The sequence below is a fragment of the Oculina patagonica genome, chromosome 14 (genome assembly GCF_052425735.1).
Source record: "Oculina patagonica isolate OP01 chromosome 14, crgOcupat, whole genome shotgun sequence".
Classification (NCBI taxonomy): Eukaryota; Metazoa; Cnidaria; class Anthozoa; order Scleractinia; family Oculinidae; genus Oculina; species Oculina patagonica.
The window spans coordinates 20,050,547-20,120,781 of record NC_135771.1 but is presented as its reverse complement, the minus strand read 5'-3'; the positions used below and the strand labels follow the sequence as shown (position 1 = coordinate 20,120,781).

Below are 70,235 nucleotides of genomic sequence, written 5' to 3'. Positions count from 1 at the left end.
TTGTGCCTCAATAGCTTCACTCATTCACAAGATGAAAAAAAAGGTGTGAAATGGGCTGAAATGTTTACTGAAAACTCTCTGACAATTCAGAAATCGTACCAGTATCGCACCTATATCCAGACCCTCGTACAATAGCAACTCAATTGGCTTCACAACCTTGTTATTTACTGAATCATACTCTGTATAAAGCTGTAGAGTATAACGACTTTAATAAATGATTACTGATCATGATCACCTAATAAAATAGTTGCATGATAATAAACTGAGATGTAAACTGTTGCAAATCACTCTTCATTTTAGTTTGAAAATGCAAAAACTTCCATTTCACTGACAGTAAAGTACTTATTTCCTGTAAAAAATGTGGTAGCATTCTGACCTGCTGGGCACTGGTACGAGTTGTTCAGCTTTACAGAGCAGCTGTTGGAATTCGGTCTATCGGCAATACAAAGGTCATTTCCGCTTCCAAATATTGGCCCATAGCTACTGTCACAATAGATAGCATATTCTTCTTGTCCAGCTATCAAAGGCATCTTAGTTGGTGGCAGACCGCTTGTGTTGACAAGGCTGAACAGGAACGAGTCTGGTGCTTTTCTGTACTCCCCAGAACCTTATGAAGAAAGGAAACATGTCTACAACTAGTTTATGGCAATTGTCCTTTTAATAATGACTTAATTAATTAGTTCTGCCTGTCAGTGAGTGAGACAAGATCATGACCAAATCATCACAAAAGAGAATTCTGCACTCTGAAGTATTTCTAGCTGACAAACAGGTTTACAAATACCAGTTTAAAACATACCAGTGCATAAACACACCCCGACTTTATTGATTTTTCAAACTCGTTAAATTTCACCAAGCTAAGACAGAGGAAATCAGAACATTGACGCTGTTTACAAGATGATTGGGTAACCCTAGACTAGTGATGGGGTTACCCTAGGGATCCCACATAAATTTTATTCTTTTCGTTTTTTTTTCTGTTTTGCAACAACGTGTCTACAAAGGCAAGTGAAAAACTGTCATTTATGTATTTAAAAGGGCCTTTTAAAATATTTCAAACAGACCCACCCAACAATTGATTCATCCATGTACTTGAAGGGCTCATTGAAGTGAAAACTTTAAGTTAATAAAATTAAAGGTGTAGTAATCCTTCTGAAGGTATTTGAAAGGGCCACCTTTTCTGTCAACAATGGTATATAAAATGGTATGGGTTTGGACCTTGGGACATATTAAAAAAATTTAGTGGCCCCCACAGGCAATTCAACACAGTGTTAACAAGAATTTTGTCACATGGACAGTATTCTTACCAGTTTTAAGCATTTTATAAAAAAAGTGGGTGGTGCAATTTGAGGTGAGCCAGGCCAAAATAATGTGTTCAAATGGAGCCATGAGAAAAATTTGCTGTATAAGGTGGGGGGAGCACTCAAAGTAATTACCTCTAAGGGCTGTATGCTCGACATCTATAATTAGATGTCTAGATCTAATTCTAGATTTCTAGAACAATACTTGTTCTATCATCCATCCACCCTGACCCTCTCCTTTGTAAATTATGTACCAAGCAGCATCAAGTCAATCTCACCAACTAGCTACAGTATTTGGATGCAAACACAGTTGAGCCAAGCTAACAATCATCTCCCATAAAAAAACAGTTAATCAATGCACTAGCAGTATTATTATTATACCACTTTTTACTTCAAGGTGGCTGATATTGTAAGTTAAGCCTATAGGGGAAGACTCGAGCCATGGGGCCCATACTGCTGGAGCTTATCCCAATTTCTGTAGCATTAAGCAGCTAGGAATATTTCTACTCCCCCCTGAATTGGATGCTAGTCCATCGCAGGGTACCCTCCAGCATTATGTCACGGGTGGAGAGAGGCACTATGACAGTAAAGTATCTTGCCCAAGAACACAACACAGTGACCCCAGCCAGGGCTCAAACCCGAACTGCTCGATCCGGAGTCTGGCACACTAACAATTAGGCCACCCCACCTCCCATCTAAGTTTAGCTTGATAAGTTTTAATTGTCACCATTTTCAGGGAGGTCAGGGAAGAGGGTCTATTACAGGGGGTTGTACAGTCCGCAGACCGCCATACTTTGTTCAAGACTGCAAAAAATCACCATAATTTCTTGACTTAACCAGCCAGATAAATACAAATGTACCCACAAACCGAATCTAAAATTGGTTAAACCACCAAACTGCCAGAGTACAATACTGATACCCTCAGGGAAAAAACTATCTGTTGTAGAGTGGGGCCATTATATTGGGCGATTCCAGAAAATATCCGTACCATACCACGGACGGCTTCCATATTTTAGCCCCCCTTGCCTTCGGATTCCAAATGCATTTCCCCCCACCCTCGGAATTCCATATCATTAACCCCCCTCCCTTCAGATTTTTCATTTTTTAGTCAGCTCTTTAGATTCCTGTCAGGGTTCACAAATACGCCTAATGTGGCGTATTTTACATCAAATTATTTCAATGACTCGATCTGTACATAGGACAGTATTATGACTAATTCTGGGATGAAAATGTAAAATAGACTTTTCTCCTACCCTTGTTCAACAAATACAACCTACATTAATTTTATGCCCTAGCTGGTGCAGAACATTAAATAAGATATTGTGTGATACCGTGTGTAAACTGGGAGATAATACTATCGAGATCGTGTTAAGGCATCTGGTTGTGTGAACCCACATTTTAGCGATTTTCTTTATTTGTAAATGAACGCAAACACGTGCCTGATCGATCAATACTTCACAGTCTTGTATCCTGCTTACGCTACGCGGTCGTCAGTTCGTGCTTTATTTGCGACTTGGTGTCCACAAAACATCGTCTTTTTTCTCCTCTGAATCAAGACCTGACTCCCCCATGCCTTTGGAATTTCCTCTAGTTCCCCCCATGCCTTCGGAATTCCAGTTCATGACCCCCCTTCCCTTGGATTTCCAAAACCGTCCGTGGTATGGTACGGATATTTTCTGGAATCGCCCATTTTACAGGCACTGTCAGGCAATGAACGGTCCCTTAGCTTTTGCCTGGTGGTCAGTATCTATCTTAGGTCAAATGCACTCTCCTAATCTCTGATTTCTACTATTTTTAATTATATACTTAAAAATTACATGTTTTCTGTTTCCTAAGTACATGTATGTCATGCCAGCAGAATTAGCATTTAACTTACCATCCCATGGTTGGTCGGTATATCCTCCAAGTATGTAATTTCCACTCTTGACCACTGTTACTGTTGGTCCCTTGTTGTCACAATAAAAGTGAAAGTTGGAAGCATTTGAGCCATGACGCGAAGTGCGATATATTAAGTAGGGAAACATTAAGTTTCTGCTTGTTAGGGCTAGGGTGTTATTCAACCAGCCCATCAAGGTTTGGCACTGATCTGATGACAGGATTAATGAATTCTTGAAGGATCCTGCTCTTAAGTCATTAATTATTCCCTCAACTTGGTAAAATTCAGCCTCGGCCAGTAGCTCTCTGCGAACAAACTTGTCTTCAGGCACAAGAAGCTCTCCAGTGCGTAGATAATTCAGGATATACCGAAAGTGAGTCCCATCACGATCAATGAAGTAAGATCCATCCTCGCTTGGCTTTGTGTCAAATCTTCCTGAAAACATGGCGTGTAACATTGAACCTGGGATATTAAGACAAGATGATGGAAACTGTACTCAGTAAAACATCCGCTGGTATTTAAGACTTAGTATGTATTCAGCTGATGGCCTAATTGTTAGCCAATCTCATTCCCAGGGTCTCTCTCCCCCCGCCCCCAAGAGCTCTGGAAAGTGGGGGAGAGAGACCCTGGGAATGGCTAGCATGTTGGACTCTTGATCGAGTGGTCCGAGTTCAAGCCTGGCCGTGGTCAGTGTGTTGTGTTCTTGGGGAAGATACTTAACTCTCATAGTACCTCTCTCCACCTAGGTGTATAAATGGGTACTGGCGACATAATCGGCTGGGGGGCCTTGTGATGGACTAGCATTCCATCGATCATGCTACAGAAACCGAGATAAGCTCCGGCCTGTATGTGCCACTATGGGCATTCCATTCCACATTCCATTTTAAATCCACCCCCACCCTTGTAGATGAGATTTTCTGAAGAAGTTTTTTAAAGTCATTTCTGAGGGGTTAGCCCTGTCAGCACTTTTGATCTTTCAAATACAAATCTTCTGTTATAATCACGCTCTAGTTTACTATTGAGCACTCTGAAAGCAGTTCTGCAATTCAACTCGATTACCTACCTAACTATATATTCACAACAATGATAAATAATTTCGAAACATACCAGGATCTTTAGTCAGGGTTTCCAGACTGGTCGAGAAAAGGTGGCCGCCAACATTGAGTTTCAACATTTTTGAGAAGTGCACATGCTCGAGCTTCTGTGCCACCTTATCAAAAGCTTCCTTTTCCTTTCGAACGTTCTTTGTTTCTTGCTTCAAAATGCCGAATAGTTCTTTGATGTGGTCGTTGACTTTCTGGAGAGCTTCATCGCCAAGAGCACCGTCTTCTTCCTCCGAGGTATGTGATGAAGACATCTTTGGAACCGAACTAAGAGGCACTGCAATGAGGAGACTGAAGAATTCAAGCGACCGCCATGTTGGATTCGAACTCGGTAGAGGCTTGGGGAGAAAGGAAATAAACGGCACGCAATGCATGCGGAAGCGATGACGTTTCCGAAGTACAGGTACAATTAAATTCTGAAATTGATTTTGTTGATTTAAAAGCACGATAAAATGCAGTGTGAGGATCTGTTGAATTTCAAACTAATGTAAAAATAACCGTTATCTTCAGAGATAAGCTGCTAATCAGTGAACAATAAACGAGACTGCAAGGCTGATCATTGTACGTGAAAAATAGACGAGACACCACCCGACTAGAACCGATACAGCAGGATTGCAACCGTGGACAGCTGTTTCGTCCTTATTGTGATTCATCAGCACGGTGTAGCGAATCTAAATGAAGCTAGCTCAAAAAGCTAACGCAAATAAATTGCTCATTAACTTGTACACTATATCGTGTTCCGTACTTTGAACGCACTTGTCCTCTGAATCACGCGTTGCCACATCACGTGTTTCGTATTCGGTCCCTTGCAGTTTTAGTCTTAATATTGAACAACAGTTTTTATTGAATCTTATATTTCCCATTGTTGTTGTTGTTCAACAAAGTTGCTTTTAATATATTGTAGCGTGACATCCGATATACGACATACGACGCGCAAATGCGTGAACCAAATACACGTACTAGAGATACTTACCGTGCGGGACTAGTTGCGGAACCTGCCATTTTTTATCGCCGGGGGGGGGGGGGGAGTCGGTGGAAGGAATTTTGGGGAGATCTCTTGATTTGAAGGAAAACAGAAGAGGGGATCAGTCGTGACAGAGAGCCCAAAAGGGGAATCACTGAAATAGTTTAGAAGGATTCTGATGGGCACCACTCAAAGCTGCTTGGATAATGACAGTTTGAGAGCATACAAAATAAATGCACCTTCAATTGGTTCTAACACAACTTTATTAAAAAAGACGGAAAATGTGATACTGGCGAATGTGCACATTTAAATTTATATCGAGAACGTATTAACACTTATATTTTTTTCTTTCATAACGTGCTTATGCCTTAGCTAATATATTCGTCTTTGAACACGACAGGTGAATTCTAAATTGTGAACCATAACTTCTGGTAGCTGAAACATTGTGAAATAGTGTGTTTGTTTAACATAAAGGTTTTTTCCCCCCTTTAATGGGCCCTCTTTGTCCGCTCTATAATAAATCCGATTCAACTGCTTCATCTGCCTCGTTTTGAGCCTCGTCATCCAATTTACCAACTTCATTTGCCAGTTGAGCCTCATCATTGAAAAAAATTTAGTCTTCTACGGCAGGTTGACCTGGACTTTGTGCCCTTTAAATGACCAACACTTGTTCTAGATTCTTTCCACTTTCGAGTGGCCACAGCAAAGGGCCTAGAGTTAAACGCCTTGTCAGTTTCTTAGCAAAGTCAGCATTGATACTATCGACAGGGGTAACTCAATCATTCTCTTCGATTGAACCGAAAATTTGTCCTGCGACAATAATTGAGGTCAAGTTTCCTACGAGATGACGTGCCCTCTGCTCAAGTCGCTTCTTCTTTTGACGGTTGGGGGGAGCGGGGATGGCGCAGTGGTGAGAGCACTCGCCTCCCACCAATGTGGCCCGGGTTCGATTCCCGGACCCGGCGTCATATGTGGGTTGAGTTTGTTGTTGGTTCTCGTCCTCGCTCCGAGGGTTTTTCTCCGGGTTCTCCGGTTTTCCTCCCTCCGCAAAAATCAACACTACTAAATTCCAATTCGATCTTTATCAGTCCTACGTCTTACACATGAGCCTCTGGCTCGGACACTGAGGGTACCTCGTCCCGCGTATGGACTTTAAAATTGTATTTACATTTTTTTTTACGGTGATAATTTATTCGTGCACAAAGGAAACGTCTTCGTTCTTCTTCAACAGGGTCCAATTGTTGAAAGGGTGGATAACGCTATCCACCGGATAAATCACTATCCAGTGGATAACTGTCATACAAAACCTACTTCGCTATCTACTGGATAGTGATTTATCTGCTGGATGTGGCCAGGTTTATATGCGCGCGCTGTTATCACCCGGTGTTATCAACTTGTTACATGAGTCGGGCGGACTGAAGTTTCTTGTGGCGCGATTCATTTTTGTGTTTCTTCTAAATAGGCCAACTCAGTAGCACAGTATGTTGCTTTGATAATGTTACTAAATAAAAGGAAAAGGATAAAAGTACCGGCGTAACGTAACAAAGATGGACGGCCGAGTAAAACCAAAAAAATCATACCAATGTTCGCATTCGTGTTGTCACGACTGACACACTTTCTTTCTTGGGTCATGGAACTCAATGTCGTAGAAATCGCTAGGGTTCCTTCAGATAAGAGAAAGCAGTTGGCGACATTGCCGATATTTTTTGCTCCTATATAGTTCATATATTGTTTATGTTCTGCCAAAAACCTTGATTGCACCATACATGTGCCGTGTGTAATACTGTAAATTTTGGAAATAATCATGTCCTCGGAGACCAAGGGGCAGTATGTCGAGGCGGGACGAAGGGACAATATTTGTTCCACCCTGACAAACTGCCCCTGGGTCTCGTAAGATGGGTAATTAAAAAGGTCAACCTGGAAAGCCGGGTCCACCAGGCCGAGTTTGAAATAAACGCCGGGGAAGTTTTGTTGAGAAAATATGTACTCGTCGAACGATGAATGTGGGTGCAAAGACTGGGATGGGGGATCACGAAAGTTACCAAACACACTTGTGCTACACAGCGTTTCTAATTTATTAAACTGGATCATCTACTGCTATTTACAATGCTCGGGATTTAACTAAACAGGGACGGCGGAGCAGTTTTCCAGGTTGGGGGGGGGGGGGGGGGCTGACTAGTGACTTTAAGTGGGGGGGCTTAACAGACTCTTCTCTTAATAAGTCTTTATTTTTTCGGAAAAAGTGGGGGGGGGGGAATAAAGCCCCCCCGGCTCCGCCGTCCCTGCTAAAAATTACTTGATTACGGCATAGTCCCGGTTTACAGGCGTATTTACCAAAATTAAAATCAATTACCTCACTACAAATATATATCTACACCCTAATTAAGTATTAACCTGAAATAAACACCATATAATTATGTCTTTTTTTCTTTGCCTATTCTTGAATAACAACAAAATTCCAAAAGCGACAACATAGGATTCCGCTGAAAGTTCGAGCAATACCCAAAAATTAATTACCAAAAATCTACTCATAGAACAGTAGCATTTTGTAGTACTTTCTGAAACATCTCACTGTAGTTCATTTCTTTATTGTGACCCCACGAGTAAATTCTAAAGCATTCACGAGAAAGGTAAGGTCAAAACTCATAAAATGTCTTAAAACGGGCGTTATTTTATTTTGCACTGACGTAAATCGTCCGTTTTAACTGAAATATGGATAACTTCAAATTCATTTTTCCCTCGCGCGGTCAGCTTGAGTGCTTACGTTTCGATACATTTTTGACTACTGTAATCAAACTTTTACCATACTATGATAACTCTATTGCTTAAAAGTTTAGCGGAAACCGTCTAAAAAAATTTTAAGAAAATCCACTTGTGTATTGTTCACACGACTTCAGTAAGATTGCCTAGTTCCTAGGCCTAAAAAATCACGTCGCGCAGTCTATTCGTTTCGGATCAGTGACGTGGTCTCGTTTACGGCATCACCAAATTGAAATTAACCGAGCAGGTGGGCCTGTGGAAAGCCGGTACAGGAACTAAGCAATGTCCTAGTAATGTTTCTTGGTTTGAAGATAATAAACAATTAAAAATTTTACGCAGTGAACGATGTTAGACCGGTAGTTGGTCCATACACCCGACGCTAATCCGATTTAACTTACCTTATTCTTACTAATTTTCGCGAGTACCAAATTTCGCGATTATTTTAAAATCGCGAAATTTAGTACGCGCGAAAGAAACATTGCGCGAAATTTAAAAACGCGAAAATTAATACCATATTATATATCAAAAAAATAAAAATTTTAAATGTTTAGAACTGCAACTATCCACCTTTGAAAATGTATTTCCGTCTTGTTTTTAACTACCCTTTCTCTGATTACTGTTTCGAGGCAGCTTGTAAATTGGTTCAAAATCTCTTTAGTACAGTCACTTAAGTCTCCGTTTGCATTCTCCTTGTAGTTACATTGAGCCTTTGTGCATGTATTTCCAGTAGTTCCTTAGTCTTTGACGACTGATCCATAAAAATATGACAAAATCGCAAAATTTAATACACTTTTTCTCTAATTTTTCTTGCAATCGCGAAAATTAATACTCGCGAAATTCGGCTCCTGAATTTTCGCGAAATTAAGTACGCGCGAAAATTAGTAAGAATAAGGTATTTATCGGTTTGGTCAGTATTATATATTGGCGTTCATGGAAGAGGGTCTGGGCGGGGTTTAACCGATAGCTGAGAATTGTGTTGAAGTGGAAACGACGGGGATTAGCGGTAACCACTCCCACACTCGGTTTTCTGCCAACTTGCTTTATTGGGTTTCATAAACTGTTCTGGTCAGCAACTTTTACAACTCTGATCGATTGATCTTGCTCGCGCGCTTATGTAGGCGCCAAACTTGAGCTGTCAATCAGTCACCAAAAATACTAAACTTACAAATTTAGGCTTACGTAAGTTCATGCGCAGCATATTCTACGTTCAACTGCGACTGCGTCGTACGCCACCTTGGCCACGAACCTTCGAAAAAGTTTCTTTCCGAATGATCTGTCTTTTCTCGAATTTTAGTATCATGACAGGCAAGTTTGGTCCAAACAAGAACGCGCGAGCATTATAAAGTTTACAAGGAACATGTTTACACGTTAATAGTTAAGAGTAGCGCTAAGATTTACAATAAAGGTTGTTGTTGAAATTTTGGGAAAGGCTTAGGTGTTACAAGAATACGCTTGCGAAATACAGTTTCGTGGGAGGGGTTTACCCATAGAAATTATCCATATCATTAAGCGTACGTGGACGGAACGCAAACATATCTCATGAGGCATCAATGCTTTGGTTTTGCACCTTTGTGCGAAGTGCGAACGAAATACAAAAGTAATCAAACATTGCAACTAAAAACATCCGAGAAGTCAGTAAAAACGAGCAAAGTTTGGAATAAAAATCGGACAGAAGTTAAATAGTGTATGGTAGAATCCAACGCAACTATTTCCAAAAGGAGCGGTTTCAGAAAGTGACTTACTGACTTATTCCTTTAGGCTCCTGGTGGAGCAAAGGGCGTCAACAATGCTTCGCCACCGAACTCTATTTGCTGCCGCCTTCTCTGCTGCGTTCCAGCTGATGTTAGCTTTCTTTAACTCCTCCTCAGTTGATCTTCTCCAGGTCTTAGCAGGTCTTCCCACCTTTCTTTTCCCCTGCGGATTCCACTTTAAGGCCTGCTTGGTGGTGTCAGTGCCTGGTTTTCTTAGTGTGTGGCCGATCCAAGCCCATTTCCTTCTTGCTATCTCAGTTGGTATGTGCTCTTGTCCTGTCCTGCTCCAAAGTTCTTTGTTACTGATCTTTTCTGGCCAGTGAATCTTGAGGATCTTTCTGAGGCACTTGTTGACAAAGCTTTGTAGCTTATTTGATAGAGCTTGTGTCACTTTCCAGGTCTCTGAGCCATAGAGAAGCGTAGCTTTTACATTAGTGGTGAAGATGCGCAACTTGGTTTTGGTGGAAATCGAGGAGGCATTCCAGACTGGTCTAAGCATGTTGAACGCCAGTCTCGCTTTACCAATTCTGCACTTCATATCCTCCTCAGTTCCTCCAGTGACTGTGATGATACTGCCTAGATAAGTGAAACTTTCGACATCTTCCAGATCCTCGCCATTCAACTTAATTTTGCCCCGCTGCTTGCTTTTGGTTCGCATCACTTTGGTTTTCTCTTTGCTCACCCTGAGGCCGGTTGTCTCTGCAATCTGTGCCAGGTTGTTGGTTTTGGCTTGCATATGTTGTAGTTTTTGGGAAAGAAGGCATATGTCGTCTGCATAATCCAAATCGTGGAGTTGAGTTGTTAGTGTCCATTGGATTCCTGTCTTACCCTGATCTTCCACCTCTCTCATAATCCAATCGACCACCATGATGAAGATCATCGGAGACAACAAACACCCTTGACGAACTCCTGTGCTCATTTCGAAAGATTCTGTCAGCTTCCCGTTGTGAATGACTTGACAAGATGACGACTCGTATAGGTCCTGTATCAGCTTGATGAACTTTGATGGAATTCCATAGTGATGCATGAGTTGCCAGATGATGTTCCTATCAACACTGTCAAAAGCCTTTTCGAAGTCGATGAAATTCATGTATAATGGAGTCTGCCATTCGTTGGATTGTTCGATGATTATCCTTAGAGTGGCAATGTGGTCAGTGCAGGATTTATCTTTCCTAAACCCTGCCTGATTACATCGCAGTTGTTTGTCCAGGGCGTCCTTAAGCCTTTCAAGGATAATGCGGCAGAATACCTTGCTTGGGATGGAGAGAAGCATAATTCCACGCCAGTTGTTGCAGAGTCCAAGATCTCCCTTTTTGGGCAGCTTCACCAGATAACCATGCTTCCATTCTGTTGGAACTTTCTCTGCTTCCCAGATCTTAAGGAAAAGTGGATGTAGCATTTCTGCTGTGTTGTTAGGATCGATTTTGAGTGCTTCAGGCGGAATCCCGTCTGGTCCTGCTGCCTTCCCATTCTTCAGTTGTTTCACAGCTCTAACAATCTCTGCTTTGGATGGTGGATGGATGCTGACAGTTAGAAGGGGTCCATTTGTTTCAATAAAGCCTGGCGTAACAGGAGGAGGTGGTCTATTTAAGATGTCATGGAAATGTTCTGCCCATCTCGCCCTTTGCTCTGGCTCTGTGGAGATGGTCCTGCCTTCCTTGTTCTTAACTGGCCTTGTCTGTTTACTTTTCTTTCCTGACATCGTTCTAGTTATTTCGTATAACCTCTTCATGTTACGCTGCCCTGCTGCAGTCTCAGCTTCAGTTGCAAGAGCATTGAAGAATTCTTTCTTGTCCTTTCTAGCACTCTTCCTTACCTCCTTGTTTAATTTCCAGTACCGTGATGTTAAGTCCCTTTGTCTGTCCTGCTCTTTGCATCCATTGATCTCTTCCTTAACACCTTTCCTCTGCAGGATCAGAGACCAAGTTTCGTTGGACAGCCATTCCTTTCGGTTACTCGCCCTTCTACCTAGGACTTCATCGCATGACTCTTGCCACGTCTTTTTCAATCCTGCCCAGTGATTGTTGAGATCGTCATCCACAAATTCAAGGGCGGAGAACTTGTTCTTTACTGTGCAATTGAACATCTTCGCTGTTTCACTGCAACTGAGATTGGGGATGTTGTATTTACAGTGAGGTCTAGCTGAAGTGTCGCGGTATGCCCTAAGTTTCACCTTAAAGGTCCCCAGTAGAAGATGGTGGTCTGAGGCAATGTCTGCCCCTCTCTTTACTCTCACGTCCAACAAACTCGATCTCCATTTCCTGGCAATTGTAATATGGTCTATCTGATTTGCCGTTCGTCCATCGGGAGATATCCAGGTGGCTTTATGAGTGGCTCTGTGGGGAAAAATGCTTCCACCAATGACTAGGTCATTGAAAGCACAAAAATCGGTAAACCGTTCTCCATTTTCGCTCATGCAGCCCAACCCATGGCAACCCATGACCCTCTCCTTGCCGGTGTTGTCAGGACCTATCTTGGCGTTGAAGTCACCCAAAAGAATTTTGATGTCTCGTCTTGGTATGTGATCTAAAACACCTTGGAGACTACTATAAAATTCTTCTTTCTGGTCATCTGCTGCGGTGTTAGTTGGGGCATAACAGTTTATGATGGTGACCTTTCTGCCCTTGGAGTTAAATCTTGCTGTGATAATCCTTGGTGACACTGGATTCCATTCAGTCAAGGCCTTTGCTGCTGACTCGCTTAACATAAACGCCACTCCTTCCGTGTGTGCATGTTGTTCGTCTTCATGCCCAGAGTAAACCAGCTGCTCTCCAGTCGCTAGCGTAACCTGACCTGCTCCATTCCACCTGCTTTCACAGATAGCAAGCACCGCGATGTTATATTGGCGCATCTCGTTTGCCACTTGAGTGGCCCTTCCTGCCTCATACAGGGTGCGGACATTCCATGTCCCAATCCTAGTCCTGCCCTTCATCGTCAAAAGAGTTGTCGGCCGTCTGGCTTCCCGTGGGATTTCACCAGATGGCGTCATGCAGCTCTCCAAAGAGGCCTCTTCTAGAATCAGGCTAGCTGTTGTAAACATTGTTTCCGTTTCTGTAATCGCTCAATCCACTGGTGGGTGATTAGCCCAGTCAGCTTCACCAGGGTCCCCGTTGGCCAGCACGTTTCGGGGTAGGTCCAGGCAGGCCTTCATGGCTACCGTAGCGGCCAGGAGAGTGAAACTCCCCGCCATACTTCGCCCTGCCTGGCAATCCCTTACTTTGCCTGTTTCCACCTCCTACGACGCGGACGTGGGGATTGGACTTATAGGAGGCGGTTTCAGAAAGTAGTTCCTCAATTTTATCTTATTGTTTCTATCGACACCCGTGTTTACTCAATCAACTTTCATATCCAACACAGCTGGAAAATAGAAGATATTTCAAAACAGCAATGATGCCCGAAAAACGTGTTTGAGCCCAATTGAATAAGAAAAATAGTTTATAAGTTATATTTAAGGTGTACAGTTAAAAACAACTAAGTTACATTGTTCATTTGCCTATGCAATAATATTTTTTGTAGTTGATACATATTTTGTGGAAAGACTGGTTCCTTGGAAACGCTACATCTGTTTGTACAGTGACTAGGTTACAAGAATATAACAATTGATCAGTTAACTAAGAAAGCAAGTCGTACAGTTTTTATGTCTTAAGCACCTAAAATATTTCAATATTATATTTTTAATGATACAACACCTAACTCTTAACATCAAAAGTACTTTTTACTCAATTGAACACACGAATAAGTATCTAAAGAGAATTTGTATCTTGCTTGCATTTTTATTGTTTTACAATTGGTCAAAATGTTAACTGTCAACTGAAAAAAAAAAAGCATTTCTTAACGGATAGCTGAGATCTGAAAACTGCTTAATCGACTGATAGCCGAGAAATAAGCTGAAATATTTACAGACAGCTCAGAAATCACCAAACGTTTTAATGATAACGGAGATTCAAGCACCTATATCCAGGCCTCGTACAATGCAAATGACTGCAACTTTATTGGCTTCGCAACCTTTTAATTTACTTAAATCACACTTTGTATTAAGCGTTACCGTATAATGACTTTAATAAATGGTTTCTAATCGACTCATGCACCTAATGAAATAGTTGAAATGAGAGCTGTTGCAGATCACTCTTCAATTTAGTTGGAAAATGCATAAACTTCCATTTCACTGACATTAAAGTTCTGATTTCCTGCTAGAAACGTGGTAGGATTCTGACCTGCTGGGCATTGGTACGCGTTGTTCAGGTTTACAGAGCAATTGTTGGAATTTGGTGCATTGGGAATGTAAAGATCATAGTTACTGCCACCTCCAAATGTTGGCCCATAGCTAATGTTGCAGTAGATAGCATATCCTTCTTTTCCAGCTATCAAAGGCATCTTTGTTGGCGGCAGACCGCTTGGGTTGACAAGGCTGAACAGGAACGAGGCTGGTGCTTTTTTGTGAGCCCCAGAACCTAATAAAGAAAGGAAACTTGTCATCTGATCGAAAATAATGCTATGAGCAGGGCCATATAACAGTCAATTCTAAGCCAGATCACCCCCGGGCAACCCCCGGCGAGCATTTGACCGCTAGTAAGGCCCAGATAGTGGGGAATTTGTTCAAACAAAAGCCCGGATGGTCGGGCATTTGACCATCGACAGCGCTGAAAAAAAAATCAGGTGTTATAGAGAACATTTTTTAGTAAAAAGTCAGATTTTTAAACAGCGCAACCTTCTGTTATTGTTAAGGTAGCTGTATGTCTAAAAATAAGACTAAAACTGCAAGGGACCGCAAACGATAATGCTGCTATTCGTAGGATCTACTGAGAGATCTGATCAGCAATAAAATGAAATAACAAACATGCCAGTAGATAAGTACTCGACTAACCATCCCAGTGTTGGTCGGTATATCCTCCAAATATGTAATTTCCACTCTTGATCACTGTCACCGTCGGCCCCTTGTTGTCACAATACATGTGAAAGTTGGTAGCACTTAAGCCATTTCGCGAAGTGCGATATGCTAAGTAAGGGACCAAGTTTCTGCTTGTGAGGGCCAGGGTGCCATTCAACCAGTTCATCAAGGTTTGGCATTGATCTGACGACAGGATTAATGAACTCTTGAAGGATCCTGCTCTGAGGTCATTGATCATTCCTTCAACTTGATAAAATTCAGCCTCGGCCAGAAGCTCTCTGCGAATGATCTTGTCTTCAGGCACAATAAGCTGCCCAGTGCGAAGATAATTCAGGATATACCGGAAGTGAGTTCCATCGCGATCGATGAAGTAAGATCCATCCTCGCTTGGCTTTGTCTCAAATCTTCCTGAAAACATGGCGTGTAACATCGAACCTGGAATATTAAAACACGATGATGTAAACTGTACTCAGCCAAAAATCCGTTAGTATTTAGTACATATTCACAATGATGGTACATAATTCCGAAACATACCAGGATCTTTAGTCAGTGTGTCCAAACTGGTCGAGAAAAGGTGGCCGCCGACATTAAGTTTTACCATTTTCGAGAAATGGACGTGCTCGAGCTTCTGTGCTGCCTCGTCAAGAGCTTCCTTTTCCTTGCGAACGTTGTGTGTCTCTTGCTTTAATATGCCAAACAGTTCTTTGATGTAGTTGTTGGCTTTCTGAAGAGCTTCATCATCCTCGGGAATACTGTCTTCTTCCTTCGAGTTTCGTGATGCAGACATATTTGAAACAAAGAGCCACCGTGCTAAACACAGCAGAAAACACGAGCTGTTCCGACTATTAAAACTGTCTGTTGATTCTCGGTAATTTAGCGGAAGTGATGTATGTTTCATTGTTTTTGATCACACAACACTTGTCACGTCAAGTTTACAGGTCACGCGAAACCTCAACATGACAGCAACCACTGTACGACTCTACCCGCCGAGCTTTTCTATTACACTCTTTACGTGCGTTTAAAAAGTAAGCAACCGACAGGACAGAAAAGTCATGGTGTGATCGCAGGACAAAATGGGAACTGAAATTTCGGCAAATTTTCACTGGGAAAAGGAAATTTGGGTCATTGGGACTGGGAATCACAAACAAAACACAATAGAACCGGGACTGGGATTTGGAAACGTCGGGAAAGCAATAGACTGGGAAATGAGATTTACATACACCGCCCCCCTCTCCTCCCACCTCTCCCCTCCCCCTTCAAGACCTTTATTTCTTTCCGAGGGTCAATCAGTCAGGGCAAGCAGGCGAGCGCGCGAGAAAATAACTTTGCAAGAGGATAAAATTTGATTTGTCGTCATCGTAATTCTCGTGTAACTCGAGTCTTTGCTCCTTTCTGAGCAAGCTTGACGGAACAAGCGACTTTTTGAGTGCTCAGTTACAGGAACGTTTTTGATTAGTTTTAAAAACTACCAAAAAGGGGCTATTCAAGTGAAATATAAAGTAAAGGGATGTATTTATACAACTCATTCTGTAGGTATGTTAAAGGGGTACCATTTTCCTATGGAAGGTATACGAATGGAGCCTCATATACGCTCTTGTTTCTTGGCCATTTCAATTTCACTAGAATTAAAATACAAACAGCGGCAACAAACATAACACATGGACTACACGCTACAGCACGCATCTTCAGAAGTGACGGTTACAAAAAGCGAAAGGTTTAAAACTAAACATATGGAGCCTACCCGTATAAGAATTTTCGTAGTACCTCCCCCTCCCACCGGGGGAGATCTTGCCTCGGCGGGGTCGGATTTCTGAGGTGCTGGAGGGAGACAAGTATAAAATGTGACCTCTTTCGTGCTCGAAGAAAAGGGTGCCTCCTCAGTAGACTTGCTTACAAGTCGAGCTCACAGAGCGCGAAGCGCGAAGCGCGAGAGAGAGAGCGCAAAGAGTGAGAGTCCGAGGGTCTACTTCCACCAAACCGGAAACGGAAAGCGAACGACTTTTAGAAAGTCTATCTCCTCAACAATATCTTCAATTAAGGAAAATTTCGTTGCAAAACAACACGAAGTTTCGCGAGGGAATTTTGGTCACAGAATAAATTTTTCGAACAGAAAAGAATTATACTTTTTTACGACAACAAATGGATTTGAACACGAACGCACGCGCGCTCAATTAAGTCAATTAGATAGCAGAATGTTAGTCCGCATTTTTACACGGTTGATACACAGTAAATGTTATATAACAATAGGTCAAGTGCACCGCACAACTGTTTTATTAAACTAAAACATCTACTGCAATTTACAATGCTATATTTTCAAAGCAAAGATCATGTGATCGCAGTTATAGGCGCGTTAGCTAAAACTACCTTATTGTTACTTATTTTCGCGAGACTTAATTTTCGCGATTTTCGCGATTTTTAAAATATCACGAAATTAGACTCGCGAAAATTTATTTTTAACGTTTTTGACGTATTTTTCATCGTGTTATCGTAATTTTAAGGCCGGTTAAGGAATCAAACATTTCCATTTAACATTTTGGGCGATGAACAATATTTGACCATTTAGCCATTAAATAAAAAGTTACATCATTTTCAACTAATAATAATAATAAAAAATATAATAGATCGGAGCAATCTTTAAAACTATTCAATTTAATCCTAGTTTAATTTACCAACAGTTTGATCAACTTTTAAAAACTAAATTTAGTTGTCTGAGATGCGATGGTTTGCAAAAAGGAGAAGGTTTGTTAAAAGATCTTTAAAGATTTAGAAGATTCTCTCTTTTCAAAACCAAAAACTTCCAATTCGCTGAGAGTAAATTTTTGATTTCCTGTTAAAAATGTGTCAGCACTTTGACCTTCTGGACACTGATAGGAGCTGTTCAGCTTTGTGGAGCAGTTCTTGGAATTTGGTTCAATAGCAATACGGAGGTCATTGACTCCATTGTTCAGTCCAAATGTTGGCCCGTAGCGACTGTTGCAAACAATAGCATTTCCTTCTTGTCCAGCTATCAAAGGCATCTTTGTTGCTGGGAGACCGCTTGGGTTGACAAGACTAAACATGAACGAGGCTGGTGCTTTTTTGGAAATACCATGAGGACCTAACCAGAATAAATGCAATTAATTTTCAATGCTCTGAAGTAATACATCGCCTACAGAGCCACAGCCTAAAGAGCACTAGAAAAAATGGTAAGTCGATAGTATTTTGTACGTAACTGCCCCTCCTTAGGAAGGAAAATCTAATAAGAAAAAAGCAGGGCTACTTATTTAAAACCTTAAAAAGTGGTAACAAAATATACTGGTGCCCAGGCCATCATAGCAAGTGTTTTATTTTTGCATCTACTACAATAGACCATATTTGTATTCTCGGTATTGGACTGAAACCAGCCTGCAATGCATGGAGGCTAATGCGGGGGAATATCGTTAAAAAGGCCTTCATGACATTTGTATTTGAAAAAGACTCCTCGCATTAGCCTTCATTGCAAGCTGGTGGCTGCATGGTGGTGTGGGTACACCAAACAGATCTTGGGTTTGGTTTGGGGACCGATGAAAAATGTTCTTTCAAAGCAAACATATAATTAGACAACAACTCCCCTCCCCCCTAACGCCCAACGTTACAAATAATGAGCGCTACCTTATTAAAGGCCTTGGTTTTCATATGATCGCCCCGATTGTTTCTATCGCATCGATCGTTTGCAAATTCTGAGACGATTGCAGGCGATCGAAGCGATTAAAAGCGATCAGGGGTTCCCATGTGATCGTCCCGATTGCTTGGTTTGAGCGAAGACCTACGAAAAACAATCATTTCAGCCCTAGATCCGACACAGTGGCAGCCTTCAATGAAAGAGCAAACTCGTGGCCTCCTATCTTCTCAGTTATTGCAGTTTTACGGCCAAGAAGCCAAAGAGAAGCTAGAAGGATAGAACACAAGCGATCCTGATCGCCCCAATCGCCGCAGACGTTAGCGATCGTCTGTGTAATGTTCTCATATAATCGCCCGATCGCAAGATCAAAGTGCCCGTTGGGCTGTCTCGTGTTACAGATCAGTAAAGTAGCACCCGTTGCTAACAATCATATAAGCTCAGAAAAACCATCTCCGGATTCTACAATATTAATTCTCAAATTTCATTCTCAAGCATTTGCAACAGCTTGTGCTATACCAGCATCGCACCATGTGCCCTTTCTTCACATTCTACTCACATAGTCAAACCTGTCCAACTGTCCTTCCAAAAACTCAACAAAATCTTCGCAATGATTTCTAAGGTATTCAACAACTGCAAAACGCACTATCAAATGATTTGCTAATTACATACTTAATTACCTACTTCCCTATTCGCCATCGGCCCTGAGGGCAGCAAATGACTTGCTACCGGGTTAAAGATCTGATGACTAACACTTCGAAAAACGAAAACAGTCTCCATTTCCACCACAATCATAGACTGCAAAACAGTTAACAGTCTATCTCTGGAAGTGTGGAAATGTGGAAATCTGGCAGTGAACATTTAATGAGTTAACACTCAAGTGAAAACCTCTCTACAATGTAAATCAAGTTCAAATTCATTTGAATTACTGTACATTGATCATAAATCAAATTCCTTTCTATATATGGAACAATAGTAGGGATGTATTTTCAGTGTCTACATGCAGGTAAATGAGCTTATATCTGGGGGGGATGCTTATAAGCAGAATTTTATAGTATTGGTCTCCAACAGGTGCCGCAAAAGATAAGCCATGTACTTCAGAACTTATTGCCTGGGTCAGTCAATGAAAATAATGACATGTATTACTACTGTATATATGAATACACAGCTGACATTGAGTGAGTGTTTTTCATAGCTTGCACAAATTTTACTTACATTCAAATTTTGAATGATGACTTAGTGTCTTCAAAATGTCATATAACGTTCTAGAAATCGTCCTTTAAATAAATATTCTATTTTACATAACTTGTTCAAAAATCACAACTCCGTCGTGCGCCACTAGTGAGCATATGAAAAAATTAAGGTCAATATTCAACAACTACTTCTGCTCTGCCGCTTAAAGACCGATGATAGCTTCCAATATGTAAAAGAAGTGTTCTATATACACCTCTGCACAGACATGTTACCCTACCGTTCACTCACCTTGCAACTAAAATTATTCTCAGTGAAAATAAACTAGAACTGTGCATGAAAAGCCCTCAGTCAAAAATAATAACCTTGATTAAATTATTAATTCTCAATACGCTCTTTAGAACTTCCAGCGCAACTTGTTGATACAGCTACCTAATTAGTAAGACATAAGTACACTGAACAAAGCAAATTTGTTTCCCGTTTCGCAGATAACGATATTCGCACTTCCCTTAATGGTTTTATTCTGTATCTACCGCGTATTCAATATACTGCTTTCCTATTATGGCCTGAATGAAGTTTAAACAACCTACCAAAACGCAAAATGAGATACCCGTAGAATTCCGGTTATAAGCCCCCCCGCTTATAAGCCCCCCCGGTTATAGGCCCATCATCCTGGAAACAAAAAAATACATCCGGTTATAAGCCCCCCCCGGATATAAGCCCCCCTCTACCAGATGACAGTACTGAATAGGGCTAAATGTTGCTTTATTATGTGTTTTTAACTTAAAAACGTATTGTGGTCAACACTCCCGTGGCTCGTTTTGAAACGTTTTTTTCCTTCCGCTTATAAGCCCTCCCGGATATAAGCCCCTCCGCTTATAAGCCCACCCAAAACCCCTTACGAAGTTGTATAAGCCCAGGGCTTATAACCGGAATTCTACGGTACCACTTCAATTTTTCTGTTTGCGTGATAACTTCACTTAATATTCTCCTTTTGACACATCATTTGACATATCTGAAAAGTGCTCTGGCGCCAACAACCCTCGACCCGATTGTACACTACCCCCCGACTACCCACTACACAGTATCTTCGACAGATGTTGCCCGAACATTCAGTCTTTGTTTAGCAAGAACGTCACCTGACACTACACTTGAAATCTAAAGCCGAAGTGGTGAAAAGCAAAGCAAATTAGTTTCCTGAGAAGGTTTTTTGACGTAATTTGCTTCTCACTTCTTTCTAATGGGGATCTGTTTTATCTGGAGGCATTATGTATTTAATAGAGCCTTAAGATTGTGGCCAAGGAAATGTCTAGAGGTCATTGCATTTATAGTCTGCGCTGCGTGGTTTCCTGTTTGTTTCACACTTCTTTGCCACATGTTTTGCTAGTTTAGTTTGTTTTTGCTCCAGTCTATTTGTAAAATACGCTTTAAACTCTCAAAATTTACGCCGTGGAAGAACAAGATATATGTTCCGTGAAAACGTTGATTACTTGCATTTTGTTGATACTGCATGTTGCAAGATGTATTGTGTATTATCACTTAATATATCTTGGTCCGGCTTCGCAAGTGACAACCGGAAATGAATTTGATTGCTTGACGCTTAAAAGACTTTATCCCTGGTCCTCTTCGTGCCAAATTTCGAGTTCAGTGCTCGCCTCATTTCATCCCAGACTTTTCGTGCTTCTCTGCTCTTCAGGCGATCGAAATTATCAGCCCAAAGACGAATTAGCATTTTCTGATCATCGTCGGACCCATTTGTCGTAAGTTCTCTTTGCCGGTCCGGATTCGGGAGAAGATGCTGTAGATGTGCTTGCAACAGCAACGGGACTCGTCGGGGAGCTCGTTATATCGCTCGATGCGCTCCCTGGCCTGCTTTGACTGCCTTCACCCACGTTTAACTGCGAATGCAGTTCATTCATAAAAGGGCCAAACTGCTGTTGCTGCTGCTGCTGCTGATCAAAAAAGTAACCGGATAAAATGGTGTTGAACTGAGAAAAAAGCCACCTCCATCCATGATCGAGTGTTCTAGCGAAGTTCCCGCGCTTTGTGATTGCGTGCGATCATGACCTTCAATGTCATTTCCCTGACAGGTTCTGTTATCACTGGAGACGGCTTCCTTTGTTATTAAAGACAAAATTTTGGAAAATCGGTTCGCCTTTTTTTTTAAGTGGAGGTCGCACTTAAAAATCTCGCGTGTTGATAGATTTTCACCGCAAAGTAAACAAATTCTTCCAAAAATTTTTTTAGTGCGACCCGGCCCTAAGAAAAACAAACAAAAAGGAATTATGAATTTGACTTTGTGACATTAGTGTCTTCAAAATATCATATCACGTTCTGGAAAGCGTATACAATTAACAAAGCAAAGCAAATTTATTTCCTGTTTGTCAGATAACGATAATCGCACTTCCCTTAATTCTTTTATTCTGTTTCTACACTATTCATAATACGCCCTTCCTATTCTTTACTGAATAAAGTTTAAAGAAACGAACACAGCCGAAGATGAGATACCACATCAATATTTTTGTTTGCGTGGTAACTTCACTTAATATTCTCCTTTTGACACATCGTTTGACATATCTGAAAACTGCTCTGACCTCAACAACCCTCGACCCTAACACGCACCAAAATGGCTTTCTTGTAACGCAAACAGAAATTTAACAACAGCTTTTCAGCCAGCCGCATACTTTAACAATACCCACCGCAAATATAATATCAAAACACAAACCTACCGTAAAGATAAATTCATTTTCCATGTAAAAAACTACCTATTTAAGCAACATATGTGAGATAAAATCTCCTTATCAGATTTGGCGGTATTACTAAAGATGATACTTCATGTAATATATTACATTATTCACATACCTTAGTAATCCAAACATTTACACCATGTCTCACACGTGTAAATAAGCACGTTTAAAACTCGACAAGAGAAAACGCGCAATACGAAGAACAGCATCCCGATGCATCTTATCAGCAAAATGTATCTATGTAAATATGTCTATTTCTTACCTTGTTTCCTTGCTACTTTATCACTTCGTTACCTTACGAGAGGTCTTACACAAAGCACTATCCTGAGCTACCAAGTCCCCTCGGATAATCTCGTGTTACGTCACGGTCACGTCGTTCACGACGTGACCGCGACGTAACACGAGACAAAACGATTTGAAGTGACCGAGGCGATAGAAACGATCGGGGCGATTATATGAGAACCAGCCTTTAGACCTTACCAGAGCTGACCCACTCGGCGTCAGTATATCCACCAAATATATTAAGTCCACTCTTGACTACTGTCACGGTTGGCGCCTTTTTATCACAACAAGAGTGAAAGTTGGCAGCAGTCCAGCCATTACGAGAAGCACGGTATAACAAGACAGGGAACAAGTTGTCACTGATGAGGGCCCGGGGGTACATCAACCAGTTCATCAATGTTTGGCTTTGTTTTGATGACAAGATCTCCGAGCCATTAAAAAAGTTGAAAGGTCCTGCTGTCAGCTCATCAATTATTCCTCCGACTTGATAAAATTCAGCCTCGGCCAGAAGCTCTTCACGAATTCGGACAAGCTCGTCCCTTGGAACAATAAGTTGCCCAGTGCGAAGGTAATTCAGGATATACCGGAAGTGAGTTCCATCGCGATCAATGAAGTAAGCTCCATCCTCGCTTGGCTTTGTCTCAAATCTTCCTGAAAACATGGCGTGCAACTTCGAACCTGAGATAAACATGACAAAAATAACACAAACGATATTCACTGAGTCAGAACTCACAACAGCAATGATCAAGCATAAGTTTGTTTCAAAAAACGAGGCCCTGTTTGGGGGTTTCCGTATGCCGCATGTCTTTCATGCCTTCTCGGAGGGTTGAAACTGTCTCCTTTTTGTAAATCTCTTTCGTCGAAGTACAAATGACTGTATCACAATCTATACTGAAAGACCTGTCAACTCTCACGCATTATGCGTAAGTCTTACGCTTGGCGATCCAAAATGTCGATCTCACGCATACAGGCCAATTTCTCACGCCTGACTGACAAATTTCGATTACTTACTCTTAAAACCCTTTAAATGTAATTTCAATTCAAATTTTGGCGTAAAATAATCTGGAAAATGAGCACTGCTATTCGTGTTTGAGTCAATTTCACTCACTTTGGCAACGTTTTATCATCGACAGAACATCTTCGTTACTCTTCGGCAATGCTCGGAAGTTGCCGGAACATCTTCGGAAAACTCCGGAAACAATCGGAAAATTTCGAAAATTGTAGAGAACGATCTCACGCGTTTGACTTAGGAAAAGTTGGCAGGTAAATTAACTGACCTTTTCGTGGCGGATAAAGCTCAAACAGTAGGGGTGGCGAATGGAAATCCGAGACTAGCCGAGACGCGGGTCCCTTATTTGAAAATCCGAGACTGGGACGTCAATAATTGCAGGAAATCTGAGCCCGGGACTTAGCGCCGAGAAACCAAATCTGGGACTTGCATGTATTAATTAACACAAGGAAGGCATACAACTTAAGGATCTGGTAGTGCCTGTGGATTTTGCCAATAAAAATCATTTCTTCGATTCAATCTCGTCAGGGCTCCCGGTTGTCGTTATCGTGGACAACATGCTGGATATCAAATTAGATTTTCCAGCCAGAGCATTTCTGCACGTTTACTGCCTATACTCTCCCCTAGCCTGCGAGCAGGCTCTCTATTCTGGGGCAACTTGAATATTAAACTCTTCGAGCACCGAAGGCGTGAACCCTGGTTCAATATTCAAGCCCCGAAATAGAGAGCCTGCTCGCAGGCTAACCCTCCCCAGAAATTTGGTGAAATGTGCAAAATTTTAAATTCATTTCAAGAGCTAAGTAATTTTGCAATTTCAAATAAATAGATCACAGCTACTAGCTATGCTCTTTCTGAAGACCCCCAGTTTAGTTAGCTAGTCTGTCGCTCCTCTGATGCCGCCGAATGTGGCGCGGCCAATGCGGCTAAATTTTCCAAGGTCAAGACCGCTGACGGAATAAACCGTAAAATTTCAGCTATATTAAGCCCTGGGCTTACACAACTTCGTAACTTCGTGACATATTTCGGGCAATTTTCGAGACCAACTTTTGTGCACCCTAAACAAATAATTATCTGAATAAATGGAAAGAACTTGTTGCTATTCATTAGGTGAATGTGTAAATTAGTAATGAAGCTATGATTAAACCTTTGATACTGTGTTAAAACACTTGAAAATATTTAGCAATTAAAATTGCTTTGTCTAGCAGTTCAAGATAACATCAAACTAAAGCATCCAGTTTAGCTTCCTATTGGTTTGAACACTGGACTGAAGAACGCCTCGGGCGATTCGTCTTTCTCGATTGACTGGTTCCTTTGAGGGATTGCGATGAATGACACTGTTTGGAAAACACGCAAATTTTTATATAAGAACGTCTTATTTTCGGCCGAGGCTAAACATTCTTAATTTTTTCGAAGATTTTGGCCTAAAATATTCTCATTAATTAAATTTTAACAAAGTGGTATTGCAATCAATTCATCCCTAATCGATATTAACATGTTCACGTAATTGATGGGTGATAACAATGTTGGTTACAGGTTGGATTTGAATAAAAATTGATTCATGTAGTACATATCTTTGTCATGTTGTAAATTCGTTCATTCTAGGATGTTCTTAAATTTTGGCCTTTTCTCAGCCTCGACGTTATTTTTAGTCTCGTTGGAAGCCGTAATTTGGAAGCGTTGCGTGACATCCCAACTCGCGAAGCGTGACATTTATTCATAAACAGAGAAAGAATCTATGGTGGGAAAACAAGATTGCGATTTCGTCGCAAAACTTCTGAGTCTAACTTCTTAGTACAAAAACCAAGTTAACTTGTCCTCACTTAATTCATACTGACTTCCCTTGCTTTTCTTGAGCATAAACATTACCAATAAAAATAACAATTCTTTTATATTCGTCGCTGTCGTAATTTCACGGCGGCGATCTTGTCGTTCGTCGTCATTTCAGTTCCTTCATGTCTCCGATTCAGACCGTGTCCCCGTCGGAATTTATCCCTTTCAGGGCCTCAAACATCTGGTCCTATCCCCCACCCGGGAGCAAGGAACAAAGCAGGGCCTTAAACATACGTAAGTACCTGGATATTTAGTCAGGGTTTCCAAACTGGTCGAAAAAAAGTGGCCGCCGACATCGAGTTTTATCTTCTTGGGGAAATGCACGAGCTCGAGGTTCTTTGCTGCCGCGTCAAGAGCTTCCTTTTCCATCGAAACTGTTCGTCTCGTATTTCAGTGAGTCGATTACTGTCAAACGCTTCTTTTGCCTTTTGTGTAGTTGTTGACTTTCCAAAGGAGGAAATTTGCATATATATCCCACGATGCATTGCGTTTAAAGTACAGTTGAATCCCGATAACTCGAACCTTCAGGGGAAATCGAAACAGGTTCGAGATATCGGGAGTTCGAGTTATTGAGGGTAAAATTAGTAAGAAAATGACCTGAAGGGGAATCGAAATAGGTTCGAGTAAGCGGGAGTTCGAGTTACTGAGGGTTTGAGTTATCGGGATTCAACTGTACAGTCGACTCTCGATAACTCGAACCCTCGCTAACTCGAACCTCACGCTAACTCGAACCAAAATCGATTTCCCTTGGATTTCCGTTAAATGTGGGATACATTTACTCTAATTTTACCCTCCGTAGCTCGAACCCTGGGGGGTGGGGGGGTATTCCCTATAATGGCCTATACGAGGAGGCTCCGCCCGAAAGGGGTACCTTTTTGAGGCCTCAGGTATATAAAAGGGTAGGGATTTCACAAGTTGAGGTATATGAAAGGGTAGAAAATTCGGGCATTAAGATATTTAATAACCTTTAAAGTAAATATTTCGAACAGACGCAACTTATGGCTGTATCGTCCTTTATTTATTATAAAGCGCTACATAGAAATGTCAAGAAAACGTCCTGTTTTAAGTATATGTCGTGTCGTGTAGGTATATGAAAGGGGCACTTTTTCTGTCAAAATGGTATATAAAAGGGTAAGGGGTTGGACCTCGGGGCGGAGCCTCCCCGTAAAAAACTTTTTCGAGTGCCCCCCTCCCCCCCGGGTCGATAACTCGAACCATGCCTATCTAAACGTGACACGTCAAAGCAAACAGCGTACTGTAGTAAAAAACACTGAATTTATCTTGAAATAAATAAGAACACGAGTCAGAGCAGCCCCCAAAATGCCCTCCAAAACACAAACTTTGCCACGTCATTGACGTCAGTGTTACAGACGTTTATTTTGTTGGTTGAGATTGATACCGATTCTTTCAAATCAACATAAGAAAATATTTAAAAATAAACGATTACAAGTGTAAAATATAGATTATTTGAGAAGCGTCAGGGCGTCAGTATTGAAAGTAAATTGTATGAACCCTGTAGCAGTAGCCCGAAGTTGTTCTTTATGAAACTGCCTGCAAAGTTCGAAGTACCCTTTCAGTTTCCTTTCACATTACGTTACATATTGATTTATACAGTAATTCTGAACTGTTTTGTTTCATTTTTACTCGACATCTCAATACTGTAATTAAACTTGATTAAAATGTGCACTGTATAAAAAGAAAAACCGTTAACACCGTTTTTACCTTATTTCCGGTCATTTGTTCTCAACTTCCGATAACTCGAACCTTTTTCAATTTCCTTTGACGGTTCGAGTTGTCGGGAGTCGACTTACCGAGATCGTTAGGTCACGCGATCTCGTTGCCGCAGTGAAAGAACCGTAGGTAGCATATGATATTTATTTATTTATTTATTTATTTTTATTTTAACTTTTTTAGTATTTCTCCTGTCAGAAAAAGTCAGAAAAGATAATACATCAAGGCAGCGAACATAAACAGTGCCGTTACAAGGGTAAATTAAGTGGGGGGCACGCGAGCGCCGGAGGCGCGAGCGAGCCACTAGGGGGGTCTGGGGGCATGCCCCCTCAGAAAATTTTGAAATCTAGAAGCTTGGAAATGCTATGTCCAGCGTTCTCCAAGAGCTATTTGTGATTAACGCATACCCCGAATTATTTACTTCCTACACTGTCTGAGCAAACCACTGAAGAGAGTATAACACTTGCAACGTCAATTATAAGATAGAAAACCGACTGTCTATGTATCTTAAAACCAGCAAATTTTTCACCTTTCAGAGTCATCATAGTACGTTCTGGTCTTAATTTCTGGTTTGTTTTAGTTTTTGGCCGTTTAACATTGTTGTGCATCACCCTACGTACGTTAAAAAAATGAAAAGAAGTACAAATATTATTGTTTCAAACCTCTCGGGAGATAAAATTTTATTTTCAACATTTTATACAGGTCTGTTATTCCTTTTTGGGAAAAAAACTGGGGGGGCACGGGACTCCCCCCCCCCCGGCCCCTCCCCTTGCTACGGCACTGATAAATAATTGATTGCAGTATAAATTTTACCCCTAATTTCTCAAAGCAATTTTCGTTTCCCCTGGAGGTTTCAGAAATCGGGATTCTCGTAAATGTGACAATGGTGTAATCAATAATTTTGATATACAGTTGAACCCCGGCAACTCGAACTCTGAAGGGAAACGAAAAACAGTTCGAGTTAGCGGGGTTTTGAGTTATCGGGGTCGATTGAATATTTAATTTGCCACTAAAGGGAAAAACTCTGAAGGGAAACGAAAAACAGTTCGAGTTAGCGAGGATTTGAGTTATCGATTGAATATTTAATTTGCCACTGAAGGGAAAAACTCTGAAGGGAAACGAAAAGCAGTTCGAGTTATCGGGGTCGAGACTTTTCAGCACTTCAGTATACAGTACAGTGCAAATTAAACTTATCTCGTCAGAAGCCCTAACACGATCATAAATTCTTATAATAACAGTGAAAGATGACTGTCAAAAACGTGATCTGTACGTTGTTCTAATCAATAGGCAACCGTCGCAAGTTGCAAGAACCTGAATTCGAGTTATGACTTATCAGGATAAATTTGACCCAAATTTTGATCAAGGGAAACAAAATTTAGTTCGGGCGAGAGTTAGCGGGGTTGTCGAGTTATTTGAGTTCCATTTAACCGAATAAAAATGACAGAAAAGTGGGCTCAATCCAAGGGAAATGGAAGTAAGTTTGAGTTAGCGAGGAGTTCGAGTTACTGGGGTTCTACTGTACATTCAGGGTCATTCAGGATACGGTATATTTTTTTCTAGAAAAAAAAGAGCAAAGAGAAAAGAGCTTCTCGTAGTTATAAACATCTGTGGAAATATTCACGAGTAGAAATCAGCGATACAAAATTGAGCGACGACGACAACATATCAAATGAACGTTTTGAGTTACGGTTGTTCTTTTTAGGGCCTGTTTATATAGAGAAGAGTTGTCCCTGGTAGGAGGGTTACCCTCCATACCGAGCCACCCAGGGAGAGAGAACTTTTCATACGTTCTTTATAAATAGCCGCGAAACCGTTTAAATGAGAAATTACAATGTTGGCTTGGGAGGGAGGGGGGCAGGGTGACCTCGGGCGGAGGGTTACTCGCTTTGACCCTGGAGCTGAGAGCGAGGCAGTCAGCCAAGTTTTTGTTTTCTTATTAACAGTTTGGTTATTTTTGCCTCGCCTACCGGGGACAAGTTGACACATAAGGAGCTTGCGCAAACGCTACAATCGACCAAAACAAAATTGCAGATGATTTGAAATCTTTTCTCGTCCGGTTTTTAGAAAAGCCGGCCATAATAGATGTTTTGAAATATATCTTAAAATTCTTAAAACAACTCACGCCAGTCTTCTGAACTAACAGGGCCAGGTTTCAGTTTCATTCATATAAACAGGCCCTTATTGAGCAAGCTTGACGAAACAAGCGACTATCAAGAGTTCAATTACAGGAACGTTTTTGATTGATTTTAAAAACTACGAAAAAGGGGTTATTCAATTGAAATATAAAGAAAAGAGATGCATTTTCTCTTCTTTAGGGTATGTGAAAGGGGGAAAGGGGTACCATTTTCCTATGGAAGGTATACGAATGCGTTACTCTTTGTCGAAATTGGTATATGAAAGGGTAAGGGTTGGAGCCTTCCCGTATAAGAATTTTTTTGAGTACCTCCCCCTCCCTCCAGAGGGAAAATTGCTTCGGAGCGGTCGGATTTCAGAGGTGCTGGAGGGAGATGAAGCAAAGGTAACTTTTATCTTGTTCGAAGAAAAGGGTACCTCGTCAGCAATAGCTTCAGTCAGTCAGCCCCTGAACTCTCTCTTCTGCACACCCTTTATAGGGGTGTGGACTCTCTCTTCGCACGCCTGGGTTCAGCACCTATAAAGGGCGAGCGGAAGAAAGAGTTCAGGGGCTGCACTACTTCAATTAAGGAAAATTTCGTTGCAAAACAACCCGATGTTTTTTCGTAACACGAAGTTCCGCGAGAGAATTTTGCACACAAGTATGCAGAGAATAAATTTTTCCTACAATTTTTCGTACAAATTTTTCGACAACAAATGGATTTGAACACGAACGCCCGCGTCAAGTAAATCAATTAGATAGTAGAATGCAAGGCTTTTTTGCACGGCTGAAGACTAGATATTTAGTAAATGTAATATAACAATTTGTCAAGTGCACCACACAAATGTTTTATTAAACTAAAACATCTACTGCAATTTACAATGCTATATTTTCAAAGCAAAGATCATGTGATCGCAATAACAGGCGCGTTTACTAAAAAATAATCATAAAATAAATAAATAAATCTCGTTGCTGGATATTTTTATACCGTAAGTATGATGAGGAATAATTTAATACTACATTTTTTGTTTATTTTTTTTCTATGGCTTTCCTCTAACAAGCTATCAACAACAACAAAAACGACCTCCATTTTTTCTGAACGTTTCTTGGTTTGAAGAAGAATAAATTTAATGCTGGATGGATGGATGGTAAAGTTTATTTAAACATGCTTGCCTTGTCAACTACATATAAACAAAAAGAAAGGAAGATGATTTCCACAAGGAGCGTGTGACTACAATAAGAAGATAACTCTTAAGATACCAGTAACGTGAAAGAATCAAACACTTCCATTCAACATATTGCGAGATTAACAATGTTTGACCATTTAGCTGGTACATCCAACCGATATTGCATTATAAGTTGTCATCATAACTTGTTCACCTGTGATTGGGCATATTTTAATAACAGAACTGTTTAGTCAACTGGAAAAGAGTCGTACGTATTGATTCGTCAAAGTTAAGGTAAAGAAAAATGCAGGAAACTAGCTGTTTTGAGCAGTGTGAACTCGTAAACTTTTATACTGTGTTGCGAGTTAGAAATTTACTAATCAATTATAAAAAAATAAACTGAGCTGTCTGATATGTGATGGTTTGCAAATCTTCTTTAAGATCCCGCACGAAGTTCTCTTAAAAGATCTGAAGATTCTTACTTCTCAAAACCAAAAACTTCCAATTCACTGAGAGTGAAAATTTGATTTCCCGTTAAAAATGTGGTAGCATTCTGACCTGCTGGACACTGGTAAGAGGTGTTCAGCTTTGTGGAGCAGTTCTTGGAATTTTGTTCATGAATACAAAGATCATGGCCACTTCCAAATACTGGCCCATAGTTACTGTTGCAAATGATAGCATTTCCCTCTTTTCCAGCGATCAAAGGCATCTTTGTTGGAGGCAGACCACTTGTGTTGACAAGGCTGAACAGGAACGAGTCTGGTGCTCTTCTGTAGCATCCAGAAACTAATCAGAAAAAAACGCAATCAAATTTCAATGCAGACATCGCCTACAGAGTAACAGGCTTTAGAGTACTAAAAAATGGCAAGTACTTATAATATTTTGTACGTAAGGAGGAAAATCTAGTAAGAAAATAGCAGGACTACTCATCTAGAATATTAACGGGAACATTTAAAAGTGGTAACAAAACACAGCTAGTGCCCAGGCCATTTTCTATGCATCATAGCTTTAAACTGATGTAAAAAACGGCATGACTCTGGCACGCAGTATATAGAAACATCACGACTGCGTATATGAAAACCGGAAGTCCCATTCACACCGTTGGGGTGAAGCCCATTCAAAATCATGGCTGTGACTAAAAGTGGGACGGGGAGTACTGGGATGTGAGGACGCGTGTCCAGGACGCGAGACGCGTGTTTAGGACGCGAGACGCGGGAACGCGTGGCCTGGGACGTGGGGACGCGGGGGAACTCGGGGACGCGACATCGGGGATGCGGGGACGTGATAAACGAACAGAACCAGTTCTTGCGTTGAATGTAGCCTGTGAACAGGCTCTCCAGTCGAGGATGGAGCAAAAAGAAAGCGGGAAGAAAAGGGAGGGGGGAAGGGAAGAAAGAGAGAAGGGGGAGAGGCTCCCCGTTTTTGTTCCTCCACTAGTCCCTTCTCGACTCGCTTCGCTCGCCGGTCAAATCGGGAGCCTGCTCGCAGGCTACGTTGAATGTGTAAAATACAATACCGGAGGTGTCGAAATGATGTGCGTTCACCTTTTTGGTTTGACGACCAAACCCACAGACCAAAATCGTTGACGTCTACTCCAAAATCAACTGTCGCGCGTATCTTTCTTTTTCGACACCCTGGGAAACTGTATTTTACACATTTAAAGCAAAACTGGTTCTGTTTGTTTATCATGTCCCCGCGTTCCCGATGTCGCGTTCTCACGTCCCCGTCCCCGAGTCCCACGTACCCAAATCCCACGTCCCCCTGTCCCACGTTCCCGAGTCCCACGTCCCCGAAGCCCAGGCCACGCGTCCCCGCGTCCCAAACATGCGTCCTCGCGTCCCAGTCCCCGCGTTCTCGTTCCACCTAACAGCCGAAAATCAGACTACTAGTAAGTGCCCCTAGGTTTGGATTGGGGATTGTTAAAAAAATGTTATTTCAAAGCACGAACCCACCCTTTCACCACCCTTTCTCTGCACAACACCCCAGTTGAACACCCCAGTTGAACACCCCAGTTGAAAAATTATGAACGCTCCCTTAGAGTTAGACCTTACCAGGGCTTTCCCAAGGATGGTCGGTATATCCTCCAAATATGTAATTTCCACTCTTGACCACTGTCACAGTTGGTCCCTTGCTGTCACAACAAGAGTGAAAGTCGGAAGCAGCCCAGCCATTACGAGAAGCACGGTATAACAAGATGTCGCTGTTTGTGACGGCCCGGGTTTCCTTCAACCAGTTGATCAAGGTGTGGCGTTGATCTGATGACAGGATCAATGATTCTCGGAATAAGTCCTTGACCGGTTCTGCTGTCAGCTCATTAATTATTCCTTGAACTTGATAAAATTTGGCCTCCGCCAGCAGCTCTCTTCGAACAATCTTGTCTTCAGGCACAATAAGCTCCGCAGTACGAAGATAATTCAGGATATACCGGAAGTGAGTTCCATCGCGATCAATGAAGTAAGATCCATCCTCGCTTGGCTTTGTGTCAAATCTTCCCGAAAACATGGCGTGTAACATCGAACCTAAAATAAACACGATATTAATAAATACAAACTATAATATTCAGTGAGATTTGATGGACATGAATTCACATAAAACAACTTGATAAGATAGCGTTAGTTTCAATACAAACGCTAGTACCTGCATCTTTGGTCAGGGTCTCCAAACTGGTCGAGAAAAAGTGACCGCCGACATTCAGTTTCACCATTTTCGAGAAATGAACGTGCTCCAGCTTCTTCGCTGCCTCGTCAAGAGCTTCCTTTTCCATGCGAACTCTGTCCGTCTCGTGCTTCAATATATCGAAGAGTTCTTTCATGTGGTGGCTGGCTTTCTGAAGAGCTTCATCGCTGGGAGTACTGTCTTCTTCCTTCGAGTTACGCGATGAAGACATCTTTGGAACGAAGAGACACCGTACCGTGTTGAACACTGCAGACGGTGAAGAATATTCAAGAACTCGAGCTGTTCTGCCTGAATAGTCTGCGCCAGTAGTTTAAATGGACACACACTAGGTCCCGATGAACCGTAAGCTTTACCTTTAATGTAAGCGAAATCTACTCGTAACGAGAACTAGATACAATCAAGATGGCGGACGCCAAGGAACAGCACGCGCGGGCTTCTATACCACAATAAACGCCGCTGGCCGATTACAGCGAAATGCCGCTGAACAACCAGCCTACTGGCGCTGAGCCTTGATTCTCGGAATTTGCGATCAGCGAAAATGTATATGTATATTTATCATATTCTGGTAACGCAACACTTGTCATGTTTCAGGTTACGCGAAACTACAAAAGCCTACAAAGAGACAGCAACTTCGATCTAACTGCAACATTATGCACAATAATAGTATGATCTTTATCAGCCCTTTTCTGCCTTTCTTTTATGCGTCCTTTTACTCCAGTGGAAAACCTGTTTCTTTCTTGAACTTTTCTGCTCTGACAGGGGACTAGGTAACACAACACTTGTCGCGTTACAGGTCACGCGAACTTAACGCTAAGGTATTTTACGGACAACTCATTCCAAAAAACGTACTTTAATACCACAACTCTTCGTGTCCTGAGTACATACATGGTGTCGCTTTACAATTGTGTCATTCAGCGAATACATCAGACACAACAAAAACTTGGGATCATTAGCTTGAACCAGTTGATTCCCTCAGTGTCCACAATGTCGAGTTTCACGGCCGGGATGTGACTAAAAGACGTTTACTGTTAACCAGTAAAGCTTTTATGGTAATGGTCTTTATATAACGCATTTACAAAGCTTATCCGCCGCTATCTGTCCATGTCCCACCATCCAACCCATGGATTCATGTGAATAGGCTATTCCACAACACCGGGACTAAGTGGGGTTTAATACGAATTTAAGCCAGAAAACGGGACAGCCTTCTCATGGCCATCTTTGATCTCGTGTGGCGCAAAACTCCGAAATTCAAAATGCTCTATCTTAACCCATTTGTTCCTGTGGCGGCCTAAACCGGCGGTGACGAACGTGACCCTTTGTTCCACTTGTGACGTCATTATCTTTTATCAAAAAGGGCATCATTCATACTCAAACTCTGCGGGAGGAAAAAGCCTTTTCGATGATGCCCAGATAAGAGCGTTTGGGTCAATTGAGCTTAAAATACCCACAAAATGCTTAGAAATTTAAGTGAGAAACTCGTAGGAGAATTTGCCTCAACCACCCTTGGCTCCTCAATGGCAAATATCTCCTGTTTAGATGGCGCTCTCTCGAAAATTCTTGAATTGCAAGCAAGCCCAGTGAAAGTGAAAGGCCAACAACTGCAGCAAAAAGATAAAAAAAGAAGAAAAATGAAAAGCGAGGAAAAATGAACTTTGCCTTTTGCGCATGCCCAAGCACGTCATAAAACGCGATGCTAGTGAAAAGAAAGGCATGCCTTCATGTTGCAAGTGACGTCTTGAGTAGATTGGATCTTAAATTCCGCTGAAAGTTCGAGCAATGAGTGCAAAATATTAAGTACCAAAAACCTACTCATAGTACGGTAACATTTTATACACTATTTGAAACAACTCACTGAAATTCATTTGTCTTAGTGTCCCCGTGATTAAACTCTAAAGCATTCTCGAGAAAACTTAAATAAAACCTAGTAAAATAGGCCATTTTCGAGTTACCCTTTGCCTCTGTTCTAAAACGAGTCTACGTGCGAAACCATTCATATGAAAATGAGTTTCACCTAGAGGCCAATTTTCATGCAAATCAAACTCATTTCCTTTCAATGGTTTTGCACGTAGACTCGTTTTAAAACAGAGGCAAAGAGTAACTCGGAAATGGCTTATTGTTTCAAACGCGCACCATTTTGTTTTAAATTGACGTGAAACGTCCGTTTTAACTGAAATGTAGATAATTTCAAATCCATTTTTTTCGCGGGTTCAGCTTGGCAGCTAAAGTTTTGTTAGGTTTTTGTTAGCTGTACTCAAACTGTTACCATGCTATGAGGTCTCTGTGGTAACTTGATTTTTGCCTGTATTGCTCGAATGTTTGGCGGAAACCATCTTAATTAGCTCATAACTGACCAGAAAATGTCAAAAACGTCCACAAAATATGCTTTTCTTTCAAGTATCCCCGGGAGTCAATGGGTTAAAAAGACGGCGAATGCTATCGAGCTTAAAACATTAAAAAAGATATGTATTATGGACGTCTAATAGCCAGTGAAGGATAAAAACTCAGGGGCCTTGCGATTCTGGATTTTAGAATTGTGATGACGTCACGTGAAAATCAAGAATTACTTGTTTGATTAACATGTTTGATCGTTTGACCAGGAGTCGGTAAGTCAGTTTCAACTTCCTAGGGCCTGTTTACAAGCAGGTAGGGTAACCCTAGTGCTAGGGTTACCCTAGCAAGAGGGTTAGAAGATAGCCCGGGTTTACAAGCAAAAATTCGCAGGTAGGGTAACCCTACTACCCGGGTCAACTTACACCGGTTACGCTTCAGTTAACCTTGTAAAATTTTGTCGTAAGAAGCTGTTATTCGAAAATAATTCCGTTCCAGTGCAAAAATACGACAAATTGTGAATGAACACGATGTTTCTTGTTCACAATTCGCTGTTTTTGTCGGGTATTTTTAAACATATTTAGCTTCTTGGAGCCAAAATAAAGTTGTCCCGGGTAGGCGAGTTATCCCTAGCAGAGCGTTTACAAGGCGCTAGGGTTACCCTGGCACTAGGGTAACCCTAGCGCTCAGCTAGGGTTATCCTAGTGCCAGGGTAACCCTAGCTGCCTTGTAAACACGTCGAGGAAAAAAAAGAAGAAATGTGGGAGCGCTAGGGTAACCCTCCTGTTAGGGTAACCCTAGCACTAGCGTTACCCTACCTGCTTGTAAACAGGCCCCCAGATGGAGCAATGTTAACGGCCATTAAAATTCGTTGTGATTTAACAAATTAATTCAATGGATTCTGCATTAGCAATAGAAGACAGCAAACTAAATTCACAAACTTTTATTCCAATGAACCATCGTCTATAGCTGTATTGTGTAAAAAACTTAACATCTGTTAACTACGAATGCACCAAGCAAGCTTTTTTTTTCACAAAGGTGCAACTATTTTAAATAATTCTTAAAATTTATGACAGTTTGAAATTTCTTTGTAATCTAGCTTTTTCAAAGTGTTGTAATTTTTTATCCATATTTTTTACATATTTGTATTTTTTTATTTTTAACAGGGCCTGCATTGATAACAGTTTCTTAAAACTAATGCAGCAATCCTTTAAAAATATGTCATCATCATCATCTTTATTATAATTATCATTATTTTACATTTAACAATCAGTTACTAATCAAGTTCATCAACTACTAAATAGAAACTCAGATTTTATCTTTTACAAATTGTACTGTATTTCGACGGTGAAGCTTCTGATTTCTCAAGCCCAAACACTTCCATTTCACTTGCATTTTCAGCGCTGTCGTTCATTATTGCTAAGCAACTAGTGTCAGACCTATTTGGTGCCTTGACATGAACAGAATCATGGCCATATCTGAATGCTGGCCCATACCTACAAAAACAGCAACAAGTAGTATGTTCTTCTATCGGAGCCCGTCGTTTCTCATAGCTGAACAGGAACGTGTCTTGTGCTTTAAATATAACCTCAGAAGCTAGTGAAGAAAACAAAAACCTTACTCTTACTACTGTATTAATTCGATTAAGCGTCCAACCTCGAATAAGCACCCACTTTGAATAAGCGCCCACACTGTTGGTAGGAAAAGTTAATAAGCGCCCAGCCTCGAATAAGCGCATACCCCCACCCCACAGTCCCTATTTGGAAAATACTTTGGCGGTATTATATCTATATTGGACGAATTTTCACTTGTGATAACCAAATCTCCAGAGCAACTCGGATATAGATATTTGGCGTTAGTATCTACCACACAAGTGAATAGTACTTTTCACACGCGCTGATTTATTAACTCACAGGTGATTAGCAAAGTACTATTCACCTCTGAGCAGCTAAAGAGAAAAAACAGTCTTCACGAAAGTGATGTTTTGATGCGCTAGTTATTGGATTTGTGTGGTATATAATAAAACAAATGTCACATCCACTTCAGTGAATAATTGTTAATAACAAAGAGAGGCTTTTGCTTTATTTGAAAATATTGAAGGACCGCAGCCAGGATACAACATATTATAAAATTTGAAACGATCTCTGACTTAAAAACTTTAAAAATACAAGCTTTCGGCTGTTTGAACTACAGCCTTCGACGGGTAAAATGTAAAAAGGTAAAATATGCAGTGTGTGAAGTTGTGAAATAAAAATGCTAATAACTAAGAATATTTGTTAAAAAGAATGCGAAATAAAAATGCTAATAACTAAGAATATTTGTTAAAAAGAATGTTGTACTGTCCAGTACAATCTAATGATTACCCATCGAATGGTTACCCATCGAAGTTCATTAAAAACATCCAGTCTAACAAAACCCGACCCTCGACAGTGCTGTCCCCGGAGGAACTTGTTGGAACATTTTTCAAAATGGTTGAGGCGCCCGAATCACACAAGTCATTCGCCTCTCTACCATACATTAAAGGCATAACGGAACCTCTGACCCGTGTCCTCAAAAAGCACAATATCACAGTAGTAAACAAACCACTGACCACCCTCCAACAACAGTTCCCGGCTCCAAAATTTCGACCTTCTTTGGAATCGCAGACAAACGTTGTCTATAAAATTCCTTGTTCTGAGTGTTCATGGTGTTACATTGGTGAGACGGGCAGAGCCTTCAACACCAGGAAAAAAGAACACCTGAGAAATGTAAAAAACGCGGCAAAAGGTTCAAGAATTGCCAATCACGTTTGGTCCAACAATCACGCGATTGACTTTGATAATGCATCTGTCATTGACAAAGGCGGCTTTAGAACAAGAAAAACGTTGGAAGCGTGGCATTCCAAACTACTCCCAATGCGGATAACAATTCCTGTCCTCTACCTGGACAGTACAACATTCTTTTTAACAAATATTCTTAGTTATTAGCATTTTTATTTCGCATTCTTTTTAACAAATATTCTTAGTTATTAGCATTTTTATTTCGCAACTTCACACACTGCATATTTTACCTTTTTACATTTTACCCGTCGAAGGCTGTACAGTGGAACCCCGTTAAAACGGCCACCAACGGGCCATGGAAATTTGGCCGAATTAACGGGGTGGCCGTATTAACGGGGTAGGGTCAAATTTCATGACTGGTCTACTCTTGGGGTCTACTTCAATTGCACTTCTAAACAACTGTTCTTTAATAAACATTCCGACTGCAGATGTACAGTTATTAAAAAGCTAATGTAGATTCAATCAGCACATATACAATATGATGGAAAAATTAACATAAATGGATCGAAAAATGGGTATTTGGTTCGAGTGGCCGTACTAACGGGGTAAATTTATGAAGGATTATACAGGTTGGGATTTCAGAATGTGGCCGTTGGCCGTATTAACAGGGTGGCCGCATTAAAGGGGTGTTATTATAAGGAAATGTATGAGCGTTTAGCCGGGACAAAATAAAGTGACCGTAATAACGGGGTGGCCGTATTAACGAGGTGGCCGTAAGGCGGGGTTCCACTGTAGTTCAAACAGCCGAAAGCTTGTATTTTTAAAGTTTTTAAGTCAGAGATCGTTTCAAATTTTATAATTTTGCTTTATTATGTGTTGAGTAGTTCCTTGTACACCTGTAGCAGGTTGTAAGGGTAAACAAGGGAAAAGGGTTAGACACGATAAAGGAAATATGACACCCCGAAAACTGAGATTGAAATATAAACTGTCCTGGTGACTTATTCAAATATAAATAAGGCCCCGGTTCACACTAGTGACAATTATTAACAACATGGAAAAACTTTGGTTGACTTTGCTACAGACATTACAACATAGAGAAAGGATCTATTTTTTCCTAATGTCGCTATGCTTTTTGGCTTTCTATGACTCTTATACCCTGTTCCTGCTACAGTCAACTCTCACTATAACAGACACCTTTGAGACCACAATAGAAAGTCCGTAGTAATGGAAGTTATTTTCAGTATTTCTTATTCTCCGGGACTTTAGGTCCTGTCCGTAATAACTGGGTGTCCATAATAGTGACTGCGGTGTTCACAAGGCGAGAGTTGACTGTATGTTGTTATAGCTTGTTATGTCACTTTGTTCACACTGGTGAAACAAAACATCAACACAAGGTGTTTTTTTTGCATTTGCGTGACCTTGCCGTTTATACATGTTCATGTCTCTAGTGTGAACCAGACCTTCGCGGAGGGACATTAAATTCAGACTTACCACCTTCCCATGGTTCGTCGGTATATCCTCCAAATATATAATCTCCACTCTTGACCACTGTCACCGTCGGTCCTTTGTTGTCGCAACAAGAGTGAAAGCGTGCGCCAGTCCAGTTATCACGAGAAGCACGGTATAACAAGACAGGGAACAAGTTGTCGGTTGTGAGGGGCCTAATGTCCTTCAACCAGTTTATCAAGATTTGGCGTTGATCTGATGGCAAAGCCATAGAATCCGTAAAGGGTACTGCTGTAAGCATATTAATTATTCCTTCAACTTGATAAAATTCAGCCTCGGCCAGTAGCTCTCGGCAAACAGTCTTGTCTTCAGGCACAATAAGCTGCCCAGTGCGAAGATAATTCAGGATATACCGGAAGTGAGTTCCATCGCGATCAATGAAGTAAGATCCATCCTCGCTTGGCTTTGTGTCAAATCTTCCTGAAAACATGGCGTGTAACATCGAACCTGGGATAATTAAACACAATAACGGGCGGATATATGTTTTGAGTCACCAAATCCAGTAGCATTTAGTGCTTAGTGACGGTGTATTCACAAATAAGAACATACCTGAATCCTTAGTCAGGGTATCCAGACTTGTTGTAAAAAGGTGGCCGCCGACATTCAGTTTCAACATTTTTAGAGAAATGATTGTGTCCGACGGGTTTAAATACTCGAGCTTCAGTTGGCTGTCCTGCCTGAGTTAAATGAAGCTTGCACGGATGCAAATAATTTATATCAGAAGTCAAATTATTTTAAATTTCAAGTTGTATATTTTCCGGGATATGCTTGGTGACCGCTCACTGAAGCACATCATGACCATTACATGACGTACACGTGAAAGTCACGGCAAAATGCGCGGGAAAATGTGACACATGAGCCTCTCTATGGGTACCCACGGTCTTCGTTTTCTTCGCAATTTTTTTGCAAATCTTCGTTTTTATAAAGCAGATCTTCGTTTCATCTTCGTTCGTTTTGTTTTCGTGAAATGTGGTCAAATGCCAACATTCAGAAATTACAAATACTTTCTTACCGTTTACGAATTTTTGTGTTTTGCTGCAGCCGCAATGGCTGCAAGCAAAACACATTGAGAGCTGAAGTTTGTGCCGTAAGGTGGTAAGTGCCGTAAGGTGTAAGTGCCGTAACAGAGGAGAAATCTGAACTACCGATGTCAATCAAATCCATGAACAAACAAAATCGAAACCAATGAACCGTAGCGCTGATCGCATTCGAAGTTACGGGCCAAAGTATTCGAACGCAAACCACGTTGGACACGTTGGAAAACAGAAAACCGATTTAAAAGTATATCGCATTGGGAAAGAAAACAAACTGTGGCGCGACCACTCCAGTTTTATGAGAAAATTATTCTGCAGTTTTCATCATTTACGAAAAGAGCGAAGACTTGGAACCTCGCCGAAGGTCATAAATATTTTCTCCAAAGGACCGGTTAGTGCACAGTTTGTAAACTTTCGCTTTGAAAATAAACTTACCCTCACCTTGTCTACACTGTCTACAGCATACTAGTACTGTATTAACTCTGAACTTCATATTTTAAAATAAAATGTATGAACGTGTAACTTGTCACGCAAAGACAGCTGGAAAGGAATATACCATGCTGGTACTGCACCGCTAATTGTAGCTCTATTCGAGCTATATAAAAGACAGCTAGAAACGAATTAATACTAGTAACATCACAATGGGAAAGAAACTTATTCAGTGGTTCACACCGTCGAAAACAAAGAAATATTAAAGGAAGTTCTCATTCGGCACCAGATTCACTGCATCAGATGCAACATTCGTCAGTTCGTGTTTAATTGCGTGGCGACCAGTTTGTTTACTAGTTATTAAAAAATAATACGGTCTTCATTTAATAAACAGTTCATCCTTAAATTTCAGCTTTTCTACGACTGACAGGTAGGTACTATAGTATAAGCCCCGCTAAAATAGCTGGAAAGGGAAAGTTTTTTGAAAAATGAATTTTTGACTGCCAGACGCGCTGGCGCCACATGTTTATTTTGTGAAGATTAATTAAACGCCGTGAAAAATAGAATTTGATGTCCAGCGAGCCACTGCATCTTCGGCTACGCAGTCCTCAGTGAATCCTCCAACTTCACAAATTTCTAAAACTTTAAGAAAACGAACTTTCGCAGACTCAAAAATTGGTCCTTATCGATCTTCCGATCTTGTTGTGAAGACACTGAAATTCGACGAGTGTTCATGCGTGAAGGGATGACTGACGAATGATAATAATTATTTGTAAACTTTCGCTTTCAAAATGAACTTTGCGTTACGTTCAACGCCGTCTTTCTGTTGTTGTACGCCGGTGCGCGTGCGATTATTTATAATTTCTGAATTTTGCATATTTAACTCAGGGTGACACAACAAGTTTGTTAAGAGTTAGTTGTTCCAGTGTTTAATTTGGGTGAAAGTGGTTAAAGAACCACTGTCTTGTCACTAATAAATATATCACATTGAGTTCTTATAAGGTCAATAGATTCTGTCTTTTTCGTTGTTGTTAAAACGCTACCATTGTGACAATGATTCCAAATACAACTAACGGTAACCAGTGAGATAACGCCACTAAAAGAATCACATTGAGTTCATTGAGATTTTTTTATAATGTTAAGAGTTACTGTTTTTTATCAAAGAGACAATCATGTCAGACATTACGTTAACTTACTAGTAATTAAATTATGTTTGCTGTCTTTGATTTCAACATAACATTGATCAGTAAAATTATCAGGATTGAATTAACACAAAGTGACTACAATATAGTGCAATTATTAACCTGCACACAAGTGACAGACAATAAAAGACGTTGGATTTCAATCTCGACTCACTTGTCTTTCATCAACATGTTCCCTAAGACTTTGCTCTAGCAGCAAAACACATGGACCCATTGGGGCCCTATTTTTACAGTTTCATATCGGAGTGTTCAATTTGGTCACAAAAAATTTGGCCAATTTCTACGGTGGTCTCAAAGGGACATCGATTTTCCTTCTCCTTTTTTTTCACTTGCGACTTAGCTGCTACTTACTTGCGACTTAGCTGCGACTTGCGACTTACTTGCGACATAATTGCGACTTAGCTGCGACTTGCGACTTACTTGCGACTTACTAGCGAGTTTCTTGCGACTTACTTGCGACTTACTTGCGAGTTACTTGCGAGTTACTTGCGACTTACTTGCGACTTAGCTGCGACTTGCGACTTGCGACTTACTTGCGAGTTACTTGCGACTTACTTGCGACTTACTTGCGAGTTACTTGCGAGTTACTTGCGAGTTACTTGCGACTTACTTGCGACTTACTTGCGACTTACTTGCGAGTTACTTGCGACTTACTTGCGACTTAGCTGCGACTTGCGACTTGCGACTTACTTGCGAGTTACTTGCGACTTATGGTGGATTTCCACTGACGCGTAAATTTTTACGTACGTGAAAAAAATTAGAGACAATGTATGAACGGCCTGCGTAAACGTGTACGCAAGCCGTTCATACATTGTCTCTAATTTTTTTACGCACGTAAAAAATTACGCGTCAGTGGAAATCCACCTTTACTTGCGAGTTACTTGCGACTTAGCTGCCCGGTTACCAAGCTAAGCCATGTGAGTCTATAGGCCAGGCTTTTACTATAAAAGCAAACGTACGAGCGGAAAAAAATAAACCATACGCGATGTCAATAAACAGACTTTTTTCAATTGTAGTTTTTGAAGCACTGTTGTAATTTTCTAAATAGCCTGTACACTTACGAGAAATAATGCGATCTTTGGTGTAGTAAGCTCAAGATTCAAGTAATTTTCGATTATTTCATCGCGTATTCGTGCATTGTCTCCTATTGCAGGGGAGTAAGTCGGAATCACTGCCGCCAACTTAGAGCACATTAAAATGAAAGTAAAAATAGTGAGAAACTTCATAGCTATACATTAAGTTCTTCCTCCTGAGAGTCCATGCTGTTTCTCAGTAATGTAGCCTGGACCTGTCGAATCACATGGCTTAGCTGGGTAACCGGGCAGCTAAGTCGCAAGTAACTCGCAAGTAAGTTGCAAGTAACTCGCAAGTAAGTCGCAAGTAAGGCGCAAGTCGCAGCTAAGTCGCAAGTAAGTCGCAAGTAACTCGCAAGTAACTCGCAAGTAAGTCGCAAGTCGCAGCTAAGTCACAAGTAACTCGCAAGTAACTCGCAAGTAAGTCGCAAGTCGCAGCTAAGTCACAAGTAACTCGCAAGTAACTCGCAAGTAAGTCGCAATTAAGTAACTCGCAAGTAAGTCGCAAGTAAGTCGCAAGTAAGTCGCAAGTCGCAGCTAAGTCGCAGCTAAGTCGCAAGTAAGTAGCAGCTAAGTCGCAAGTGAAAAAAAAAGGAGAAGGAAAATCGATGTCCCTTTGAAACCACCGTAAATTTCAGATCTTCGCTCCAATCTTGAGATCTTCGTTTTTTCCGCGGTGATCTTCGCGTCTTCGATTTCTTCGGAAATACCCATAGAGAGGCTCACACATCATCTCAGGACACATAATGTCATGGACGTGACGTCTTCTTTACCCATCCGTTTCTCCGCTGACAGAGTGTTCCCTTTTTGAAGGTCCTCGTTAGTCTGTCTTTGTCCATATGTTCTTTCTTTCTTGTCTAGAAAAAGGCGCCACGTCTCTAAAAGTCCTAAAACAACATACACAGCACTGAGATCTGGCTTTCACCAAGCGGCTCTTGACAGGTGTGTTTTATCTCTTTAATCCCCGGGGGGACTTTGATATAATGCATGGTTCAATTTGACCTGTTACCATGTCCTTCCTCCAGGCATACCCCCGGGGATTTGTTGTTTTTTTAATGTTTGGCGGTCAATTCCCCACCCGGGGGCACACACAAAGAGACAATTCCCCACCCCCGGGACACACTATCCTCGTTTTGATTCCTGTATAATAACAAAAAACAGATGCTTTGTCAAGAACTTAAACGCAAGAAACCGAAGAAAAAGGAAAAAAAAGGAAAAAACCCGAAGAAAAAGGATAAACGGAACTTTACCTGAATACATGAACACATCTTTAAGGAAAAACTCTGACGTCCATTCGAGAACTACTAGAAATTGTAATTTAAATTTATTATGCCCCCCTCACAGAAACGCCTCGGAGGGAGGACGCACCTTCGCCGTCAGAACTATAAAAGATTGGAACAGTTTACCCCGGTCTTTAAAAACAGAGAAGTCCGTTAAATCGTTTAAGGATAAATTATGTAATACTATTTTTAACTCTTAGAAAACGAATGGAATTTTTTATTTTTTTACCCTTATTATTCGTAGTATGTTTGTATTGTAAGTCCAGTTTTATTATTTGTAACCATTTTTAATAATAACTTAATTAAGCATTTTATTGTAAATAATATAGTATTTTAGCATTTTATTGTAAATAATATATTTTTAGCATTCTAATTATTTTAAGCTGAGGGCCCCAAGTTTATCAGTAACTTCAGTTACTGTCACGGGTCACCCTCATTAAATAAAGTCTAAAGTCAAAAAAAGAAAAAAAACTCTAACCCGCATTTCCTCTAACTTATAAAGAAAGACTCTTTGAACCAGCTACTGTCTTATTCTAAATATCGGCACATACGCACACGGCGAGCCCGAAACAAATTGACGGCAGCTGTTTGAAGTAGTTCTTGATAGCTTAGCTCATAGAAACACTGAACTGAGTTCTTTTATAGCCGTTTTACCGTACTACAGTGCATATTCAAGATTGTTTTACATTGAAGAATCACACCTCAAAATACATATCGTTCCCTAGCCTGCAACGCTGATACAAATACATACTAGTTATGCAACGCTTTCGAGTGGTATACTTAACAATTATTCCACGAGCGCGCGTTGGATATGAGATGGTAGATAGCCAACGAGGCACGTAGCGCCGAGTTGGCTATAACGATCTCATATCCAACAAGCGCGAGTGAAACAATTGTTTTATAAAAAACGCCCAAAGAATTGCAATATTTGAGCTCTCCAGCTGTTTTCGTTGAGGCGTATTGGCTACCATATTTGTGGTCAATGGTATATGAGCTCATATACCATTGCCTGTTAACCAATCAAGACGCAGGAATTGCAATATACCATTGCTAGCTTTTAATAATATGAAATATCCCACGAGACGGAGTCACTTGTATTTTCTCGGTACACACACGAGCCTTTAGGCGAGTGTGTATAATACAAAGAAAATACGAGTGAAAAGTGGTCTCTGTCCATAAATCTTCTCACTGTCCCCCTGAGGTACCCATTTGCCACAAGAACGTCTTCGATGTGTTTCTCATCACCTATTATCGCTCTATCAGCAAAACCTTTCTGGCTCTCTTCATACTGTCTGGGTGGTAGGACACACAACACTTGTCACACTACAGATCACGCAAAATTACAATTTGACAATAACCTCCATCAAATTCCGATTGTTCCGTATTCTTGTTTACTTTTATGTGTATGTGATAAGTAAACAGCGTGGAAAAGTAAGGGACGGTCGCAAATACGCGTAGTCTTATTCGTCATTATTATTTGAGCCGCCACACAACGCTTGTCCCCGGTTGTCCCGGCCTGGATTGTGGCAACTCATAACCGGTCCCTGTTTCCATAGCCAGAATAAACCGTCTAAGAGTGTGTTAACTCTACTTGGATGGGATGCGTATCCATCACAGGTTCCCCTTAAGGCAACTCTACAAGTAAAATCTAGCTGGGTTTTTCTGTAGAAAATAGTAATATATAGATGTTACGGAACATTTTTCGGTAAAAAGGTTTGATTTTGAAACAACACAATCTTCTGTCATCGTTAAGTTAGTTGTATGTGTTTTGTACCTGCTCTATCTTTAGCTGTCAAGGTCTCGTTTTATGGTTACACGCGAAGAAAAGAATGCGCCGTCACACTATCTTGGCGGTCTAGATCGATCAAGCAAAATAAATGGTCTCTTTTAGGGGTCAAAAAAAGCTTGAGCTTCGCCCAGATTGGTCTCCTTTAGGGGTTAAATATAAACTTTCTCACGAGTACCCTCGTCCCTTTTTTATGAACTCGCAAACTTTTATTTCAACAATTTCATCATCAATCTTTATCTGTTTATAGCCCTACTCTATGACGACTTTATAATAATTATAATATTTTTAAAACCAGGAGACTCTCCCATCGAAGGCTCTGGGATTACAATAAAATGAAATATACAATCTGATAATTGATCAATAAACAAAAAAAGTTTACAGCTGAAAAACGAGAATTAAAAGCGTATTTAAAAAATATTCTAAATGATTTAAAAATTTGCGTTTAAAAAACGTAATACTGTTTGAATTTCTTATGTCTACATCTAAATTGTTCCTTTTCTCAGTTCTCTGTCACACGCCGGGGTAGTCTCAGGTTGTCTCTGTGTCGAGTACTGTAGATGAACATCTCTATTTGCTAAAAGGGCCATACTATTAGACGTGAATGTTTGCAAGCCATATCAGTTAAAGAGTAAAAGCTTCTTACTTTTTAAAGCCAAAAACTTCCATTTCACTGATAGTAAAGTTTCGATCTCCGGCTAGGAACGTGTCAGGATCCTCATCTGGGGGACACTGGTAACTGTTGTTCAGGCGTGACAAGCAGTTTTTGGAATTTGGGAAATTGGAAATACGAAGATCAGGACCACATCCAAATGTTGGCCCATTATACTCACCGCAGTAGATAGCATTTCTTTCTTGCCCAGCTATCAAAGGCATCTTTGTTGCTGGCAGACCGCTTGGGTTGACAAGGCTGAACAGGAACGAGTCTGGTGCTCTTTTGTAACTTCCAGAGTCTAATGAAAAAAATCAATTTTCAGTACGAATACAACACCTAGCATCTCGTAAAGGGCACTAGAAAAATTGGCAAGTAAAAAGTATATTGTGTGTAACGCCCCAACCCCAGGAAAGAAAAGAAAGGAAAGAAAATCCCACACGAAATAACAGGGCTGCTCATCTGGAATTTTAAAAGAGGTAGTGGCTCATCAGGCCGGAGCTTATCCCGGTCTCCGTAGCATGAAGCGACTAAGAGTAGTTCTATTCCCCCACCCCCCTGGATAGGATGCCATCCCGCAATACCCCGGTTTATAGACTCGATATAGACCTATTCACTTACTCGATCGTTCCCAGTGTTCCTCGGCATATCCCCCAAATATGCAATTACCACTCTTGACCACTGTCACCGTCGGTCCCTTGTAATCACAACAAGAGTGAAAGTTGACGGCATGCCAGCCATTACGAGAGGCGCGGTATAACAAGACAGGGAACAGGTTGCAACTAAGGTTGCCATTGGCGCTAATGTTGAAGGCCCGGGTGTCCTTCAACCAGTCTGTCAAGGTTTCACTGTGATGTGATGAAAGGATCGATGATTCCATTAAGGCTCCTGCTGTTAGCTCATTAATTATTCCTTTAACTTGATAAAATTCAGCCTCAGCTAAAAGCTCTCTGTGAACAGTCTTGTCTTCAGGCACAAGAAGCTGCCCAGTACGAAGATAATTCAGGATATACCGGAAGTGAGTCCCATCGCGATCAATGAAGTAAGATCCATCCTCGCTTGGCTTTGTCTCAAATCTTCCTGAAAACATGGCGTGTAACATGGAACCTGGGATAATTAAACACAATAACGGGTCATAACAGAAAGGTTATTCAGTCAGAACTCCACTAGTGTTCAGTATCGATCAGTAGATTTTCAATGATAAGATAAAGTTTGTTTCAAAGCATGCATACTTACCTGGATCTTTAGTCAGGGTTTCCAAACTGGTCGCGAAAAAGTGGCCGCCGACATTTAGTTTCACAACTTTCGAAAAATGCACATGCTCGAGCTTCTTTTGTTCCTTGCTAACTCTTTTCGGCTGGTGGTTTAAAATGTCGGAGGCTTCTTCGACGCGTTTGTTTACATCTTTGAGCACTTCACTGGTGTGAGAACTGATTTCATCCTCCGGGTTACCTGACAAAGACATGTTCCTGAGAAATTGACTGGAGAAAACTCTGACTACGTAGAATAAATAGAACGAATCACTGGAACTCTTTTGTGTTTGATTTTTGCCTGTACCGAGCTATCCTGGTTCTTGGAATTGCAAATGCAAGTTCGATTTTCGCATGCGTTATTGGTTAATTGGTCACGCTACACCACTCACGCGCGTCATCAAAAGGGTTCGCGTGACCCAGTTCCCATATTTCCTTTCTTTCCTGTTTCAGGCCAAAATCGACCAAAAACGACGTTATATTCATTATTCTGTTGTGTGTCTCAGACAAAAGCTTTAAAGTAATACATTTGTATCCTATTCGAGGCAGACACTTTCGTACAAACGGCCTTAAAATGCCTCAAAATACGAATAAATCAATTTGTCGTGTTACAGCATAAAAAAAGTGGACTCAAAGTTTGCAGATAAAAACTCGTGAGTTTTCTGTAAATGCTACCAGTTATGAAACTACGCTAATTAATTCCTATTTACCTTTTTTTCTTTTTTCTATGTCAACGTTACTGCAATTAGGTGTATATTATTTATATTCATATTCATATGCAGAATCTCTGTGGTAGTGGCTAGCCAAAATAATATTGTATTAATATTGTATCGACGTGCACCTTATTCTCATCCCCGGACTGAGAGTCAGCACCAATTGCAAGAACACAGACTCTGGTCAAGTCCGAGTCCAAGCCCGTGACTCACGGACTTCCGGTCGTTGGACCCAGACTCAGAGGTTATTCCGTTCAAAGCCAATCTCGTTCACAGAGCCTTCGTTCCCCTTGACAAGCAGTCCGGAAATTCAACGGCTCTGGCTCATCCAAAACTGGAACCAGGAAATCCTGGTTCCGGTTCGATTGTGCGCGTGCGCCGCAGATTGTGGTGAAACGAACAAGTTTTTAATAGCCAATCAGATTCAGACAGACGCCTTTAATTTGTGGCGGGCTTTCAGAATAGCCCAGGGGTCCCGATCCCTGGCGCAGACCAGAAGGATCGCGGCCTCTGGGGACGAGATTGGTTCAAAGCTGATTGCACTCTTAGCAGTGACCGAACGCTTAACGGTTCTGGAGCCCGTTTCTCGAAGGACCCGAAAAGTTTTTCGCACCCGGAAAGCCATAGCAAATTCTCAAACCTTATGACTACAGGACTTTCATTCGCATATTTTTAATATGAACAGAGGTTCCCTCCATACATAGTTTCAGGCCTATACACTTCTCTGTTTTTAAGATACAGATAACTAAAAATCGCTTTACGGGCCCGAAAGGTTTTCGGGGCTTTCGAGAAACGGACCCCTGGGCGATTCAGAAACTGGAACCAGGAATTCCTGATTCCGGTTTGATGTGAGCGTGCGCCGGAGATTGTGGATGAAATGAACAAATTTTTAACAGCCAATCAGATATGGTCGAGTCAGTGGCGAATCTAGGGGAGGGGCCTGGGGGGCCCAGGCTCCCACCTTATTTTCAGGCCAAACCAAGGCCTGTAGGGCTGAAAAATTATTTTCCAGACCCCCCCCCCCTCTTGTTCTTGGAGTCTGGATGATCTTGCCCCCCACTTAGCTGAAAGTCTGGATCCGCAACTGAAAGTGATTGATCGATTGAAATTTATTGATTGATTGATTGATTGATTGATTGATTGATTGATTGATTAATTGTTTTTTCACGTATACGTATTTTAAATGACAGTTTTGTTTGACGCTAGTAAAAGGGATAAAGGATAAGCGATCTCCATTGAAAGCACACAAGAACTAAACATTTCTTGGCTTCGGAAGGAAGAATAAAAACAGGAAATAGAGCGAATACAATAAACAGTATTTTTACGTTTTATTCAGAACTCCTTGGAATGTCTTTACAAACTGATCACTGCTCAAATAGACAAGAAATATGATTGGGTAACAAACTTCGCCTTGAATGAAAACTAAAGCGATAGAATCTCTGTCTGTTTAGTTAATCGATGATAAAAGTGCCACTGTAAAATTCAACTTAGCGCGGAGCAGCTTTCCTCTGCGTGGCTCATCGTCTCTTTTAGAGTTGAACAACTCAAAAAGAGACGAATTAACACATTTAATGATACGAATAAAAGATTATAAGTAGCGTCTTTTCGCTGGTGACAAAACTTGGCAATCCACCTTCGTTATTGGTAGCAAGAATTTAAATACACGAGCATGTAAAAAGTCCGAAAGAGGGGTGGGACTGGTAAGGCAACTTTTGCTTGGTATATGTACAGGTCCGGATGTGGCTTAACTGTTATTTGAGAATTGGTCAAAATTTTACTGACACGCTTACTCTGCGTCAGTCTGATATTTTATCACTTTGTAAACCTGTTACCACACAAACACACAAATTCTAACTGCGCGGTCCCTGACAATAGTAATTTATGCTCACTGCATACCCCATTACCACATCACGGTACACTAAGTTATGGGAGGAGTCCACGACTACTGTGGCATCAAGGGTATACAGCGGGCAACAAGGGTAGCACCGTCAACCGGCTCCAGGGGAGGAGGGTGGGGCGACAGAATCCTCCTCCACCGGAATGCCAACCATGTCCAGGATTGAACGCTAATGAGATGCACGTTCCTCATGAGAGGCATCACAAAGTGTCCTCATTAATAAAAGTTCACAAAAAAACACACCAAAATCTGTCAAATATGAAGTAATATGGAAATGTCAAATAACACAGTCAAACATGAAGTACTCATAAAACAATACTTGCGTTCAATCCTGGACATAAGTGCAGAACGCCGGCAAAAACGCAGACAATGAGGCTAAAACCAGAAATTTAAGCCAAGAGGCCGCAAAGCATCATTCATGCCCCGAGGCATGAACGCACCCTGTATTTTGAAAGGTTTAAATAACTAATTATGTATGCAGTGAGAATAGCGACTGAACCCAAATGCAATAAACGTTCTGTTTTCCTCGCAAGCCTTCACTGCTGCAGTGTTTTGACCTGGACGCACCCAGTGCATCAAAATTGCTTGCCATGAAGTTGTTGTGTTGACAACAGTAGAATAGATTGTTACTGTTACAAACTCCAACAATGCACAATTTGTTCAACCTATCTTCAGTGACATTTCTGATCTGAAAGCAGACTCGTACCCAGTCGCTTCTCTCGCTTTTTGAGCGGCGCACAATGCATCAAGGGAAGGGTGAAGGAAAAGCTCTCCTTCCCATCAACCAAATTCAACCAATCAATTCAATAGATTCAGAATCACCGTTTTACAATAGTAATTAACACAAAAGTAAATTCAGAAACTTTCACAACTTTTATTCCAATGAATCATACTCTATACTTCTATAGGTGTACTGTGTAACAACTTCACACGTAACAATCAATTACTGATCAACTACTAAAAGGAAACTGGGAGATATGACCGATTGCAAATTATTCTTCAGTTCAGTCAGGAAGCATGTTACTTCTCTGACTTCTCAAACCCAAAAACTTCCATTTCATCGATCGTTCGCTCATGCACGGTCATGTAGGTGTGGCCCAGTACTACGGAGCAGTTTATACCACAATCATTTGGTGCTTGGACACGAGCATAATCACAGCCATATCTAAGTACTGGCCCATACTTTCTGCAGCAACAGACAGCATGTTGTTCTTGTTGGCCTCGGTTTAAACAGCTGTACAGGATCGAGTCTTTCGTGTAACCCTCAGAGACTAGTGAAAAAACGAAATATCTGATTAATTAAAATGTTCACGAGACATGATACATCACCACTTTCGGAGCCATATCCTAAAAAGCGATAATACGAAAAAGCACCAAATTCATTATTTTTAAGAGATACTTTACCAAGATGGTTGCTTTCAATACATAGAATATCCTAAATGTACTACATGATAATTGCTAATGTAAACATTGAAATTATTGAAATCACTGCACTATTCCCACCTCCGTCTCCACCCCAATCCCCGCGCACTAACATTTCTAGACTTCAAGTATCTAATCTGTCTTTAATAAATCAAATAAATAACATACCGACTTGCTTTAAGTCTCCCTAAAAGCTACAAGCATCTCTGAATGAGGGAATCCCATTGGGAGGTGGTACACATTTCCTTGATCCTTATTATGCAAAACCCGGATTTTTCCAGGATTTGGAGGAATGGTCATTCAACCACTTGTGATGTAGACACAACATTTTAATTTATTACAAAGAGAGGCGTTTGCTCTACAGTATAGGAACCCGCTATTTCGAGCACGCTTATCTCGAACAATAAGTCATTTCCTTTGGAGTCACTATTCCTTCCCGCTTATTAGCCCCCCTGGTTATAGCCCCATCTACCTGAAAACAAAACAAAAAATACAACCGGTTATAAGCCCCCCTTTGCCGGATAACAGTACTGAACAGGGCTAATATTATTGTTGCTTTATTATGACTTTTTAACTTAAAAACGTATTTCGATCAACACTGCCGTGGCTCGTTTCGAAACGTATTTTTTTTTATTCCGCTTATAAAGCCCCCGCGGATATAAACCCACCCAAAACCCCTTACGAAGTCGTATAAGCCCAGGGCTTGTAACCGGAATTTTACAGTATTGTCTCAGCAACTAAAATAGTTAATAAGAGAGCGGAAAAATTGGACATATTGCAGGTTACATTCAGCAGCATCAGCCCGGCGTATCCAATCGAACAAATTGAACCAAAAATCAATTGAACCTAATCAAACACATACCATTCGACTGGGCTCACTAATCGAACAAAATCGAACATCTATTTTGCTGTGAGTTCGATTTTCGAACCAATCGAACACAATCAAACTCAATCCGATTCGATTTTGTTCGGGATCCATCTCTTGATAAAGTACATGTAAGTCACGCAGGACTAATCAGGGGGACGGTGCACCGTTCAAAATATCCGCAATATAAACAAACAGGAGTTCGGTAATCGAGCGTTTGACTGAGTTCGATTTTGCTCGATTGTCGACTGTTCGGTAATCGAACGTTCGATTTTGTTCGATTGACCAAATTTTATTGTGAGTTCGATTATGTTGGATTACCGAACCCAATCGAACGATTGGTGTTCGATTGGGTTCGATTACCGAATGTTCGATTAGATACGCCGGGCATCAGTGCTCGAGGGACTTACCGCCTTCCCAATCTTCCTCCTCATATACCCCAAATGTGTAATATTGCTTTATATAACTACCACCCTTGACCACTATCACTGTTGGTCCTTTGTTGTCGCAACAAGAGTGAAAGTTGGCGCCAGTCCAGCCATCACGAGAAGCACGGTATAACAAGACAGGGAACGAGTTACTGGTTGTAAGATCACGCGTATCCTTCAACCAGTTCATCAAGGTTTGGCGTTGATTTGACGACAGGGTCACAGAATCTTTGAAGGGTTTTGCTGTTAGCTCATTAATTATTCCGTCAACTTGATAAAATTCAGCCTCGGCCAGAAGCTCCTCACGAATTTGCGAACAAGCTCCTCTTGAGGCACAATAAGCTGCCCAGTGCGAAGATAATTCAGGATATACCGGAAGTGAGTTCCATCGCGATCAATGAAGTAAGATCCATCCTCGCTTGGCTTTGTCTCAAATCTCCCCGAAAACATGGCGTGTAACATGGAACCTGGGATAAACAAAATAACCGAAAATTGCATTCAACCAAACCTCGTGCCTCATTTAGCATGTGCATTAACCCCCCCCTCCCCCGTTTCCAAAAAAAAAAAAAAAAAAAAAAACCAAAATATTTTTTTTTTTTTTTTTTTTCCCCAAATATACAAAAAAAAAAAAAAAAAAAAAAATAAAACCACAAAAAAAAAAAAAAAAAAAAAAAACCAAAATAAAAAAACAAAAAAAAAAAAAACAAACCCCAACTGCCAGTACGGACTGGAAATCATCTTTAATGTAGCAGACTTGCATGACAAATAAAAAATTCGAAACACTTAATATACCTGGATCTTTAGTTAGAGTTGCCAAACTGGTCGAGAAAAGATGGCCGCCGACGTTGAGTTTTAACGTTTTTGAAAAATGCACGTGCTCGAGCTTATTTGCTGCTTCGTCAAGGGCCCATTTCCTTGCGAACTCTGTTCGTCTCACGGGCTAAAATGTCGAAAGCGTCGTTGACACGTTTGTTTACATCGTCGCGGAGCTCTTCAATGGTGTGAGAACTGATTTCCAGCGATGAAGACATATGTTCCTCAAAAGGGATTGACTGGATAAAACTTTTACTACGTGGAATAAATAGAACAAATCAGTGGACTTTTTTCATTGATTTTTGCCTCTACCTAGCTCCGGGGGGGGGGGGGGTACTTGGGTCAATTTTTGTTGGGTATGTGCCGCTGGCCCCTCAGAACCCCTACCCTATTATAGTCATATTCTGTGGCCAATTATAGACCCCATCTTAGTCACTTTTGGGTAAATGTAGTTTTCACGACCCCAACTTAGTCACTTCCTTTTTTTGCGTCTACCGTATAAATCCTTTTAGCTAAGTCATTCTGAGCAAAAGAAGATCCAAGTTATCTTAACTTCGATGGACGCAGAATAGCAATTAAATACCGTAACACGAATGTGGACTTTTTTCTGGACTATTGTGCAACTGGTTAAGGTGGCTCAACTGGATTTTTCAGGGGTAACACCGCTCAAGTTTGAGAATTAACTACGTCGCCATTAACAATGCTATCGAAAAACGATCACCACAGTTGTATTAGATTTTTCTCATGACTGGTGTTATATTGACATCGGAGTTGCCATAGCGACGAAATGACGTCATTACGTTTTTTACTTTCGCTCGTATTGCTCGGCACCAGGAGATTTTTTCGAAAATCGCTCAAAGGAGCGTGTACCACACATAGCTGCCTCGATGTTGGCAAAGTTTGAACAAATTCTATGAGAGCGTTTTCGAAATATTTGGGGATGAAGTTTTTGGGGCTATAAATACAGTCAAAACCATACTAACGAGAAAATGGGGTAATATCTTAAGAAAACGACGCGCCTGTGAATTGCAATTTCATCTTTAATAGTAGTTTGATTCCATTTAAAATCATGTGTAAAACAGTGGTGGATATTGCTTAGGTCGATTACGAGAAAAAAGAATTTGATGAACGGGCGTTCAAGTGCTCTTGTTGCCATTTTTTCGACGTTTTTGCTTGTTTACAAGCTAAAAACGTAGAATAGGGGTTAGTGGACAAAATTTGGAACCACATATTTGTAAACTCTCAAGGGACTTTTTTAATTTATCAAGGGACTGTTTTTATTTCTCAAGGGATTACTTTCCGCTGTGGGTGATCACTTGCGATCTCGTGAAAAAAACGTGACTTGTCACATTTACAAACGTTATATAACAATTTTAAAAGTGACATGTCAGCTTTCTTATCTCAACGCACGTGTGTCTGAAAGGCGATCTATAAAAAGCGTCGCACAAACAACGATTGCGTAACTAAAACACGAATAAATAATCACTAGCACTTACATCGTTTAAAAATTACAAACGTCAAAAATAAACCATACCAAAAAACTCGCTCTTTTCAAATATATTATTGAAGTTAAAACAAATGCAAGAGATGGGGGTTTCTTTTAGCTTAGGAGCGGTTAAAAATTAGGCCGAATTTGGTCGCTGCATGTAAGCGCAACTCTATTTCGTCATCAGCCTAGTACGTTAGGGACGTGACCTCGCGTTGACAGGGAATGACAGCAATGTTGCATGAATCGGCTTTACAACATGCGATCGTATCTACGCAGTTCGAGTGGAATTTCAGTCAAAGACAGCAAAATTCTTTCGTATTTCATCTTCAAATATAATTCGAAAGCATTCACTGTATATATGGCTTTTGTTTAATCCTGGGTCTTGATATCCGACCCTCGCAGAGCCTAGTTGACAAAACGCAGCTTGAGTGTAACGATTTGTTTACGCCCATATGCGCAATGTTTTCTCCGACAGTGGTCGGAAATATCCGTATTTTTTTTCGTGCTTTTTCGTGGAGCAATCGTAACGATACGGCCTTTAACACATTGAACAGCGGTCTACCCGGCTATAACAATTCAAATATGGCGTCGCAAAAACAAAGCGTCGAACGCATATTTTGCTGTTTCATTTGAATGTTGTTGGCGTTAGCTAAAACTAGTTAATTATTGTTAGTCGCGTTGCATCATTTCATTCCCCGTAGGCTCGGATGTCATATTCCTCGTGCTCGCTGTTAGTCGAATCTTGTCTACTCGAATCTTGTCAAATCCTTTCGCTTCTCGTCTGAGTTTGATTTCCTTCTCGGGAGCTAAGTCTTCGTTATATCACACAAAAAGTCAAGCAGGATTAGCCGACCTCCTCGCAGGCCCTTGGACGACGACTACACTTGGGAATCATTAGGCGCTCTTACCGCCGATTTGGCCCGGGAATGTCCGCCGATATGGCTGAGTTAGGTCGTCGTCGAGTTACAAAACCTCGCACAAGCAGCACAAGCCGCCTCACCAAATCCACCGCAAGATCTAGACTTTCGTCGTCTTTTGTTTGCCAAAGAGACGCAGATGATTGAGGTGGAAAAGCTTAAGCTACAACTGGAGCTGGCCAGGATTCAGGCCTCGTCGATTTCCACGACTCCTGACGAATCCACTCCAGGCAAACCGCACGAACAAGCAAAATCTTTGGGAGACCTTCGCGCCCCGCAGCGAACACTCTACCCGCAACAATGGCCGCACATTCTGGCACCAGGTGAGCCCAAGCTTTATAATGAATTAACACTCGCAGAGTTCACCGCCGGCTACCTCGCCATCGTCGAGAAATGCCCAGACGCAACGCAAAAATCTCTCTTTTTGCATCACCTAGACACCTACATGATTTAATGAGCCTCGCGTGTACTTATCAATGGTCAGCGGTCCGCGTGTTTCATTATAAAGTCCTGCGCACTTTGGAGCTGGGTCTCGCGAAGTGGGGCGACTCCTTCGACGGTTTCAAACAGCACTAATTTCGCTGCCGTAATCGACTGCCTCGAAAGGTCCTTGCAAGATCTCGGTGAAATTTGCACTGTTTATTTGTGTAATGTTAAGGAATATGTGTATAAATACCCGGCGCGGACGAGCCATTTTTGACAAAATTATATGGCTGCATTTCCTCACATTTCAGCGCATTTCAGTCTGATTTTTATGAAAGGGTTGGTAATGTAGACGAAGTGCGTGTCTTGGTACAAAAGTGCAGGGATGAGTTGAATGAGATCCTTACTAAATACAAGGGAGGGTTTGACTATTTAACTTTACAGAAATTTTATTCTCGCAAAATCGAAGAATATATTTTGCCTAGTATGAACCTAATGCCAAAGGTTCATAAATTATCTGCACCCGCTAGTCCTTCTAATGAAAAAGAATTAAAGGGTAGACCTATAATAACGGCTCATAGTTGGTGTACCGTGGAAGCCTCTAAATTTTTACAAAATAAATTGAGGGGTATAACCCATTCTTTCAAGAAATATTTGGAAAGTAAGGGGGTTAATTGCACTATTCTTGGAGATAGTAAGGAGTTGGTGGATGTAATTAAACAAACTAGAATAGATTATGATAGATCGTATACTTTTGTTACATTTGATTTTAAAGATTTATACACGAATATTCTGTTTGAAGATGCAGCTAGAACACTACGAGACTTAAGTAAGCTCCTTTGTATTGAGGAGGTTGAAATAGAGTTAATTTTGGACCTGTATAATTTTTGTAATGAGTGGAACTATTTTAATGTTGGAAATGATCTGTTCAGACAAATTAAGGGTATTAGCATGGGGTGCTACTTTAGTAAGGAAATAAGTGATTTAGTGTTACTGTATTCTGAATATAAATATTTGATAGCTTTTAAGGACAAGAATTTGTTATTACTGAAAAGGTATGCGGATGACGGAATTGCTATATTTACTGGTCAAGACTTAGACTCTATTGAAGTGGATCTACAGAAATTAATGTTCTTTTATCCTAAGAATTTGATTATAAGTGTAAGTGTAAACAGGGTTGGTTGTAATTATCTAGATCTAGAAATTACTTTTGATGATGTTTGTTATACTACTGGGTGTTTTCATACACAAACTTATTTTAAGAAATTTCATAAATTTGCTTATTTGGATCCTACTTCTAACCATCCAACACATGTGTTTAAGGGGTTAATCAAAACTGAGTGTCTCAGGTATATAAGAAATTCTTCAACTATTGATGACTATAACCATACTTTGAAATTATTTATGTTAAGGTTGTTGAGGCTAGGTTATAGGAAGACTTTTATTCTTCGAAATATACCTGACTATAACACAGAGAAAGTAATGATAAAGGGAAGAGTGAATGCCAAATCCATGCTTCAAACAACTGCTATATACCCTATGGTTTATGATAAATTTAGTAAGGTAACACATTTAGTTGAGAGTATTTTGAGAAAGGCTAAGGCTAATTTATTGGTTAACATTAAGGTTATTATTGGTAAAGGAGTTATGTCTAAGTTACGTGGTATTTTAAGTACTAGACGATTGTTACACATTAAAATGAAAAGATTGCGGCACTGAATAGATTCTCATACGCATAAGTTATGTTTATAGGTTCATGAGAAAGGAAGGCAACAAAAGAAATCAAATTGTGAAAAACACGATGTACATAAATTAGCAATCTGGTATTGTATATGTGAATACTTATATCAAAATGACAAGGTAAACAGTGGCTGTAAAAAAATGGCTAAAAGAAGCATTGTAATTTATTATTTATTTCATTTGTAAATAATGTAAATATCATTTCACTTGTGTTACAGAAGGAAAATTATTTAATTGGTGAAATTCAAAAATTACAGTTTTGTGCAAAACTACCCACAAATAAAATGTATATAGGAACGCATATCTTTTGTAAATAATGTAAATATCATTTCACGTGTGTTACTTTATGTAACAGCTGGAAATTATAAATATTACAGAAGGAAAATTATTTAATTGGTGAAATTCAAAAATTACAGTTTTGTGGAAAACTACCCACAAATAAAATGTATATAGGAACGCATATCACAAGTACGGGTAAAACCTGTGTCTTTATCAAGAATAATGTGAAAAAGAGTTAAGCTTACGTCTTAGATCAGATTTAAGCTTTTAAATTTTTGTTCTGCCATGCATATGGGAAGCATGCACCATCAATTTATTTCCCAACTCTTACAAAGAGATGAATAAAAACTAATGCAGACAACATATGCGTCAAGACTTTCGTTGTCTTTAATAAAATGTGCTTATGAAGGCTATGTTCGATTTTAATTATACATAATTGTGCATGTATATTTGCAAAGCATAAAAGTTGCGGCGGGACAATAATAATCCCGTCTTCATTACGCCCGTCCTTGTCTTCCTAATAACAAGGATTCTTCCCACATCAACAGCTATAATGTAGTTCAAACTAAGTGAATGCAACTTGATAATCACCCTTACCTTTGCTTTTCTCTAAGTGGATGATCCCGATCCAGTTACAAGCCAGCACATGACTCAAATACAGTGTCAGTAGCCAGTTGAATGAAACAAGTGATCTTGTTCTGTTCGTTGCCATTAAAAAGCCATATACGTAAAATTAAGTCAACAAAACACTCTTTCACTGTTTTGGCCGCCTACAAAATATATATTCGCTGACAAAAAGCGTAATAAAACTAGCAAAAACAGTCCTGATTTGCCCTGTTTTAGAGTGCTTCGAACAGTCCTTCGAACGATCGTACAAATCCCACAGACTCCACCATCCTCGTGCGCATGTGCAGAAAATAACTTCCGGTAGGCATCGGCAACACTTCCGGTTATATTTTAAACTCTAAAGGAAATGCCGTCTTTCATTCTTTTTTGTTTTTTGCGACGGGAAACCATTAAAACCAGGGTTAGGATCAAATCTATGCATTCCATTTGTAGAATTATGCCTTTCTCAGAAAATTACAAATTTTCAAAGATTTTGAAACACTCTTTGAATTTAACCTTTTGAGAATGATATTAAATCTATGCATAGAAAAATGGAATTTGAAGCGAAAAAATTTAATCAATGAAAAAAATGCCGATAAATCAATAAACTGAAGTGCCTTTAGCCTTTTTCCAAACTAGTCACGTGACCATGGGCGTGGTCTGATGACGTCATCCCTGATGTTACAGACGAGAAAGCAGTTAAAGCCCATGAAATAACTCTGATATGACTAAATATGACGAAGTAATGCAACAATAAGTTTTCCTTAACAACGGCTGTAAAAGATCAGTTAATGGGCCCTTAAAAACCCAGCAAGACAAAAAGTTAATTGCACGGCGGACATTAATGAGAATAAGTTGTTACTATATAATGGTAGTTCTTTCTGGTGGAGGGGGACAGGGGGGCTGGAGCCCGGGAGAAGAGGGCGGGAAGCGGAATTCCTAAGGTGGCGGGAACCGCGAGAAAACTAGTAAAATTTCGCAACATTTTGTTATATTTTGCAATAGATTTGGGACACTAGAGGAGAGAACGGCTACGGAAAGGGGCGGGAGGCTGGAGTAAAAAATGCGAGCAGCGGGAGTAAAAGGCACGGGAGGTGGGAGGTTCATATCCCCTGTTCCCCTCTACTTTCTGAGATGCCGGTTGCTCCCCAGCTTTTGAGTACTTCTTCTGAGTTATTCTAAGATATTTTCTTGTGTTGCTGCATTACTGTGGCCCTTTGAAATTGCTACTACCTTTCAGGCACCTACGCTTGCTGAGTAAACTTTCGATTTAATTGCCTCTTTTGGCGAGGAAGAATCTCTTTATTATATAGAGAAATAGCCACAATATCTACTGAATCAAAATACAAATGTTTTATAAACATTCAGTTTTCCTCGCAAGCTTTCACTCTTGCAGTGTTTTGCAGGCCAAGACGCTAGGCGAAACAATGCGTGCTTTGAAGTTGTCCAGTTGTGCTTGGTGTGGTAGCAGTAGAGAATTGCTTTATTACGAACAACAATTTCAATGTTTTCCTCTATCTGCAACAATGTAGGAACCACAGTCTACCCACCCTCCCCTCCCCCAATCACACCCATTACACGCCATCATCGATCATTTTTTCCTGGTAATGTTTCTTTGTTTGAAGGCGACGGTAAACAAACACTTCAATCCATCAGTGACATCAGTTTGCGCGACGAGTGATGTTGGACCATTCAGGTGGTCTACCCAATTACTTGTGTTGAATTTTAAACTTGTTTGATCGTTTAACCAGGACTAAAGGTAGTTTCAACTTCTGAGATGAAGCAATTTTCATTGTAACAAATTAATTCATTGGATTCGGCAGTAGCAAACATTACGATAGGACACAGCAGAGTAAATTCACAAACTTTTTTTCCAATGGGTGTATTGTGTAATTAACAACTTATTCGTGTAACAAACAGATACTGATATTTTATCTTTTGCAAATTGTACTGTATTTCTGCGAGGAAGCTTCTTATTTCTCAAACCCAAACACTTCCATTTCACTCGAGTTTTCGACGCAGCCGTTCAGCTTTACAGAGCATCTAGTGTCAGGACTATTTGGTGCACTGACATGAACTCGATCATGGCCATATCTAAATGCTGGCCCATACCTACAAAAACAGCAACACACAGCATGTTGTTCTTTTCCAGGGAGAGCCCTTCGTTTTTCGAAGCTGAACAGGAATGTGTCTTGTGCTTTTATTGTAACCTCAGAAGCTAGTGAAGAAAGAAAAAATTTGATCGATTATAACATTTACGAACAACAACAATAACAACAACGAATACTATATTTCATTAGCGTGGTCAGAACACTTAGCTAAAAAGCTAGTTTACAGGCTCGTCACCAAAATAAGAATAAAATAGAAAAATAAAAACTTCATTAGAAGTGTATGTATATATTGGTGAAAACATTCTCTTGTTTTCACCAAGATAACAAGATCGTTTTGCTTGCATCAGAAACATCAACAAACTCAAAGGTTGTAGAGTTGGTGGAAAGGAATATATTCCCCAAATTTTAACTTGACACAAAACAAAATTCGGCAAAAATTCAGAGCTTTGTATGGGTCCGCCACTTGATGTACCACTTAGGTACACCAATGGCGGCCAAGACTATATGCGAGAAGAAAGAAAGTTTCTGCTACCAAAGTCACCTCGGAACGCTTCCTAGTTGGTTATCAATTTTAACTTATTAGCATATCTGAAAAGCATTTTAAAATTGCAGAAATATTAGTTTCTGTTACAGTTAATTATTAAAGAACACGTTAAGTTAGGCTGTCTCAAATTTCAAAACGCTTTATCTCGAAAACAAACACTCTTCTGGCAAAAACGTTTCCTCAGCAATTAGTGACACTGATGTCTAGAATATACTAAAAGAACAGATTTGAAGGTTCGACATTTTTGAATTTAGAATAATGTCAATAATAAGGCCTGGTTCACACTAGCGACATAATAACATAAAACCCCACATAACGGCATAAAGAAAAGATCTATGCCATGGCTCTATGGTTTTTGGCTTTGTCTATGACGCGTAAGTCATTTCGTTCATGCTATGCTGTTATGTCGTTTTGTTTACACTGGTGATATAAAACTAGCCTGCGTAGCAGGCGCCTGTGTAGTTTTGGCCACGCATTTCTCTCTTTTTCAATCGCGTGGCCGTCTCGAGCCTTTCGCATTTCCCAAATGCGCGCCAAAAAATTACACAGGCGCCGGCTAACATAAAACATCAACACGTTTTATGCGTTTGCGTGACCTTGCCGTTATGTTTTTGACTCTAGTGTGAACCAGGCCTTCGCGGAGGGACACTTAATTATGACTCACCACCTTCCCAGTGTTCCTCAGTATATCCTCCAAATATGTAATTTCCACTCTTGACCACTGTCACAGTTGGTCCCTTGTTGTCACAAAAAGAGTGAAAGCGTGCGCCAGTCCAGCCATCACGTGAAGCACGGTATAACAAGACAGGGAACAAGTTGTCGGTTGTGACGGCCCGAGTCTCCTTCAACCAGTTTATCAAGGTTTGGCGTTGATCTGATGGCACAGTCACAGAATCCTTAAAGGGTACTGCTGTTAGCTTATTAATTATTCCTTGAACTTGATAAAATTCAGCCTCGGCTAGAAGCTCCCTGTGAACAACTTTGTCTTCAGGCACAATAAGCTGGCCAGTGCGAAGATAATTCAGGATATACCGGAAGTGAGTTCCATCGCGATCAATGAAGTAAGATCCATCCTCGCTTGGCTTTGTGTCAAATCTTCCCGAAAACATGGCGTGTAACATTGAACCTGGGATAATTAAACACATGAATAACAGGAAGCTGATTTCAGTACGAAATCCACCAGTATTTAATAGATATCAACGGTATATTCACAATAAATAACTTACCTGAATCCTTAGTCAAGGTGTCCAAGCTTGTTGAGAAAAGGTGGCCGCCGACATTCAGTTTCAACATTTTAGAGAAATGAATGCGAACGACGGGTTACTCGAGCTTCGATCGAGCTGTTCTGCCTGAATTATTTGAAGTTTGCTCGCATGCACATATTAATTATCAGCAGTCAAACTATTTTGTCACACAATACTTGTCACGTTACAGATCACGCGAAACTACAACTTGGCAGTAACCTTTACCAGACTCCGACTATTCTGCGTTCTTGTTAACTTGTTACTTGTATGTGAAAAGTAAACAGCGTGAAAAAGTTACCATAATGAAGCTACCATCACCATATGGAGGAGGGAGGGGAGGGTGAGGAGATAGATCGCCGCGTCTTCAATTTCTTTCACATAATGATCAGATTCGTTCCCAGTCGCTCCCGAGACGGTTTTGACCAGAACGCATTGCATCAAGGGAAGGCCTGACCCGCAACCTCCATTTCATTCCTCCCCAGTCTTCCATCACCTTTGAGAACGAATAAGTAGGGACTGGGAACAGGTCTGCATGATGACCAGATCCAAAATTTTAATTGTAATGGTCGCCATCATATTTAAAGAAGCTGTGATAAAGGACTGAAGGTTTCATCATGATTTTGTTGACAGAAACTTACATCAATTTGTTGACTGAACAAATCCTATTTCAGAATTATCCTTCGATGTCTTCCAACAGTACCCTTAGACACCAACTAGATCTACTTGTCTTACTTGTTAAAAAGTATTTATACACTGCAGCTGTAAAATCAATGAGTTAAACCCCAACTGTTCACAATTTTTAAATAACGTAAGAGTGCAATGGAAAATCCGAGAATTTAATTTAAAGTCGATTTTCGATACTTAATCAACAAAGCTCTCCATGAGCTGCCCTACTCGTGTTTGTCTGCACCCTCTCACTTTTCCCTTTTTCGCTGCGTTTGCCTTTTATTACTTAACTATTATTATTTAATAAACTTGTTAGTGTTGTGAAATTATAGTACAAGTAATATTAGTGTACCCAGTATTGTAATCGTCTGTTTTCACGTACCGTAATTACTTTTTAGTCAGTGTCTTTTTTCCACTTTTTATTTCGCTTTTTGATTGTATTGTGTAAATGTACTGCCGGTGGTTTGTATATATAAACGGGTGTCATAGAGAATGCTTTTTTACAAGCCTCATAAATTGCATTGTAATATAGTCTAAGTATTGTAAATATTGCAAGAAGTGTAAGTAGTGTAATATCCATGCTGAAAAATATGTTTCTTTGTGTGTTGTGTTTTCACGGAAGGAAAATTGGCGTTTTCGTTCTAAGTGAAATTGTGTGAAAACCATCAATGGTAACCCAAGAAAGTATACATTTTCTGAAAGCTTATTGAATGAAGATTTTAATTGTGGATTTTGTTTTGATCATATAGACCATAATAAGCAACGTCATCATCTTGTTTGTAATTAGGATGTTACGCAACATTACGTTTATTTGAGAACACATTAACGTGGGAGCCTAAACTTTTATGTGGAATTTGATCTAAAAAACGGTGTCTCAGATTTTTTTCTGTTTTTGCTCCATTAATTTTTTATGAATTTTTAATCCTAAAAATGCCCTAAAACGCCATTTTAAAGTTTACACAATTTCACTCGGAACGAAAATGCCAATTCTCCTTCCGTGATACCTTAAAAAATAAATTTAACAAATTGTTGACAAACAGATTGGTACGTTTTCACTGCTTTTGTTGTAGCTTCTTTTTGGTTATTGTTAGGACTATATCCACAGGTATGGAAGTAGAAAAAGAGTTCACGTCGAAGGAAACCGTGACTTCACTGGTGACTGAATATCGCTTGATTTTTTTGTGCGACAACGGAACTGTTTTGCACTGTAAACGTGACCACCTAGAATTAAGGATGGGCCGATATTCGATACCAAATATTCGATACACAGAGATTTTGTCAATTTTGAAAATTATCGGTTTTCCGAAAAATATCGCCCTTTCGATACGTTTTCGATACTGCGCACGTGACCTGAGCCTGCGGTCTATTGGTCAGCACCTGAGGTTTAAAAATGAAATTTTGCCCAAAAAAATATCGTTGTTCTTGTCAATATTTCACTTTTTCTTGCCTTGACTTGATGTCCACACATTGCTGATGCAATAATGAAACAAAAAGGCCAAAAATTAACGATCAACATTTGTGCCAACTTTCATAATGCCAGGACTGTCCTTTGAATGCTCGAGAAAAAAGACAAATATCGTATCGATATTGTATCGCTTTGAAAAACCTGTATCGGCCATCCTTGCGTAGAATTTGGGTGGTCACATGACGGCTGGAACAGGAGAAGGAGCCTGGGATATTTCTAGGGAGTAAGCGACAAGAGAAGCGTCTGAAATTCAGGCTGGCTTTATTACAGCAAACAGCAAAGTGATTTCACAAAACTTTATTCTGATTGATCTCACTCTAGATGTCACAATCAGTTACTGATCAACTACTAAAAAGTACTAAGCTGAGATATGACTGTTTGCAAATCAGATATTTCTTTTCAGTCAGAAACCTCCTAGATACGAACAGTCCCTCACAATTTTTCTTAGTCCGCCAAGCGTGAAACGAAAATGGAGAGCGAATAAATGAGAAAATAGCCGTGGGAAATCCTGAAATTCCTTTCAGACGGCTATTATATTCCACTCGCGCTTTTATCGCTTCGCGTTCGACGGGCTTGGATAAAAAAGAGTGACTGCTCATAGTCCAGGAAGCTTCTTATTTTTCAAACCCAAAAACTTCCATTTCACGAAGAATGTTGCTGCCACGTGGTCCGTGGTGGTCGTGGTACGTGACGTGGTCCGTGGTACGTTGTGATCCGAAACTGAAGGCGGAAACGTTAAAGAATGAAGGGTACTGGTCCTCGGTCACATACTTCCTGTCGTTCAGACTTACAGAGCAGTTGTTGGGGTCATTTGGTGCGTTGACAATAACTGGATCACAGCCATCTTTAAATACGTGACCACAATTACGGAAGCAACAGACGGCATGTTCAGAACATGCTGTCTGTTGCTTCGGACTGGAAATCGTCGAGAACGGCCTGAACGAACCAGCTCCTAGCGTGAAAGCTTGGTCTTCTTTTTGTCCATCACTTGGGTTGAACAGGAACGAGTCTGGTCTTCGTATTGTAACCTCAGAGGCTAGTGAAGAAAAGAAAAACTGTTCGATTATTACGTTCACCAGGCAGCAGGAGGGCATTTTGCGGGCGCATGCGTGCAACCGCTGTACAAAGACCGCGTGATATTGGGAATAAAAATGGCGCGGAAGATTCAAACTTTGTTTTTTTGTACTGTTTATCGTCACATAATTTAATATAGACGTAATTTCGCTAAGAAAAAGTGTTTTGTGTGTGGCAAGGCTCTTATAAAGCAGATTTTCCTGCCTGCTTCGGGATCGTTGTTGCAAATAATGGGAAAATATGTGGGACAGGTAGGAAAGCCTTCACCGACAAAAATCAAACAGGCCGTAAAAGGGGAAAACATTTATTCGTGTGCTGGAGTGTGATATATTAGGATCAAAACTTCACATCAAATCAATTGTTGTAATACAGGTAGAGTGCGAGCAATATTATAGCTTGTCGGGAGATTTTTTGCCTAAAGGGACGGCCACCAAAGAAAAGGGTTTTCCCTGAGGGGAAAGACATGTTTGGGTGTTCTGCACATAATAATGCAGCTCACTGATGACTCTAAAGCAAAGCCAACTTGCCCTCGACTGGTAAACAGGGTTTCCTGGAACAAAAACTGCAGTTCTTTAAATCACATTTAGGCGACACAGAAGTAAAACAGTCGTTATAACAGAACGAACATCAATCTTAAAGAAATAAACGTTGAATGAAAAATTGAAAATAACATTGTTTATAGTTAAAAATTATTTCTTAAGACATTTTATGCAGCAGTTATTAGAACGTTTCTGAATAATATATATATCGCTTGTTCGTTTCATGCTATTTTTTGACTGGTGATCAAGGCTAGATTTTGATAAAGGAGCCAAAAATGTACTAATTAACATAGTAAAATGTAAACAAATAGTCTACCAGCAAAGAATTACCATAACACTTTAAAATTAAGACCGATCTCAGAAATTCTTTTCTTGTTCAACGGAATAATTGTGGTACATCGAAATGTGAAGTTATTTTGACCAATGCTTAAGTTTAAGGAAATAATCACAAACGATAGTTTCTCTGTTAGAATAAACCAGCGAGAACGTACGTTAAAGAAAGCTAAAAATTACCACAATAGACCATTTTTTAACGCTACCTTCGCAGCATTAGACGATAGTTCAAGTACTTCAGGCTCCATATATCATCGGTAGACGCTGGAGATCAAGGTTAGATTTTGAGATTTTCGCATCGTGAGAACGATGAAATTGCAGTTTTATGAAAAATCTGAACAAAATCATGATCATTCGCTCAAACCCGGGATACTTGATTATAACATCGTATAGTTAAAACTGCTGTTTTATATTTTAGTACTAAGTAGCCGTAGCGCTTTGTCCGTTTAGATCTCCCGGCTATTAAAAACATGGGCAAGATATTTAGGTTCTCGACATTCGGTCGCCATTTTGTCCACGCGCAATGTTTAATACACATAGCCAAAATCGATCAGATAAACGGCACGCCGACACCAAAGTATGCTTGTTGTTGTCAGAAGATAAAGCAAGGACTCTTAGTATCGTATACAGCAAATAAAACTTGAAACACCTTTCATTTTGAGCTAAAAATTAGGCCATAAATTGTGAAAAATATGTAAACAATCGATAGCAGAACTTCTCTGTCGTGCGCACTAGCCCATATCGACGCATGCGCACGCAAAATGCCCTCCTGCTTCACCAGGCTTGATAAATCGGTGAGGAGCCATGCTTTCAGTAGTCCTATGGCCTTGTTTCGACAGGTTTGCCTCGATCTGATGCGAGACAGAAAGATGACTTCGTAAGAGCCTCGATTTTAAGACGAGGGGAGAATCGTGCAAAGAGGGAGAGAAATCAAGCACGGGGTCACGCAACGACAGATTATGGTAAAACAATTTAACAGTTCAATTTTAAATTTTCTCAATTGTTTGTTCAATTGTTCGACTATAATCCAACATTGCAATGACAATCTTAACTGTTATCTTAACCGTTCGCAGAATCAGTAATGGTGAGGACAGAGGGACTAACGACTTACCACCTTTCCATCGTTCCTCAGTATATCCTCCAAATATGTCATTTCCACCGCTTACCACTATCACCGTCGGTCCTTTGTTGTCGCAACAAGAGTGAAAGTTGGCGCCAGTCCAGCCATCACGAGAGGCTCGGTATAACAAGACAGGGAACCAGTTGCCGGTTGTGAGGGGCCTGGTGTCTTTCAACCAATTTAACAGGGTTTGGCGTTGATCCGATGGCACAATCTCAGAATCTAACTTGAAGGGTCTTGCTGTCAACCCATTGATTATTCCTTCAACTTGATAAAATTCAGCCTCAACTAGTAGCTCTTTGCGGATAATCTCGTCTTTAGGCACAATAAGCTGCCTAGTGCGAAGAAAATTCAGGATATACCGGAAGTGAGTTCCATCGCGATCAATGAAGTAAGATCCATCCTCGCTTGGCTTTGGGCCAAATCTTTCTGAAAACATGGCGTACAACATCGAACCTGAAATAAACACAATAAACATACATTAAATTTAGTATACACATTGATGTAGCAGATTTTCAAGATCATCTGCTTCCTTAATTCTCCTCTGGGAGAATGGGGCCTTAGATAAAGTTAAGATAATAATGAATTAAATTTCTCTGAAATTTCAAAACACTATACACACTTGGATCTTTAGTCACAGTTTCCAAACTGGTTGTAAAAAGGTGGCCGCCGATATTGAGTTTTAACGTTTTCTCGAAATGAACGTGCTTAAGCTTCCTCGCTGCCAGTGCCTCATCATCAGCTTCCGGTTCCTTGCGAGCTCTTTTCGTGTCGTGGTTTAAGTCGTTAGCTTCATTGACGCGTTTGTGCCAAGTGATGTCTTCGTCCGAGTCACGCGATGAGGACATGTTTCTGGAGAGAAAGTAACTGGATAAAACTCTCCTTACTTCGTTCTCCTCTTTCAAGCTATTTCTTTTCTTGGAATTTCGATTTCGCTTTCGAATGTTGACTAGTTGGTCACGCTACACCTGTCACCGGTCCCAGTTCCCTCTCGATGTGTGTCACCAATCAAGTGGCTATGAGCCACTGAACACGGAAAATTAAATATAAAAAAAAGAATCGAAAATCGCAAACTGATAAATAAAGATTTGCCAGAACAAATCATTTTAAACTTTCCACACTTCAGTTCACTTGACTCAGTTCAATACATCCAAAAAAGGAAGAAGAGAAAAGAATTGCTTCGACACTTCGGCGAAAGTTTGCCACGACTTTGTACCCAGAACTTACTC

At 40.5% G+C, this 70,235-nt stretch overlaps 6 protein-coding genes and 1 pseudogene across 9 annotated transcripts in view; all 7 read right to left on the bottom strand.

Moving 5' to 3' along the window:
• LOC144638843 (uncharacterized) overlaps nucleotides 1-4,643 on the bottom strand; it is a 5,610-nt gene extending 967 nt beyond the window's left edge. Inside the window, exons 1-3 of the mRNA XM_078498130.1 lie at nucleotides 4,279-4,643; nucleotides 3,172-3,633; nucleotides 1-607 (exon numbers count right to left, since the gene is read on the bottom strand). The exon at nucleotides 1-607 is cut by the window's left edge and continues 172 nt beyond it. Coding sequence (XP_078354256.1) covers nucleotides 297-607; nucleotides 3,172-3,633; nucleotides 4,279-4,528 — 1,023 coding nt within the window. The 5' untranslated portion in view covers nucleotides 4,529-4,643 and the 3' untranslated portion in view covers nucleotides 1-296. The remainder of the gene's footprint in view (nucleotides 608-3,171; nucleotides 3,634-4,278) is intronic.
• Nucleotides 4,644-13,738: 9,095 nt separating this feature from the next.
• On the bottom strand, nucleotides 13,739-33,475 carry LOC144638851 (uncharacterized). 2 transcript variants are annotated; one of them, XM_078498142.1, is made up of 3 exons: nucleotides 32,981-33,475; nucleotides 14,614-15,072; nucleotides 13,739-14,200 (listed from the first exon to the last, which is right to left on the bottom strand). In XM_078498142.1, the coding sequence occupies exons 1-3, from the start codon at nucleotides 33,228-33,230 to the stop codon at nucleotides 13,884-13,886; spliced, it is 1,026 nt and encodes a 341-aa protein (XP_078354268.1). In that variant the 5' UTR covers nucleotides 33,231-33,475; the 3' UTR covers nucleotides 13,739-13,883. The 2 variants fall into 2 exon arrangements, with proteins under 2 accessions (XP_078354268.1, XP_078354266.1); XM_078498140.1 differs by lacking the exon at nucleotides 32,981-33,475 and adding an exon at nucleotides 15,172-15,476 and having other exon boundaries at nucleotides 13,741-14,200.
• Nucleotides 16,886-55,193, bottom strand: LOC144638860 (uncharacterized). 2 transcript variants are annotated; one of them, XM_078498149.1, is made up of 4 exons: nucleotides 26,033-26,080; nucleotides 25,576-25,855; nucleotides 22,693-23,172; nucleotides 16,886-17,734 (listed from the first exon to the last, which is right to left on the bottom strand). In XM_078498149.1, the coding sequence occupies exons 2-4, from the start codon at nucleotides 25,700-25,702 to the stop codon at nucleotides 17,382-17,384; spliced, it is 960 nt and encodes a 319-aa protein (XP_078354275.1). In that variant the 5' UTR covers nucleotides 25,703-25,855; nucleotides 26,033-26,080; the 3' UTR covers nucleotides 16,886-17,381. The 2 variants fall into 2 exon arrangements, with proteins under 2 accessions (XP_078354275.1, XP_078354276.1); XM_078498150.1 differs by lacking the exons at nucleotides 25,576-25,855; nucleotides 26,033-26,080 and adding an exon at nucleotides 55,081-55,193 and having other exon boundaries at nucleotides 22,693-23,504.
• On the bottom strand, nucleotides 30,015-48,671 carry LOC144638831 (uncharacterized). Its single transcript, XM_078498114.1, has 6 exons — nucleotides 48,305-48,671; nucleotides 47,690-48,175; nucleotides 47,250-47,369; nucleotides 44,124-44,237; nucleotides 39,601-40,059; nucleotides 30,015-31,129 (listed from the first exon to the last, which is right to left on the bottom strand). The coding sequence occupies exons 1-6, from the start codon at nucleotides 48,531-48,533 to the stop codon at nucleotides 30,822-30,824; spliced, it is 1,716 nt and encodes a 571-aa protein (XP_078354240.1). The 5' UTR covers nucleotides 48,534-48,671; the 3' UTR covers nucleotides 30,015-30,821.
• LOC144638863 (BTB/POZ domain-containing adapter for CUL3-mediated RhoA degradation protein 3-like) lies at nucleotides 36,292-64,086 on the bottom strand. The gene is made up of 3 exons (XM_078498154.1): nucleotides 63,792-64,086; nucleotides 63,230-63,691; nucleotides 36,292-36,943 (listed from the first exon to the last, which is right to left on the bottom strand). Exons 1-3 carry the CDS (start codon nucleotides 63,856-63,858, stop codon nucleotides 36,663-36,665), a joined length of 810 nt encoding a protein of 269 aa, XP_078354280.1. The 5' UTR covers nucleotides 63,859-64,086; the 3' UTR covers nucleotides 36,292-36,662.
• On the bottom strand, nucleotides 51,827-54,674 carry LOC144638859 (uncharacterized; annotated as a pseudogene). Its single transcript, XR_013568017.1, has 3 exons — nucleotides 54,436-54,674; nucleotides 53,626-54,110; nucleotides 51,827-52,199 (listed from the first exon to the last, which is right to left on the bottom strand). The product of XR_013568017.1 is annotated as an uncharacterized LOC144638859 (transcript).
• Nucleotides 64,087-66,205: 2,119 nt separating the features above from the next.
• LOC144638847 (uncharacterized) lies at nucleotides 66,206-69,956 on the bottom strand. The gene is made up of 3 exons (XM_078498136.1): nucleotides 69,629-69,956; nucleotides 68,998-69,462; nucleotides 66,206-66,976 (listed from the first exon to the last, which is right to left on the bottom strand). The coding sequence occupies exons 1-3, from the start codon at nucleotides 69,852-69,854 to the stop codon at nucleotides 66,555-66,557; spliced, it is 1,113 nt and encodes a 370-aa protein (XP_078354262.1). The 5' UTR covers nucleotides 69,855-69,956; the 3' UTR covers nucleotides 66,206-66,554.
• Between the last annotated feature and the right edge of the window lie 279 nt (nucleotides 69,957-70,235).

Coding starts and splice junctions, on each gene's coding strand:
- LOC144638851 (XM_078498140.1), bottom strand. CDS start 15,424: ATGTCTGCATCACGAAACTCGAAGGAAGAAGACAGTATTCCCGAGGAT. Junction 15,073..15,171: donor CACACTGACTAAAGATCCTG/GTATGTTTCGGA, acceptor TTAATATTCCAG/GTTCGATGTTACACGCCATG. Junction 14,201..14,613: donor TACCGACCAACACTGGGATG/GTTAGTCGAGTA, acceptor TTTCTTTATTAG/GTTCTGGGGCTCACAAAAAA.
- LOC144638863 (XM_078498154.1), bottom strand. CDS start 63,858: ATGTTGAAACTGAATGTCGGCGGCCACCTTTTCTCAACAAGCTTGGAC. Junction 63,692..63,791: donor CACCTTGACTAAGGATTCAG/GTAAGTTATTTA, acceptor TAATTATCCCAG/GTTCAATGTTACACGCCATG. Junction 36,944..63,229: donor TGAGGAACACTGGGAAGGTG/GTGAGTCATAAT, acceptor TTTCTTCACTAG/CTTCTGAGGTTATATTTAAA.
- LOC144638847 (XM_078498136.1), bottom strand. CDS start 69,854: ATGTCCTCATCGCGTGACTCGGACGAAGACATCACTTGGCACAAACGC. Junction 69,463..69,628: donor AACTGTGACTAAAGATCCAA/GTGTGTATAGTG, acceptor TGTTTATTTCAG/GTTCGATGTTGTACGCCATG. Junction 66,977..68,997: donor TGAGGAACGATGGAAAGGTG/GTAAGTCGTTAG, acceptor TTTCTTCACTAG/CCTCTGAGGTTACAATACGA.
- LOC144638860 (XM_078498149.1), bottom strand. CDS start 25,702: ATGGAAAAGGAAGCTCTTGACGCGGCAGCAAAGAACCTCGAGCTCGTG. Junction 23,173..25,575: donor AACCCTGACTAAATATCCAG/GTACTTACGTAT, acceptor TGTTTATCTCAG/GTTCGAAGTTGCACGCCATG. Junction 17,735..22,692: donor CGCCGAGTGGGTCAGCTCTG/GTAAGGTCTAAA, acceptor TATTCTGGTTAG/GTCCTCATGGTATTTCCAAA.
- LOC144638831 (XM_078498114.1), bottom strand. CDS start 48,533: ATGTCTTTGTCAGGTAACCCGGAGGATGAAATCAGTTCTCACACCAGT. Junction 47,370..47,689: donor GGAACACTGGGAACGATCGA/GTAAGTGAATAG, acceptor TTTTTTCATTAG/ACTCTGGAAGTTACAAAAGA. Junction 44,238..47,249: donor AAGAAATGCTATCTACTGCG/GTGAGTATAATG, acceptor ATGTTGTTTTAG/GACTTTTAGAGACGTGGCGC.